The following is a 72,089-nucleotide window of genomic DNA, read 5'->3' as shown; positions in this document are numbered from 1 at the left end:
ATTCATTATGGTTTTGTAGCAATATGCACTTAAAAATCAAGTTTTTGTTAAAAATATCTACTTTAGTGTCAAACTTGGCCAAAAAGTGGGAACCATTACCATGGCCTTACCCATTATAGACACCTTTGTCCATCATAGTTGCAACAAATACCCTTTCCATCGCAATTTGTGACAAAAAAAGTCTAACACCTATCTAATGATACCCAATTCATGGTATTGTCACTCAGGCAACGGGTGGCTGTCGCAATTCAGGCCCAAATGTAGTTGTGTTTAGAAGTATGAATACAAATTAATTAATAACAATAATATATTACCTCAAATAATTTTTTTTTTAAAATCAAAGACAAGGCCCTCATGTAAGAAAAGTTCTAGTAATTATGGTGTTAGATCTATAAAATTACAAATAAAGTCTCAATGCTTGTTGCCAATTTAATTGAATGTCATTTGGTACATACTCTATGATATCAACATATCATTCCAATGCGGTGCATGCATTAACATTCATAAGTTTCTATCTAACTAGAGCACATAGTATAGTCCTATGATGATCAAATTAAAGAAAGATTCCAAGTAAATCAAATACAAAGAAGAGGAGGAGAATTAGGGGGAAAAAATGGGAAAGAAATGTTATAAGTTGCAACCTCAAGGAACAAACTCGTATTGAAATTTGGAATTAAAAAGTAAATCAATCATCTCAAAAGGGGACATTAATTAGAATTATTTGTGTTTAAATTCACAATGGATAGGGAGTGTGTATAGTGGGAGGAGTAAATGTCTTACTTTGGGGCAAGAGAATCTCCAAGTAGATCATGTAAAACTTGCGAAGTAGTAAATCTACTATCTATAGAATTAAGAATGTACTAAGTGGGTAGGGAGTTTGCATAGGGGGAGAAGTAAATTGTTCACTTTGGGACAAGAGAATTCCAAGTAGATCATGTCCAAAATCAAGCAATAGTAAATCTACCATCCACTACAAAAATAGCTTATACCAAGTGGGTAGGGAGTGTGCACAAGGGAAGCAGTAAATTGCTCACATTGGGGAAAGATAATCCCAATATGGGAACTCCATTTAGATCGTATCCAAACTTGGGTAGCAGTAAATCTATCATCCACTATGGAATGAGGCATGTGAGAGAAAGTCTGCAATGAAGGGGGAACTACTAAGGTACCCTATTTTAGTATTACCTAAAGGAAACTTGTTAAAAAAAATACATCTTCAAGAAATCTTGATTTCTAGGTGAAGGAAAGGAGCACAACATTTATGATCAAAGTTGGTGAAACATTTCATTGATCTTTTCTTATTTTGACAAGTAATCTAACATAGTTTTTATCATGTATACTCTTTGTCTACATCATGTCTTCAAGCATTAATGTGTTTGCTTCATGTCTTCTTTGTGTTTTCATGCATTGATATGTCTTCATCATTTTTGCATTGTGTCTTCATGTATGAAGTGTCTATTTCATGTATGCTTAGTATTTTCATTCATATGCCCTTACGTGGCCAATCATATATTAACACCACCTACTACTTTATAAGTGCTTAACATATAGGCAAGTTAGATAATGAAAAAGATCGTAGCCAAAACCCCTCACAACATTTTCTTGAGGAAAAGCAAATTTGAGAGGGGTGGACTTGTAATGAGCCCTAATTGGTGTGTACAATAAAATAAAAATTTAATTTAAACACCTTATTAAAATTGTTAATTAATAAATATGATATTAACCATGGTTATATAAATATTAATCTATAAATATTAGATAATAATAAAATATAATATAATTTTTTATTATTAAAATAAGATATAATATAAATCATATTACATTTATTATAAATTAATAAATACTAAGATATTAAATGAGATATATAATTTTTATTAAATAATATTAATTATTCTTATATAATAAAATAATATTAATTTTCTCATAGAAGATTCCTTTTAAAAACCAAAAGATGCAACTTTTCAAAATATAAGATATATAAATTTTAATGAAGGGAAACAAGGAGGATCATCAACAAATTTTAATTAAAAAGAGAGAAATATAGAAAGAAAGGATCATTTCAACATATAATCATCAATGCAATGCAGTACATCAAGTCACTAGTAAGAGCACTCTGTGGGATAGCTATGCAAGAAATCTAGTGGAGTGTAATTGCTTAGCTCAAACTAGCCCAAGCTATATAGTGGTACAGTCAGTCAAATATCTCAAGAGACATTATATCATGTCCTCACACCAACTTCTATAGAAACTTAGTGATTGTACAATTACTACACCCTCCTGTCATCTCCCTTAGGACACTTAACGACTATACAGGTGTCTAGATCACTTATATTAAGTTTTATTACTCGTGTATTTGATCTAGTTATCACTTGTTAGAACCTTATCAAGTTACCTTGTTGACCAATTCTAGGCTTGGATACCTATGAGAGGTCACTCCACCCTGCTACCCTACATACCCTTCTTGTTATAAAATGAGTATCATAAGGCAATGTAAGCTACTGACCCAACACCTAAATGAACAAACACTCAGCTACCCTATATCTAGGAGTTCAGGTCTCGCAAAATCCTATTATAGGAACACTCATGTATGCGAGGGTGGATACAACTAGCTTCATGTAAAATAATGATATATATAATAATGTAAGGTTTGGATTTGAGAAATGCAATCAAAAGATCCACGTATAAAAACACACTCAACTAGGCACATTTTTTAGAGTATAAATTTTTTAATGAATTCAATAGTCATAAAGTAAAGACATGAGATGGATGGAAAAATGGAGGATAATCCATTTCCATAATCCAATTTTACACCATGAAAACCCTGCTCAAATATAGGTGGTATACAAAATGAGGCACACAAAAAATGCCCAAAAACCAAACATCTTGAAATTTGATGAAATTGAAAAGCCACTTCCATGCATACTCAAACTCCCAAAAATCAAATAAAAATCCCATTTCAAAAACACACACACACACACACACAAAACTTACCAACATAATAATACAAAAATTTACATTTTTAATTCACAAAACTATCAAATGTCCATACCTAACCAACTGGGCTATGGAATCACATGTAAATAGAGGGGAACACTAGTTCTCAACCTCCAAACATTTAGAAATAAAAAATATAGATTAAAATATAGTAAAACCAAAGAAATGAGATATCCATACTTCACTCCAAAAGCTCGAAACTAGAAAATGAAAGACATAATTAGAGAAAGCTCCAAAGATAATGAAAACCTATCATAAGATGGAGAATCCCACTACAAATCTAATGAGCCTATCCTCATGATGATCTGACAAGCCAATCTCCCACAATGAACAATTTTTTTTAAAGTTCAAAAGGGTTTTGGAGCAATTTCACAAATTCAACAAAATAGAAGAGAATGTAAAAATTGAGTTTTGACCTATTATAAACACTTTAATTAAAAGTGACTTATAAATTAGAATATTATCCAAATAATAAACTAATTGGTCATTTTTCAAAGTAATTAAAATAATTCCATACATCTGGAATTCAATTATGGAAAATTAGATGGTAAATAAAATAAAATAATTAATTAATTAAAATCCCCAACATTTAGTTAAATTCGTATTTTAATAAATATTTTATATGGCAACTGCAAAACCCTATATGCACAAACACTCTCACTAGCCTAATCACATAATGCATTATGAATCTAGATTTACCATAATAGTTGGAGGTTAATATTAATAATCATATTATAAACATGTCACCCATACAAGGACAACATTGGCTTGACATGAAAAGTCATGGCCCCTATCTCCTAGTGTCATTGAAAGGGATATAGGTACACACTTAGATCCTGTAATCAAGGAGAATGTACCCAATACTTGTTCAATAAATAAGAAAACATCAAGCATTGATGCTCAATATAGAAATAACTAAAGCACAAATAAACACATAGTCATGTTGAAGGAGAAAATAAAAGCACATAAATATCACAAACAAGTGACTACAACTTTGTTCCCACTTCGTACTAGCACCAATAGGAAACAAAGCATATAAGTGGTATAGTGTAGCATAATAATATATAATCAATTGATAATAAGGAGATATTTTCCACAAGTAAAATTGTGATATTGTTTTCAAGATTCAATTACGTGATTTGAGTTAAACTCGTTGACCCATTTTTCATGAATAGTGGTTCATCGAACCCATCTCTCATGAGAATGAATGAAACAGTTAGTACACAATATATATAGGTGATGCTCATAGAGGTGAAGCACTGGGACTTTTTGGGAGGTCACCCATCCCAGTACTACTATAGCTCAAGCACACTTAACTACAAAGTTTCCTCCATGGTTGAACCCACTATGCTTGCAACCCCATTTGAAAAACCTTCACCAAGAATTGTGCCTTATGAAACATTCATTAGAAATCCCCTTAAGCTCACTATTGATAAGTAGGAGATATTTTCCACAACAAGTCAAATTGTGATATTGCTATCAAGATTTAACTGTGTGATTTGAATCAAACTTATTGACCCATATTTCATGAGTAGTGTTTCATCAAACCCATAACTTATGAGAATGAATGAAATACTTAGCACTCGCTAGATCTAAGTGATTCTCACAAAGGTGAAGCACTGGGACTTCTTGGGAAGTCACCCATCCTAGTACTACTCCAACTCAAGCGCATTTAACTATGAAGTTTCCTCCATGGTTAAACCTGCTCTACTTGCAATTCGATTTGCACAACCTTCACCAAGTGTTGTTCCTTATGAACCATTCATTATAAATCCCCTTAAGCTAATCAATTGATAAGTAGGAGATATTTTCCACAACAAGCCAAATTGTGATATTGCTATTAGGATATAACTGTGTGATTTGAGTCAAACTCTTTGACCCATATTTCATGAGTAGTGGTTCATCGAACCCATCTCTCATGAGAATGAATGAAACACCTAGCACTCATTGGATCTAGGTGATGCTTATAGAGGTGAAGCACCGAGACTTCCTAGGAGGTCAACCATCCCAATTTTACTCCAGCTCAAGTATGCTTAACTATGAAATTTCCTCCATGGTTAAACCCACTCTACTTACAACCCCATTTGCAAAACCTTCACCAAGTGTTTTTCCTTACAAACATTCATTAGAAACCCCCTCAAGCTCATCAATTGATAAGTAGGAGATGAAAATGGGGTTGTAAGAAGAGTGGGTTCAACCATGGAGGAAACTTTACAGTTGAGCGCGCTAAAGCTGGAGTAGCACTAGGATGGGTGACCTCCTAGGAAGTCCATATGCTTCACCTCTGTGAGCATCACCTAGATCTAATGAGTGCTAAGTATTTCATTCATTCTCATGAGAGATGGGTTTGGTGAACACTCATGAAATATGGGTCAATGACTTTGATTCAAATCACATAGTTAAATCCTAATAGCAATATCACAATACATAATCAAATGATATAACATTAAATAAAGAAACTAAATAATCATTTACAACCATATGTGCATATATCTACTAAAGGTAAAATATAGATATCCACAACATAAAAACACATCAACAATGAATCTAAAACATATATATGATATAAATATAACTCATAGTCCAAGTCCAAGTTGAGTTACAAACAAAGTAGATATCATCATAAAACATCATGTCACATCACTAGCATCATCATGTAGATATGATCAAACTGAATAACGACATCATTTATCTTCTAACAACTATAATACTAGTAATAAAAATAATGTATAGCCATTAGAGCATCTTATCATGCAAATAAGTAAGTAATAACAATAATCAAAGTGTCTCTCTTGTCAAACTAATAATGGAACATAATACAAACACATGAGGCACTATAGATACCAAGTGTAACACTTCACCAAGGAAATCAAGAGAAATTAACCTAAAACATGCTACTAAGTTTATAGAATAATTTTTCTTAGGAGCTTACAAAAATTAATGTAAAAAAATGTATAAGCAAAGTAACATATGATAACACATGAAAATAGAAGTAACTCAAACATAGATTACAAGTCTCAAAGGTTCCATAATGTAGAATTACCTAGTAATTAATTAATGATAAAAATAAATCATAAGTTTTAAGTCTCACATCCATAGATGAACATAAAGGACATCATCACATAAGTGAATACTTGATACAACTGATACCAAAATATATACAATAAACCAACATCCACTACACAAGTTGTAGGATATATAATAATGACGATGTACAAATACCATACAATATACAAAAACATCACAATTGATTCATTTCCACATGGTATGTAATATACAATATACAAAAATAAGAACAAGCCTCTAATGATATGAATAAGAAAGTCCAAATGCTACAAGGATCATCCAACACATGAACATGAATATGAACATTAGATCTCAATAGTAATACAATCACTACCACCTGACCACATGGAACCAAAGGTCCACTCTGACCATTATGAGGAGATAACAATAGACCCCACTCAGATACAAAACCACAAGACCAATTACATAACAACTACGGATGAGATCCTAAAAAGCTCTCTATCTCAAAAGGCTACACACTCTACAATGGTGATACACACTAATCTAGAGGCAACTAACACATGTATGATGTAGGATACATATAGGGAAGTTTCATTACATATGTCGATCCCTTGGAGTGATGTCACTAGAAATTGGTTTGGTACATAGAATAGTCATAACCAAGTCAACATCATAAAAATACTTAAAAATACACATGTCACATAGATAATAACAACCCCCAAACCTTTGGTGCACTACTCCTAAGGTCAACTTAATCCACAAATAATCCTCATCAAACACTACAACGAAGTGGACAAAACCAATTGATCCAAAATACAAGTCTCAATTGTTTTAAACAATCACTTCATTCGCTAAGTCTAATTTTGTTTACTAAAGTTCAATTTGACTTATACAAAAAAAAAAAATGAACATATAAAATCTAATGCATATATACCTTTTAATTAAATAAAATCTCCATGCATATCAAAATGCCAAGTGTTTAATAATAAAATAATGATATTAATTTGCTAAATATAAGTATAAAAAATATTAATATTAAACCCACATGTACATAAATAAATAAATGATATTAATTTTTTAATTTTCAAAATAAATAAAAAATATTTTTTAATGATTATTATTTTTTAGCTATTTTTAATTTTCCTAAAATTTCTTTAAAAAATAATTAACTATTTTTATTTTTTTTACAAATTGAAAAATTAATATATATTTTTTAAATAATATATTTCAAAAGTCCAAATACATGTATATCTATTTTCCCTTTGATTTTCTAATTTATGATTTATCATATTTTACTCCAGATATATATTATTTCATATCTTCTTTTAATTCTAAAAAAAAAACTTAGAATTGTATACAAATTAATAAATGTATTCTTATATACAAATTAATGAGTATGCTCATATGTTACACACACACACACACACACACACACACACACACACACACATGTTGAAATATTCCAAATGGGAAGAGTACTTCTGAGGGGGCGGGGGGGGGAGGGGGATTTGTGGTGAATCGGAAGTACCACACTTTAGCCTTTTCAACTCCTTTAAAACAAATAACTAAAAATAAACTACATGCATGTAAACATATTAAATAAACATAAAGTAAACACATGCATTAACACACATAACACCAAATTTGGTAACCCAGAAACCCTCTAGGAATAAGAAGGTAAAACTAGGGTGGGGATGATACCCACAAAAATTATTGCAGCAATAATTGTTTGACCACTTATGATGGTCTTCCCTGTGAAAGGCCTACCCTATCAAAGGCTTTACACTGTGTCAATAGTGACCTTGTTAAAGGATTTACAAACACTTTACATGAAGTGTCACCCTGTTAAAAAATTTAATCACCTCTTCAAAGGATTTACAAAATAGTTGTTAAGCTAACCTATCAACATAGGGTTTTCACTATCTAATACAATGGTAAGAGAGTATTAGAAATCTTTTGACCTAATTGCTTACAATCTTCAATTTTTGATTTCAAGCACTTGATCTATTCACTCTGATGTGATCCTTGCTTGTTCTTATATTTGTTTGTATCCCTTGTTCTATTCTAATCAACTGGATGTGTAATTGCTACTTAATTCACTAAGTTTGTGATGCCCCTATTGTTTACTCTTATTCTAGAATTTTCTATTTGCTTAGCAACTTCCTTGACTTCCCTTTAGTAGCATAAAATCATGAGGTCTAAGCCTTCTTATAAAGACTTTGTAGAATTAGGGTTAGGTATGGATCTATGATCCATATTGAATCTTGAGTTCTCGCTCATTCCTTGCATTTTTCTCATTGGTTGCATGCCTTCTCCATTTTTTTGATTCATTGCATGTTGATTGCATAGAAAATATAAAAGATTCATTTTTATCCTTATCATCCTTCAAAATCCTTCTATGTCAGCTCCAAAAATGGTTTACATTTGATTTTGTGAGGGCACAAACTCATATGTTGATTCTGTATTACTCAGCATGTACTGGACTACTGGTGCTCGGCACATATACTTCCTACTTTGCTCGGCATCTATTGCATTCTATGTTGCTCGGCACATGTATGACTCTAGCTTACTTGGCATATGTAGCATTTTGACTTGCTCGGCATCAACTATGACTCAGAACCTATATATCACTCGGTACCTATATAATGCTTGGCACCTAAAGTCACTCGGCACCTGTTGGAATTTTGACTTGGCACATACTATGGCTCGGCACACATAGTGTACTCGGCTTCAATGTAGAAAGTGGTTAAGTGTGTTGACACTCAAATGTCAAAACCATTCTTAGACCAACAATCTCCCCCTTTGACATGAGTGTCAAAAACACTTAACTAAACATTACTAATCTGTCCTTATGAGTACCCTATCCAATATATTCTGCATATGTACAAATTTTTAAAATTTGTTCAAAAATACCTTATAACTCCCTTGAGCTGATTAAGTCATTTCATTCTTGTACCCCAAAATTCTGTGGTAGATGTGCCTAATGCTCTTTGTCTTTACCCTATACCTGTGTGCTGAGCAATTTTGTTGACTTTGTCTGTACTTGCTAGTTTTATTCATATTTCCCTCAAAACATTATTTCTCCCCATGAACGAATATAATCAAAGCTTAGTATTCTCCCCCTTAGATATATCTTCCTTACTATTATTTCTCCCCCTATTTATTCATATTTCCCTCAAAACATTATTTCTCCCCATGAAAGAATGTAATCAAAACTTAGTATTCTCCCACTTAGATACATCTTCCTTACTATCATTTCTCCCCATATCTTCCTTATTATTTCTCCCCCTTTTTGACACTTATGTCAAAGGGCTCTAAGGAGTAATACCATATTTTGTCAAAAATGTGTTGTTTACCTCCATTATTATTTTCAAAGCTACATCCCAATTCTCAAAAGCAATGTCTAGTGACTTGTGTTGGATGGCAGTCTCTGCAGCGAGATGTACAAGTCCATTGAATGTAGAAAGATTAGGATCTTTCTTTAAGATAGTTTCAACATAGAATTTCTCTTTGTGGAGGACCTCCAAATGTGGGGTTATGGAGGATTTAATCTACATTAATTTGGCCTTTATATTGGCCTCTTCACTTGCTAATGCAACTAACTCTCTTTGAGTGTAAAGTGATTGGGCAAAATGCTTCTCACTTTGAGCTAGATCCCTTGGCAGTTGCATGCTAGAAATCTTCAAATTTCTCTCCAAGCTCAATATCCTTTGATTTTTCTCTTGTGTGAAGTTGGAGAAATCACACAGCTTTTTGTACAATAAGAAAATATTCTCAAGTAAAGCTTTGACCTTGTCAATTTTCTTGGCCAATTCTACCTGTTCAAGTGTTATACCACTTGATATTTTCTCATTCACCTTCCCCTGAAATTTCCTTTTAGACCATTCCATAAGTTTAACATTTGTATCCTAGTCTTCACTAGTCACCTAGTCAACTATATCATATAGTTGTTCTATTATGGGCTTTGCTTCATCTGGTGACTGCAAGCTGAAGGCATCCATAAAGATGTCCTTAATCTCATGTAGTGCTTGCTTGTGTTTACACTCTTTTCTGAGTATTTCCTTCCTCTTCCTTCTGTTTAAAGCATCTTGTGTTTCTGTGATCTGATGCATAGTGATGGTTTTTGAGTCATAGGCAGGTATGACTATGTCTTCATCTAGCTCAAGGTCTCCATAGTGAACTACCTTGGCCACTCTGGTTGAGCTCGAGCTTGGTGTTGAGATTTGCAAAGGTATGGCTTTAGTGCTCGGCTTCTGAAGGGTCTTTATAGGAATGCTTGTCTTTGGTAGTTCTACTAATGTTTGAATAGTGGCCTACTCCTTTTCCTTTGATATATCCTCCTTCTCATTAGACTTCCCTTCTTCTATGCTTGGCTTCTGTAAAGTATCACTTGTTGTAGTAGGTGGTGGAAGCATCAAAGTCTTAGTGCTAGTAGCTATATAGGTGAAAGGTGGTTCATTTCACCTTGTCTCATTTTGGTTCTACTACTACCTTTTGTAGCTCGTCTACACTCACCAATACAGGGTTTGTGCATAACTGTGCCTGTAGAGTGGATTGGTGAAGGATCTTGGAGAGATCCTCTATAGTTATGGGATTGATGTTCTGAGCTGAATTGTCAGGAACATCCTTAATAATTATTGTGTCTGCAGGTGTGGTGGTTACATGAGGAGGGCTAGGAGGTGGCATTTGTGTCTTGCACACTTTGTTCCTCTTCTTGTTGTTGTTCATCTATTGCCATATCTTCTTCCTTTTGTGTTTCTTCCTCCTTACCTTTCTCTTTGTCCTCCTTAACTTTTTAATCTTCCTCCTCTTTCTTCTTTTCTTCATTTGCTTTTGTTGTTGCTTCCTTCTCTTCCTCTTGCTTCTCTTCCTCTCCTTTCTTTTCTTATGTTTTATTTTCCTTTGTACTGGACTCTACCTTATTTTCTTCCTCTTCCTTGTCATTAGTTATTTTGTAAATTGTTTTCCACAATTGTGTGGATTTATTTACTACATCCTCAATCTTGTTTTGTAGGATGTTGAAGGTTGTATACTTAGGTGCCAATTTGCCACCATGTTTCTTATTAGCCTTTGTTATTTGACCTCTTGTTAGGTTAGGCATCACTTGTGCTAAGGTAGATTCTCTTATCTCCTTTTCCATTTTCAAACAATAATGCCATTTATTTTCAATTATTTCATATAGCTCTCTAGGCATGGTATTGTCTAGCTCTAGAGGTGTATTCTTAAATTCAGTCATCATGGTATATATTGATTCCTCTATTATATTTTGTTCTTCTCTACTTAACTTGTTGAAATCAAGACTTTTCAGATCATTCAAATATGCATTCCTAACATTTTCACAAATTTTGTCTAAGGTAGATCTGGGAGGATGACTTACAACTCTGAATTGGCTAAGATCCTCTAACTCTATTCTTACCTCATCATCTGTGTCTAGCTGCACCACATATTTTCTTCTCTTCTTTGGAACTTCATCAGGCTATTCAGTGGCCTTCTTCTTCTCTTTTGTTGCCTCTTTGGCCTTTTGTGTGGATGCCCTTGTGGTAGCTCTTGTTGCTGGTGTTGGCTTGGCTTGTGCAGGCTTAGTGACCTTCTTGGGCTTGGGCTAAGCTAGAGGCTAAATTTTAGCCTTTCTTTTCTTTTTCTTGGCTAGTGTAGGTGCTTCCTTGGCTTCTTCTTCCTTAGCACCTTCCTCCTTGTCTTCTCATAAGCCCTGGGTCAACTCCATTGGGCCTTGCCCTTGCTCTTCTTCTTCTTCACTTTCTCATTCTTCTTCTTCTTCACTACCTACTTCTCCTTCAATATTTGCTCAAATTTCTTCTTTATCTTCTTTACTAATTTATCTTTCCTCTTAATGACAAAGGTTGTCTTCAATTTAGTTTCAACTTTGGATTTGACAACATCATATGTGCCAAAGTGAGGAGCCTCCTTATCTATCTCTTCTGCAAGCAATGTTGTGATTGTTGTTGAGGCTTAATCTATATCAAGCTCATATCCCAATGGCCTTAGCCATCTTACTCTTGGTATTGCTTCTTGAATGTAGGTATAATCAATGTCAACCAAAGAGCATATGTCATTGATGTGTTTTTCCACTAGGGAAATTGGCATTCTCACCCTTTGCTTCATTGATTTCTTAAAATCTTCAAAATAGCTTGTCATTTGGGCCTCAAAATTATCACCCATCTGATCAATGAACTCATTGATTTGTGTAATTGTAGTTTTTTTAGGGTTCCAATTCACCTTTCCAATAGAAGGAAACTCTTCCATAACATAAAAGAATATACACATAAGAACTTAACCAAATTTGCATTGAACACCTTTTGATCTCCTTATTGCTCCTAGGTTTTCATTTATTTGCTACAACATTAGTTCTGATAGATCATATGTGTGATCTTTCTTTACCAGTTTGTAGGCTACATCAATAGCTATACATGGCACCCTATTCAATCTACTAGATTGATATAATTTATGAGAAATCACTCTCACTGCAAAATCTAGAAGAGGATCAATTATAGTATCAATAGTCATACCCCTCTTATTCCATTTGGCTCCTGTATTCCTTTCAATGATCTCTTTGGAATCACTCCATAGGGTCTTAGGCCGATCTAGGGTTGGGAAACTCGTAACCCTATGTACTATCCTTTTTGTAATCTTTACTGGTCCTATTTCCAACCACAAAAATCCATTGTGAATTCTACTAAGGACAATCTGTATCCATTCAATTTTGAAACATGTAGGGTAAACTAGGGCATTGGTAAACATGTAGTTTAACTTAGCCATCTACTGTAATTCCCTCTAAAATGTGTCCTTATGCAATTTTTAGGAATGTGTCCATACTTCTGACAATAGTGACAGCTATACCTGGTGTTGTAATCCCAGTTGTAGTGATGACTATGGTTGTTTCCTTTTATAGGCTGATTAGGTGTCCACATAGGCTTTGATCTGCATTCAAATGCTCTATGTCCATATTTTTTGTAGTTGTAGCAGTGACCTTCAAATCTCGGTGTCCTCATGGTCTTGGTTCTACATTCATGTGCTTGATGTCCTTGCTTTTTGCACTTGTGAGAAAATCTTACATTTGTAGGCTTATCATGCTGATGACTATTCTTGCTCCTGCATACATTAGAGGTATGTCCCTTTTTACCACAGAAATGACAAGTAGGTTTAGTGTTCTTACCTTTGTTACTCCTTTCTTTTGCAGTCTTGAATGATTCTCCTTGCTCAATGCTGGTGTAACCAAGTCTTGAAGTATCATTACTAGCCCTTGGTGATTTCAATAGTTGCTCAAAGTACTTGATAGCCTCATTGGGTTTGTTGAAGCTTTCTGCTATCTCCTTCTCTCTTTTCAATTCATTCTACAATTGCTCATTTTGCATTCTCAAGGTGGAAATCTCAATGTCCTTTATGTTTAGCTCATGATGAGCATTCATCATCTGACTTAAGGTGTCCAGCTACATGTTCAAGATTCTTTCAAAGTCAATTAGCTTCTCCTCCAGTCTATTGGTAAGATTTCTCTTGTTATCTTCTATCATGACCTTGTCTTTAATGGCTCTCTTCTTTTGTTTAGTCACTTCACAAAGCATTATGGCTTGTGATTCTTGTTCAAGCTTGAGTATTCTGATTTCTTTAGCTTGTGCTCTATTTTTCTCCATTAATTTAGCTATTGCTACATCAAATTCCTTGAAATCTCCATTGGAAAACACTTGTGTGGTATCAATCTCCTTGTAGTGTATGTCATTTTCAGCTATGGCTATATCCTTCCTTCTTTTTAAGGACTTTCTCAATTCTTCTTTGGCTTCTTCCAATTTGTGTAGAGCGAGGTGCACATCAATCACCTAGTTGTCTATGATCTTCCCAAGTTTGAAGAATTCCATCTTTAGACCTTTTATCTAAGTTGTTAGGCTTCTCCTTGTAAGAACCTGTGCTCTGATACCAATTGTTGAAATATTCAAAATGGGAAGAGTACTTCTAAGGGGGGGGGGGGGGGGGGGGGGGGTGGTGGGGTGAATCAGAAGTACCACACTTTAGCCTTTCCAAGTCCTTTAAAACAAATAACTAAAAATAAATTGCATGCATGTAAACATATTAAATAAACATAAAGCAAACACATACATTAACATACATAACACCAAATTTGGTAACCCAGAAACCCTCCAGGAATAAGAAGGTAAAATTGGGGTGGGGATGATACCCACAAAAATTACCACAACAATAATTGTTTGACCACTTCTGATGGTCTACCCTATGAAAAGCTTGCCTTGTTAAAGGCTTTACACTGTGTCAATAGTGACCTAGTTACAGGATTTACAAACACTTTACATGAAGTCTCACCCTGTTAAAGGATTTAGTCACCTCTTTAAAGGATTTACAAAATAGTTGTTAAGCTAACCTATCAACATAGGGTTTTCACTATGTAATACAATGGTAAGAGAGTATTAGAAATCTTTTGACCTGATTGCTTACAATCTTCAATTGCTGATTTCAGGCACTTGATCTGCTCACTCTGATGTGATCCTTACTTGATCTAATATCTATTTGTATCCCTTGTTCTATTTTGATCAACTAGATGTGTAATTGCTGCACAATTCACTAAGTCTGTGATGCCCCTGTTGTTTACTCTTGTTCTACAATTTTCTATTTGCTTAGCAACTTCCTTGACTTCCCTTCAACAACATAAAATCGTGGGGTCTAAGCCTTCTTATAAAGACTTCGTAGACTTAGGATAGGGTGTGGATCTATGATTCATATTGAATCTTGAGTTTCCGCTCATTCCTTGCATTTTTCTCATTGGTTGCATGCCTTCTCCATTTTTTGATTGGTTGCATGTTGATTGCATAGGAAATATAAAAGATTCATTCTTATCCTTATCATCCTTCGAAATCCTTCTGTGTTGGCTCCAAAAATGGATTACATCTAAGTTTGTGAGGGCACAAATTCATATGTCGATTCTATATTACTCGGCACATACTGGACTACTAGTGCTCAGCACATATACTATCCTACTTTGCTTGACATCTATTGCATTTTGTCTTGCTCGACACATGTATGACTCTAGCTTACTCAGCATATGTAGTGTTCTGACTTGCTCGACATCAACTATGACTTGACACCTATATATCACACGACACCTGTATAATGCTCGACACCTAAAGTCACTCAGCACCTATTGGAATTCTGACTCGGCACATACTGTGGCTCGGCATACATAGTGTACTTGGCTTCAATGTAGAAAGTGGTTAAGTATATTGACACTTAAATGTCAAAACCATTCTTAGACCAACAACATAGTCATAGTCATACGATAAACTTTGTTGTGTGTCTGTGTGTGTGTGTGATCTTCTACAAAGGAATATACTCCCAACTGAAGATCTAAGGATAAAAAAGTATTCACATAAATAAGAATTTATCCTCACACAACAAAATTTAAAAAGTATTTCAATCAATACACTCAGACAATAGAGCCAAAAACCTTCAACAATTTGGCAAACACGATGTAAACAATCTTTTTCAAAGAAAAGTATGAAGGGATTTCAAGACCCTAACTTAAGTCACCAAAATTGATTTGAAATCGTGAAGAATAATTTTTAAAAACCCCTTTAAAACTTCAAAGCTTTGAAGAAATTCTTTAAACTCCCAAAACTTAGACACTCTCTGAAACATGATAAATCTAATGAAATAATAAACCAAAACCCTGTAAATAGAAGACTTGATAGGTTTTCTAAAAAAATGGTCTTGGTACAAGGGATTTATCTTAGTTGATTGAAGCAATGAGTTCTCATTGGGGAGACCTTGGTTCAAATCCCAAGAGGGGCATCTTTGTGGAATTGTAACTTGAGACTCTTGGTCTTCCATTAGTTATATCTGTCTCATTGTAAAAGGTGGATTCTAAGTTGTGACTCTTGGTCTTTCATTTGTTGTTTCTAGTGTGGTTGCTTGTAAGGAGCTTGAATAAGCTTGTAAGTCTCATATTGTTGCTTGTAAGGAGCACAAGGTTTATAAATGATCTTAATATATAAAAAAATTAACTTAATCATTTTAAAATTAAAAATAATAAAATAATAATTAAGTCACTTAACTCAACTTTATTTAATAATATAAAATTTTAATTTATAATAAAGTGCTTTCTAAGTTGCATTATTTAATTTTAATTAATTTAAAATATGCAACTTAACAAATAAAAAATTAACTCAAATCATGTAAATAAAAATTTAACTTTAACATTAAACCAAAAAAATTATTTTAATTAATAATTATGGTTCATGCAAATCAATACACTTTTAAAACACTATTCATGTCAAATTTACAAAGTTCTAAAATCCAAATCATACTCATGAAATTCCACTCTCATCTTACATGACCAATATTATAATCCACGGTAGAATTCAAAGGTTTCAAGACAAAAATAATAATTCCAACAAAGTAGACATCAAGCCATAATTTGTGATATAGAGAATAGCAAAAAAATGACGATTTGGGCCTTTAATGACATAGTTGATGACTTCTTTGGTGCATTTGAAACATTTCTTTGGTCAAGTGTTTTATTTGCATTACAATAAACTTTTTTGTGTGTCTAGTTATAGGAAGTCACATTAAATCTCATTTCAAGTATGTTTCTCTCAAATGTATGACTCGTATCATTTTTCTCTCTAGAATAATATTTTATGAATGGATTTGAATTGCCCATCAACACTTAACATGATCTATAGAACAAATTTTGTTATTTTCAATAATTGAATGGTAAATATTATAAAAAATTGGTCACAACTTATTTTCTACCACTCATGCAAGTAGAGAGAGAGGGTGACGCAAATCTATATTAATTATCATCAAGTTAATAGGTTAGAGGCAAACTAGAGTCTTTTTTTTCAACTGAAAGAAATAGAAAATTTCGGAAATTGCATATTCTAATTTGCATATCCAAACACCATATCAAAGATATTTGATAATAGACAAACAATAATCATTATTCATCACACTGAGAAACACATTTTATATATTCTCATATTCTTCTTAATGAAACTTATATTTCTATCGATTGTTAAATCTCTTATCAAACTCAAATTTTGATATTAATGCATATATATTAAGTGAACAAAAACCCAATAGAATGAATACATCCCATTCCCCAAAGAAGCATTCAAAACCTTATGAAATTTGTCAATATAAAAACTGATATCTTGAACTTGTCACAACACAACCATATTGTAAAAATTAATATCAAATTTCATTTGGTTTAAACAAGTTGAAACTTTGGAAATAAAATTAGAATTATTCCATGTAATAATAACTTGCAACTCATTCTTTCGATTCTCAATCCAATGCCAAAACATATGAAACTCATATTTTATGACTTTGTCACAAACTGATGCCAGGGTGTAGAAATTGATTTTGTAATTGATAACGTTTCAAACATGCTGAACCGATTCTTGGAATGGCTTTAGATTCCAATGAGAATCCTTAATATACAATTTGAACACAACCAAATGTACATTGTGTGACGTTGAATCGACCAAGCAATTTTACCAAGAACTTGATACTGTATTGAAATTCAATCTTAACTCATGCAGAGCCAATTCATAGGAATATTATATTAGACCAATATCAACCCAATTTGAATCCTTAAACTCACAAATTGAGCCATGAATAGACACATCAATGAGAAATCGATAGTGAAAAACACCAAATAAATTTAAATAGATTGATGCCAAACTCAAGAAATCAAGCTTGAAACAAATTAGACTCCGGAATGATTTCGACTAAAAAAAATTCAAAATGGGATGGAGATGAACAACGATGAACAAAATCTGAAATTGAATTTCATTGCTACTAAAATACTAACTATTCTTGGTCGTCGACAGCCAGGGAACAAAAATAAATTACATTTCAACCAACCTCTATTGTGTATCTTTTTCCATCGATTTTCAACCCATTTATAATTATTTTGGACAATTACGTGACTTTTCAGTTACATAATTGTTGGGTTCAATCTCTTGGACAATTAAGTACAACATATCAAAATTCCTAATTTTGCAATGTTTGTACATTTTGCATTAAAAGAATAATATTTTTTCCACCTTTGTGCAACTATACATTGAATTTAATACATGATTTTAATATACCAAAGTGCATAATCCCAGATGATTGAGCACCCATGCATCAACCACACTACCCATTGATTAACTATCATTCATTACCTTCCCATGGTTCTTCGTCTTCCAATTGTTACTTTGCATATTTTATTTTATTTCTTATTTTTTTGTTTTTACAATTGTATTTATATGAAAATAGTGATGGAAAAGGCCAACATAAAGTGTGCAAGCATCGGTTTAAATAATGCAACAAATATATTACACAAATTCTTTACCTCCTATATGCCACTATAAACACCTCTCGACGTAGATATCTATATTATTAGTCAATGACTGCTAATGGTGGGGAATAACGTTTTCAAGCTTCTAGTTCATATTACATCCCACTTCAGAAATCGTGAAACTTAGCAAGACATCCTGCTTAATCTATGGTCTGTGGAATATTTCTCATTCAAATGAATTTCAGATTTTAATTCCTATTTTCTCATTGACATCCATCATTTTCCTAGTGGTAATTTTATTTTCTCTTGCTGAAAATTTGGCACAAAAAATGGTCTGTGAAATATGACACTTTTTGTCTTATTCATGTAATTGGTGGCTACTTGCAGAATTTGTAGTTAACAAGGAAATGACAAGGGTAGATGTAGTTGGGAATGGATGCTACTTGTCTTGGTTGACCTTCCACCTTTAGAATATTTGTTCAAGGGAAATTTGATCGATAACAAAGATAGTTTTCTTTTGGAAGTTTCAGTTTTGCAGGAAACATTCTCTTTCCATAGATAATATTCTCTCTAATGGTTTCACTTATTATTTTCCTAGTCAGTACTATGTTGTTATATGCCAAGTGTGGGAATGTTTACCCACCAGTTGTTTATATGCCAAATATGAAAGTGTTTACATGCCAAATATGGATTGCACGTGATCGCATAATACCAGAGATAAATGAAATACAAAAATAGCATGGAATAACATAGAATGGCATTACACCATAAATGAAAGAATGATATATCTTTCAAAGCATAATCGTTTCAATATTCACCACACCTTCCACTTGTTCCAAACTCAATACAAATAGACTCGACATGGTTGGTTAAGTCTCCAACCATCACCAATTAACTACACAACTGACACCCATTCGAAAGATTTTATTACATTCACTAACAAAAGTCTTATTTAACTATTAATAACATAATTCTTCCTTAAATCATTCCCCCAAAATAGAAAAAATCCTCTTCTAGAAAATTAGTATAGATCAAGTAATATCAAGGATAATTAATAACAATAGTGTAGATAATAACTTGTACTACACAAACTCAAAGTTCTAGCATAGTTCAAAAATATAAGGGGGGTCTAAGGAAATGACGAGGGCACAACCCAAGAAAAAATAAACACAATAGGAAAGTAGACTTTTATTATTAGAAATGATATGGTAGTACATTCATTACAAAAAAAATAGACTCAACTATATGTCCTATGGGCCTACAACATAATCAGATTTTGGGGGAAACCCCTTATCACAATACCTTCTCTCAAACTCCACAAACATCATCTTTACAATGCAAGAAGTGACCTTAAGTAACCCAAATTAGGTTTAGGGTTAGGAATAAATTTTAGAATATTCCATTTGGCATCCACCTCCAAAGTAGAAGGTACTAGAAGACACGTCAGAAGTCGGTGCAAAATAAGAAGAATCCAAAAATGGTAGTCCAAATTTTTCAGAGGCATAACTTTTGATCTGGGACTCTAATTAACAAACCATTTACATTTTTGGAAAGCTCTTTGAGTTCTCTATGTGCTTCTAAAAAAAATTTGTCTATCCCCCACTTTTTAGGCCTGTACGAGGCCATTTAGTGCCTCAAATTTAACTTTGAAGCATTCTTAGGAGGTCTCCTAGCAACTCAAAACTATAATAACTTTCAAACCGTAAGGCCTTTTGACCTAATTCTTTTTTTGGAGTGCTTGAAATTATAAGTACAATCATTCCTCCAACTTACAACCTTTGAATCATCATAATTATGGCTCAATTAAAAAATAACCCATTCTCTACATTAGCACATATCTCGAGGTGCTCAAAACCACTAACCCAAAAAACTAATAGTGGAACTTTGAGAGTTGGACTCTTTATTTGGACCAAATGGGTATCTAGAGATACAAACACATTAAACAAAAACTAATACTAAGCATATTTATGTGTAATACAGGATTGCCATTACATTATTGGGTGTTCCTGCATCAGGAAACTCCCTCAATGGGGTCAAGGGGCAGTGTCCCTCACGGGGTCTCTAGATAATGCACCAAGCATGCTCCCTTTCATGATATAGGGTGAGATTGAGGGGCACCACCCCCTCCCCCCCCCCCGCCACACACACACACACACAAATTAGCACCTTCAAAATCACAAAATCCTCCATGGTGCATATAATTTTCTTGAAATTTTTTATCCCATCTCTCCTTTGCAAACTTTCATCTGACTACCAACTTTCATCTCCTTTTGCTTCATTCTAGGCATGCCAACCTTTCCGTTAATTTCTAAGCTTCCCTCCTAGCTATATAGGCTTTAAGTGTACTGCTATTGTACGGTGTATGAGTTTTTATACAAACTTATCCAACTATATGAGTTTCTATTGATATGGTTGGTTAGGTCTCCAACTATCACCAATTGACGACACAACTTTTTAGTCTATTTGTATGGAGTTTGGAACAAGTAGGTGGTGTCATAAACATTGGAACAATTATGCTATCAATTTATTTATTTTTCATTTATGGTGTAATGTAATTTTATGTTATTCCATGCTATTGGTGTATTTCATTTATCTCTCGTATTATGCAATCCTGTGAAATATATATTCAACATGTAAACACTTACATAGCTAGCATGTAAATACTTTCATATATAGCATGTAAACACTTCCATATCTAGCATACAAATACTTCAAAATCTGGTAGGTAAACACTCCCACTTGGTACATAACATTTCTAGAATCATTGCCTAAGTATGAACCTGTAGGTGTAAGGATGACAAGTGTAAAGATGGAAGCATAATGGGCCAAACTTTTGACCAAAAAGTAGTGATAACAAACAATGACATTGAAGAGGAGGAAGTTACCCAAAATGATCAATTGACATAAAATCTTGTTCAAGCATGAGACATAGTTGTAGACAAGTATGTGTGGCAAGAGGAAGAGTAGAGGACTTCCCCCACTAATACAGTAAGGGGTGAGCTCATGGTGAACAAAGAAACATGTACAATCTCCTAGGGAGCCTTCCAAGGTTATTGGCCCATAGGTTGGTATAAATAGAAGAATAAATAGAGGCTACCCAAAGAAGACAACAAAGACAATGAGTATTGTAACGATTCTACGAAAGGAATTGGGGAGAAGAGGAACTTAGAGACACAAGAAAACACCATGCAAATAGTAACACCAAAAATTAATTCCCCTTCCACCAAACAAGGATAGGAGGCACCCAAAGGAGACACACCTAGAGGGAAGTGAGACCACAATAAGATGATCCTTATGGGCACAACAATAAGCACAACAATAAATAGAAAGGTGACAAAGGTTGTGGAACCTTATTCAAGGGGATTATAGTACTCAAAAACCCAAGAAGCATGAAAAGGAAGGCCACCACATGAAACCACCTTTCAAGAAGGATCAATAATTAGTACAATGCAAAATGAAGAAACAAACAGTTGTGACAACGAATCAAGGGAAATCAAGGACTTTGTGTGCATTTTAAAACCAAGGGTGAAGAAAGAAGTAGCTAAATTATTTGAAAGTATGGTACAATGGATAAATGGGTTGGTAATATCTAACAAAGTAACAATAGGGAGAAAAAAAAAATAGAGATCCCAAGAAGAGGCCCAAGTAATGGTACTACCAAGGTGTAACCAAAGAGGGTGGAAGAAGGGAAGTCTCATAGCCTAACGATATGAGAGAAGTACCACGTGGGAAAAAAGTAGAAAATTTATAGAACATGGGAGTTCAGGGAAGAAAAATGTAAAACACCCTAGATAAATAGAAGCTCCCTAAGTGAAGGGTTGGAGGACCCAAAAAGATATTGCAAAACATGTGTGATCATCTTACAAGATATGGACATTAATTGGTACACCAACCTTCAAGCCACCTAGAAGGCAATGTGAAACAACTTGAAGCAAGCCTTTGACATAGAATTCAGATTATTGTAGGATGATAATGAAGTGGTGGCAAAGATATATAGCACATGTCAAGGCAATAATGAGAATGTTTGGGTATACCATTAAATATTGAAGGAGCCAATCAGTACGTTGGAAATAAACTAGTAGATGAACTATAAATGAGGTAGTTCATAAAAATTTTAACCACCTCCATTCAGAGGAAAATGAAGGTGGTGCCCCCACTCCACATACAAGGACCAATGGATATTGAAAGCAAGATCAAAATGTCAAGAAACTAAAGGAAAGTAAGTGACGATAGTAGTGATGAAGATAGTGATGAGGAATCATGAACAATCCATGTAGCCCACAAAAATATGATGCGGATGATGAAGGAGAAAAAAGAAGCAAAGGAGAACAAATAATTATGGTGTACAAAACACAAAAATGAAGGGCAAACCAGAGCTAGTTGCCCCCAAAAACTTATTATGTGACATCTTTCAAGTCATGGGACACTTCTTGAAAGAATGTACATACAATCTAAAGATAAGAAGTACACAAGTACTTCTAACCACAAAAAAAGTAATTCCACCCACCACACTACCCAAAACTAGATATGGAAGTGTTTACATGCAGAATATGGATTGCACGTGATTACTTAATACAATAGATAAATGAAAAAAACCAATAGAATGGAATAACATAGAATCACATTACACCATAAATGACAAACTGATATATCTTTCATAGCATAATCGTTTCAACATTTACCACACCTTCTACTTGTTCTAGACTCAATATAGTTGTTAGGTTTGCAACTGTCACCAACTGATGACACAACTGACACCCTTCGGAAGATGTTTTATTACATTGACTAACAAAAGTCTTATTTAACTATTCTTGGCATAATTCTTGCCTACCTATGTTTGTCTTCTACAAACTATTTTAGTGTGTGCAAGATATATGTTGTTTGTCTTCTACAATCTAATTTAGTATGTTGAAGATGCATGGGTTCAGATTATACTTTCATATTAACTTGGATCCCCAATCCTCCTTGTCTCCCCTTTTACAAAATTCTAGAGGATATTTAATCAAAGAGATGGATTATCTAGAGCCACACCAATGAAACAACCCCTTTGTTGTTTGAAGGATAGTCTAAACATGCCTTTTATTGGGAAATTTAGATGGGTAGTTTTGAAGGGTGCATTGAGGCAATGACTAAAGGACCTGAAGAATTTGGCACTATTTATATGGGGCAGTATTGTGGTAGAGTTCGGAGCTAACTTTTTTTGGGTTATGGTTGGGTTTCTTAATGAGCCTCTTCCCAAGAAGAACCAAAGGAATGCTTGATTTGAGGTTAATAATCAAATTTTGAATGTTCTATTTACTATGATGTGCCTCCATCAACACCCACAATAGATTTATCACATTTCACTTCTTAGTTATTTGTTAAGCATATAGAGCACACGCATAAGAAAAAGAAATAAAACATACAATTGGTCCAGATTGGTACCTGTAGATCTAATTCATAGGGTAAGTTGCATTTCAAAAATAAATCTTTTGATATTTTCTAGAAAATTTTATTAAGCTTTAAAGTAATGTAGTGTGATTTCTATAAAGGGGTGAGCTCCAAAGTTAAGAAAATTATTTTTGTGAGAATATTTTTCCGCTTAATACAATTTTGTAGTGCCTACTATAATGCCCCGCCCAGAGATCCTTGGAACAAGGATTTAATACAAGCCAAGATATTTTTTTTACAAGTATGAATACACATGACAACATCATACAGGGATCACAAAGATTGCAACAGAAAACTTCACCAACAATCCCAACAACCAACGGATCTCCAAATGCCACAACCTAACTGACACAACCAAATTGAAGAATGAAAGCCAAAGATGACATCAAAATGAAAAATATCTGATCTGTCAAATCATGGAACCACAAGAAATCCTAAAGGGTACTCAAAAGTCTAAATTACATTCTCCAAGAAATAGTGGAGAGGTTGCATATTTTTTCACGCGAGAGAATAAAAATTGGCAGTCTCGCATGAGGAAGTACCTCTTTGTGCAAGAAATTACACTAAGCCACATGAGGAAAACACCATCTTGTGTGAGGACATGCTTGACTCAGTAGCTAGAACACCCAAAACTGGTGTGGGGTTTCGCGTGAGGATTCACCCCAAGTTATGCGAGGAAACTAAGTACACCATGTGAACATTTACATTCTCATGTGAGAAAGTAAAATTTCACGTGAGGATACAAATCAAAAAGCCAAAAAGCATAAAGGTAAAAAGCTAGGAAATAAATTTCCTCCACACCGAGGAGTACCAAATCCACAATCGAAGTGAAGACACTCAAATGAAATAACTGAAAGATAGAAACTGCATCTAACCTTCTAACATAGCAGTGAAGAGAAATGACTGAAAGCAAGATTGTAGTGTATAGAAGCAACATCACAATGTACTAAAATAACAAACTAAGTGTGTGGTTCCTCCCAATTGTAATAGCATCATGAGACCATTGTGGGTCCTAGCCATCCCTTGTGCATAACATCCCAAACTACCAACTAGATCGTTTGAACTATCTTATGAGGATGTCACTACTAAAATGTGCTAGAACATAAGAATAAGGAAATCTAACATGCTAAAAGTAAAGCATTAGATAATCCAATAAATCAACCACATCATCTATCATATGCTAACATCAAATGAATAAGAAATCTAACATGCTAAACCAATAAGCAATAGATACACCAATGAAGCAATTCACCTCATCTAATCATATTCTAAACATCAAATATAGTAATGTGTCAAATAAAATAGCATCATCTAAACATGATGTCCAAGCATTCTAATGAAAGCATAAATCACAAGAAAGCATACTCCGAAACTCGAAGTATTGAGTGAAAACATGTGGCAGCGGTCGCACTACGACAATAGACCATCTATGTACACTGGTCCCCAATAATGGTGAAGGTAGCTATGCCTCCAAACCATGTGGAACCCATAGGTCCACTCCCATTGTGCTAATGGAGATAATGATCCAACCACAAGCACATATAAAGCAAAATGTCCATGGCTAACACTCACACCATTTAGTAATGAAGACTGAAACCAAGATCAAGAAATAATGCAAGTACAATAGGTCCTAGTTAGATATTCAATGGGCTACTATGTAGGGGTTGGCATCATGGAGAGTTGTTTGGCATCAAAAAGCCCAAGCCAGTTTGCTAGCTACTCTCCCCAATGGGAGGCACACAACTCAGGCAACAACTCTTCTCAATGGAAGGTGCACAACCTACTTTTATATTATCTTAAGTTTTATTAACACTCACAATTTTTATTTAGTTATCACTTGTATTAAACTTCCTCTGTCAACCAATGGGAAATGGTCACTAGGTTGCAAGATAGAAGCCCCTCCATGTGCTACCCTACCCTACCCATGCTCATCCAATAATGAGTGCTCGTAGGCATGCATATTCCCAACCCAACCCCAAATGATCATAACTCCCAGAAGTACCACGGAAGATCAAGCCTCGCAAGTCACTTGAAAAATGTGCGTGCATGTACTCATGTGTGGTGCACCACCATCATGAAGATCATAACACAAGGATTGGATGAGCACAAAAAGAAAAATATCACTCAATTGAAAACAAACTCAAGAGGATGGATTCTACATGAATCCCAAGAAATAATAAAACCATAGACCATCAACTCACTCAACCAGCCTCAATCTAGGAGGATGGATTCTATACGAATCCCAATGGTGCAACAAGACCAAACATCATGAACTTACTCAACTAGACTCAATCTGGGAGTATGATTACTACACGAATCCTAGTGCCCATAAACAATAACCAAGGTCCAAAAGAAATAATAACATCAGGTATAAAATCACTCAACCAAACACAAAGTGTATGGATGCGGCACACATCCCAATGCAAACATAAAAGTGCAACAATAGTCTGACTGACATCCAAATGGATGATCTGGGTCCATGACCAAACTCATACCAAGAAAACTCGAGAAAATAGGGCGATACACAAAATAAGCAAAAAATCCCAAAAACTAGAAAACTTCAAAATTAAAACCCATTTGGTCTTTGGACACAAAAACCCCAAAAATCTAATAAAATTTGGGTTCAGACATCATATGCAAAAACAACTAGCATAATGACATGAAACCCCAAACCCCCATCCTAAAAACAAAAAAAATGTTCATACTCGACCAACCAGGCAGAACCAACAAATCGAAACAGAGGGAACACTAGTTCTCAGCCTCCTAACAAACAACTACCAAAAATAGAAGTTGAAACAGAGGAGAAACAATAAAATGGGAGAGCCCTACCTTATAGCCAAAAGGGAAAAACAAGAATTTGAACCATAAAATAAAAATCCCACAGAAGTAGCCAAAAATCGCGGCAATCCAAGGTCTCCCCGAGCTGTATCCAACGAGATCAACCTCATGATGATCCCATGCTTGTAGCTCCCATAATGAAAAAAATAGTAATTCCTCAAGAAGAGGATTTTGGGTTTTACTCTCAAACTTTCTAATTCAAAAGTGAGAAGTGAGGAATTAAATTCCTTTTTGAATACTTATTCACTTTTCAAGTGAATAATCGATTAGGGAAAATAACCAGCCAACCTAGTTAAACCCCGAATTGACCCAAATGAAAATAGGCTATTCCTAGTAATAGGAATTCCTCTATGAAAAAGCTACTAGAAATTAAAATAAATCAATTAAAAGCCCAAAAACCCAAAAATCACATAATTTTCCTTAATAACTTTCACGACAAATACAAACCTCTAAATGTATAGACACACTCACAGGTCTAGTCACATAATGCATATGAGTCCAAATTTATCAAATCACTGGAAGGTTTAATTAAAACATTTAAATAAGATACGTTGACCATACCGGGACAACATTGGTAAATATGAACAATTGAATCACTAACTCCATGTGCCACTACCAGGGGGCTAAAAAATCATGCACACTAAAATACACGATCAAGTGCAATTGCATATAATAACTTAGCTGAAGCAATAAATGCATTAAATCACCTATTTTAACCATTTATTCAATTATACTAAAATAATCTATTTACATCACTCACGTTCGCATATAGCATAATGAAGCAAATAACCATAGCATTAAATGCACCACATAACATAGTTAGAGATATATCCAAATACCAGATAACCAGATATCATCATAAAACATACTATCATCTCAAAATGACATCATCATGAAATTATGATCAACTGAGCAAAAAAGTAGTTTAACATCTATGATACTAAAATTAAGGTATAACATTTGACCCTTAGGTCATCTCAAATGTAAAACATAACATGAGTAACAAGTATCTCTTGGATCAAAATATAACAAGGTAAATATTTGCAACACAAAACCAATGAATCCAACATGGACAATCCATTCCTAATTATTAAGCATTTAATTAAGATAGTTTACACAACTTTAAAAAGGCATTTGAAACACATAAGCGAACAAAATCATATACATGACTAACCACTGCTACAAGAACCTAGTCTAGTGTAGCAGGGTATTACTATACAGTGCAATCTTTTCACACATCTCTGGGTAATCATGAAACAACATCATGATACCACATTGATCCTGGTAATCACTAGCACAAACCTCAGTGAACCATAAATCACATTATAATCTCATAAATCAGCCATAAGCATAATCAAAGTAGCTGATATAGTAACCTAAATCCAATCACCTCAAGGGTGTAGACTGCTCATGGACCCAATCATGATCACTCACCAAGCAAGATCATCAAGGTTGCATCCATCCGAATGACTTATAGAAATCAAATGGGAGAGACACTACACCTACCTCTAGTTTTCTTTTGTTGAATTCTTTTAGGTCTGTTTTCATTATTACATGATTTGATTTAGTGGTACTTGGTTACTTGATTTGGTTGATACTATTTACATGTTTGGATTATATATTTGATGAGCTACTCTATACTTGGATATTTGATGTGTGCATGTTTATTCATTTGATAAAGATGTTTTGCATCCTTCATATAGTAATTTTAGTTGCTTTCATAATGACAAGTACATGGATGATTTATATGTGGTTTTATAGTTACTTACCCCATACTTGCATGTGTATCGTGTACATGTATGTTTTATTTTATGTTTGATGTATCTGATGTGGTTGAGGGTGGGAGTCAAAGTAACCTGCTAGCCAAGATCTAAATGATGTACCACTCCCCGTCATTGCTTGTTTAGTTTAGATATATATGAATATGTACATGTTTGGCTTTAATGTAGATTGCAGGTACCGAGCATCGACTTCCTTGGATTTTCAGGATGAGTGTACCCTATCATAGTATTTGAATGATATTAAAAGAGGGGAGATAGTTCTCAAGTCCAAGTCCTAAACCTAAGCCAATTGTCATAAAATATAGGACAAGTATATGATTTATTTACCTTTCCGAATTCTTCAAAGTGACATGAATTTGAGATTTTTAACCTTTGAGTTTGATTTGTACTTTGTCTTTTAGATTTATTTTCTTATTGGGTTTGTGGGCCTACTGTGATTTTTGGATATAATTAAATAAAGCAAAGAGATTATTAAATGATTTAATTAAGTGAAAATTTTGCTAAAGAAAAATCAATGTTATTATATTTAATTAATTGAAAAATTAATTAAATGGAAGAAATAAATTTAAAGATTTAATTAAAAGACTGAATTTGACATAATTATATTTATTTAATTTAGTAATAATAAATTTAGAAGGAGTTGGTTAACATTCAAGGCCACCATTCTTGATCTTGCAGAAAAGTGATAGAATACCTAAATAAGGAGAATCGAATGCCAAGCTATCAAGGCTAGGGAAAGTGGGTTAGACTTCAAGATATCGAGGAACACCTAAAGGAAAGCGAAACCCAGAGGAAAACGAATAACAAAGTTAGGGTTTGCGCCTACACAATTCGCTTACTACAGAAATAGAATAAATAAGATTTGTATGTGGCAAGAAAAGAGGGCGAAGGGTAGAAGAAGATCAGTGAAGGGCCAAGAACAAGGTTTCCAAATTCAAATCCATCATTGAAGTCGGTGTCAGGTTTGATTTCAATTAGGGTTGTCTGCAATTTCCTTGCAAGTCCATATCTGGCAAAGAGTTTTTAAAGTGCAAAGGAGAACATGGATTTTGGTGTAGAAGTATTTTGAATCCAAATCTAGAGTTTATATTATAGACTTGGTGTTGTTGGAGTGGGACACTATTGCAAGTATCATGGGCAGCGATTAAGGTTCTACAAGGGGAGGAATAGATAGTTCAAGCTTAGCGAAATTTATAAATACATACAACGTTTACAACCAATGACAGAAATGAATTTCCTCTCTAATCTATCTATGATCAACTTTACTTTATAACATCACAAATTTGTGAACATTTGGTGGGAAAAAATACTATTTGTTGATTATCTGAGAAAAACAAGCCCAACTGCATTTGTCAATTCATTGCCAAGGCAGAGTCAGTTTTGCTTGAGACCAAATCCTCTAGATTTGTAAGGTAATATTCTCAGACATAATGGTGTAGAATGGGAAAAGTAAAAGGAATGGAAAGATCAAGTGCTTCAATTAGTAAAAGGGTTATGGATTCATTAACCTTGATGATGGTAGTAAAGATATTTTCATTCACAAGACATTGATTTTCTATAATAGATTTAGATCTCTGGCAGAAGGGGAATTGGTTGAGTTTTCTATTGAGCATGAGTAAGGTGGAAGGACCAGGTCTCTTGATGTCCATGGAAGGTTTTTGAACCAAGCTCATCTTCCTCTTCTTCATCATCATGGTGGAAAAATAGATCTAAGGGATTTCAACATATCATATGGCTATGGTCGTAGTGAACATGGTGCAAAGAAGAAAAAACATGGTCTCAAGGCTACCAAACCCCAGATCTAGTCAATTTATGACATTTGTCATGGGCCACTTCAACGGCCCACACCCATTTTTTCTAAAATTGGCGAGGAGATTGGACATTTCAACTACCAACTCCCTTCTTATGTGTCATGGCCAAATAATGTCTCCATTACCAATCCAAAATTTTTGTCTTATCCCAATAATATTTCACTTGGAGGTAAAAAATCTACTGGAAATCAACCTACCAAAGTTTGGAAGAAAAAATTAGGGTCTACATCTTTAGTAAGATTAATTGGTCCCAATAATAATCTAGATATTTCAAATTCCACACTCACAGATGGTGATGCCCAGCTTCTTGTGATTAAAGATGGACTTCTCAAACCACAAATCTCTTACATGCTTGACACAACAATCATCGGTAAGATTTGGTCCTTCCTCCCAGCTACAAATCTTCTTACTTGGGTGAAGCATTACTAATATGGTATTACTGATTTATTCTACATTGATCATGAGTCTCTTTTTTTTATTGCTATATTTGATTCTAAGCTTTCTCAAGACAATGTTCTTCAAATAAAGAGTTGGTTTTGTAAAGGGTTGGGAATATATACCAACGCTTGATCTCTAAACTTTAAACCTAGTCATACAGCCTATGATTTTATGCCATTTTGGATTGAGCTTCCCACTTACCAATGGAATATAGAGATCTACAAATTATTGAATTAATAGCAAATAAAATTGGGATATTCATCCGACATGATCTAGTGCCTTTTGATGAACCATATCTTTCTATAAGGTTTTGTGCCTTGCTAAATCTGAATAAATCATTACCTTCTTCCTTAATTATTTCATCTAAATATGGACATTGGAACCAAACAATTATTATTTAGGATGCATAGATAGTGGTTAAGCTAGCAAGTTGGTTGGATCATTTTAGTAATCAATGTTGAGATCCAAGTTGCTCTAATCTGATAGTTTGTGGTAACCATAACTCCGATCCCCTGAAGTGCACTTTTAAGACAATTTGTTCCTTCTGCCCCTAATGATGCTTGTGTATCTCAATCTAAACTATCAAGTTACCCATATCATTTCTCATTTGTAAATCCAGTTGTTTACCATTCGCCAAAGGGTCATTGTTATACACAAAAAAATCAATCCCATGGAGACTGTTCGAGTCCTAATAACTCCCAGTGTTTGTTTTCAGGGATTTTTTTTTCTCTTATGGATTTTCCCAATTTAGGGTCTTTTTCCTCTGATTTTTCTTAAAAAATTATGTGGTTTTTGACCCATCTTTTCTCTAAATGGAATACTCATTGAGATAAGTATATAAGTCTAGATCACTCTCTTTTTACACTATCGACATCTTCTAAACTTATAATTATATATTTGGTTGCCAATGAAGAAGATGTTATTTATCCCTCTCAGATGGATGTTGTTGTTAATGAGCTCATTTTTAATGATCAACCTCTTTCTTTCTTGTCTAGATTAGAAGTTGCATCAATTTCCCAAGGACATTTATTGTCTTATGAATATGCCCAAATTTTAGCAGTAGATTGTAGTGAACCAATTCCTCTCAAATTCTTTGATGAAGATAACATGATCCATGACCTACCTGAGGATAATGTATACTTTAAATTGGATCCCCCTTCACCAAGGATGGAGGGCTTTATGAATGTTTCAGATCTTGGCTTGGTAGTCAAAAAGTCTCCTGCTCAAATAGATAGTTCTAGTTAGACTAGGTCCCACTTTGCTAATCCACTTCTTACTAATATTAGTTTTGATTTCTCCCAGAAATTGTCTGTGCTTCAAACCCTCCTCTCACCATCTCCTATAACTAAGAAATCTTCTAAGCCTAGGGGTAGTCCATCGAAAGCTTCAAAAGCCGAAAAGGAAGTTGATGCAGGGATCCAGTCAACTTTGGATGGTAATTTTCCTACTTCTAAATGATCGGCAAGGAGTGCCAAGAGTGCTCCTTGTTAGTTATGAAGATCCTCTCATGGAATGTCAGGGGCATTGATGCCCCTGACAAATGTAATAGGATCAAGTAATTTCTTGATTCTATCCAATGTGATCTAGTCTTGCTTCAGGAGACTAAGCTATCAACAAATAACTTTTAGAAATCTGTTGGATGTTGGTCAACATGGAATTCCTCACATGTTCCTAGCTTAGGTGCTTTTGGGGGCCTTGTTGTATTATGGAATCCTAAGAGTATCAAGGCTCAACATCTTCATCAAGCAACTAATTGGCAAATGTTATCCATTCAACACTATGAACTTTCATTCTATTTGATTAATGTTTATGGCCCTGCCCCTATGTCAAATAAACAAAGTTTATGGCTTACACTTACAGGTTTTATACAACAATTAGTAGGTGCCAAATTTATTATTGTCGATGACTTTAATGCCATTTTTCATCCCAGGGATAAGCATGGAGGTATTATTCCTCCTCCTAGAGCTACCCAGGAATTTAATAACTTTGTTGACAATAATGCTCTATTTGATGTTCTCCCACAAGTTGGATCTTTCACTTGGACTAATAGAGTTGGGTTTCACCAGATTGTAGTTAGATTGGATATATTTTTGTGTTCACAATGTTGGAAATTGGTGAATTATACTGTCCAATTGGATATATTACCATATTCAAAATCTGACCATTTCTCTATTCAATTATCCATTCTTCCATCAGATTCTCCTCTTACTAGCTTTTCTAGACCATCTTTTAAGTTTGAAAGTGTATAGTATCGTCATCCCCCCTTTGATGGCCTCTTAAAAAAATGGTGGAAGGATACTCCGCTGAAGCCAAGAACCAAAATGTTTCAGTTTCACAAGAAAATACAGTATGTCAAAGGGTTTATCAAGATCTGGAATAAACATGTTTTTAAAAATATTTTTGAGGAGAAAAAGGTGGTAGAAGAAAAACTAGCTGAGATTGATAAACATATTTTACTCCATGGTTTAAATGTTGATATGCATTCAAGATAGAATAATTTGCAAGAGGAGTGATCTAAATTATGTAAGTGAGAAGAAGAGTATTGGAGACAAAAGTCTAGAGAATTGTGGCTTCAACAAGGGGATCAGAATACTAAGTTTTTTCATGCATCTACCAAACAAAAGAAGGCTAATAACACAATATTTACTATTCATGACCATCTAGGAAATATGATTTCTGATGTTAAGGGCATTCAAATTGAGAGTGTAAGATTATTCTCTAATCTACTTTCCCCTCTACCACAGGATCCCCCCTCTTCTCACCTTGTGGATGAGATCTTGGATTTGATTCCTTCTTTAATTACGCAACAAGACAATCTAATTCGTATGGCCCCAATTACTCTTTCTAAGATACATGTTGTAGTCTTTTTTATGCTTGCTGATAAGGCACTAGGCTCTGATGGGTTCACTGAATTATTTTTTCAAAAATGTTGGGATGTCATTTGTTTTGAATTGCTTGAGGTTCTTGAAGAATCCAGGAAAAATGTTTCCATTTTGAAGAACTTTAATACCACCAATATTGCTCTCATCCCAAAGGTTAATGATCCCTATTCTTTTGTTTATTTCCATCCTATTTCTTTATGTAACACCATCTATAAGATTATCACAAAGGATATTTATTTGTAACTTAAGCCCATTATTCTAAAAATTATATTGACAGAACAAGGGGGTTTTGTTCCTGGTCAAGAAACAACTAAGGGAGCTATAATAGCCCATGAGACCCTTCATTCCATTAAAGAACATAATATTGCAGCCTTTGTTGCCAAATTAGATATGATGAAGACTTATGATAAACTGAATTGGTCTTTTCTTCTTCTAGTCCTTCATCAGTTTGGTTTTTCTTCTAGGTAGTGTAAATGGATTAAAGCTTGCATTTTAGGTGCACATTTTTCTATTCTCATTAATGGTGCACCAATAGGTTTCGTTGCCTCTTCTTAAGAAGTTTGTCAAGGTGATTCTCTTTCTCCATTCATGTTTATCATCATGGCAGAGACCTTCAACAAACTTATTAACTCTTTTAATAAAAAAGGATTGTGGAAATGTATCAATATTGTAGGTACATCTTTGTCCATAACCCATTCTCTTTTTGCTAATGATACTTTACTCTTTGGATCATCTACATATCAAGAAGCACAAAGTATGAAGAAAGCCATTGACCTATATACACAAGTTTCAAGTCAATGTATCAATGAAACAAAATCTAAAATTTATGTTTTTAATACATCCCAATTGGTTACTCAAAGAATAATCTGTCTTCTTAGTTTTCCCTGTGATCATTTACCTTCTACTTATCTTTGTGTTCCCTTTTTTATGGGATTAAACAAACCCTCTTATTGAAAATCTATGATTGATGGTATCAATAGTAGAATTAGTGCTTGGAAGGTTCATTGGTTATCCCTCTTGGGTAGAATTTTGCTTATCAAAACTATTTTTTTTTGCCATTCCTAATTATTACTTCTCCATTCTACAAGCCCTCAAAGGTATCATCTCTCAAATTGAAACTTTAATATGCACCTTTCTTTGGTCAGATAATATGAATGGTCAGAAGAAAATACCACTGATTTCTATTCATGCCATGTCAACCTCTTATAGAATAGGAGGTGTTGGACTTCCCAACATTACCAATAGGAATAGGGTTTTGGTGCTAAACTTGTTTGGCAAATGTATGAAAAATTCTCTACCAAATGGTGTCGCCTTTTACAAGAGAAATATTTAGATAACTTTGAACCTTCCAGATTTCTTATTATGTTAGACCCGCCAAAGGAGTTTGTCATTTGGGATTTCATGATGGCTTCTCGAGAAGTTATTACTTCATCCATATCATGGGAAGTGAACAACGAGGATAGTGTCAATTTTTGGTTTGATTCATGGAATGGGTTCTTCCCCCCACTTGCCACTATTGATTCTTTAAAGGATTTCTCAAACTTAGTGATTCAAGCATGGGGGACATATTCTTCTACTTATGTCTCAGCTATTCATAGATTCATAGGGCTAGTCATTTGGAAAGACCCCTCAATTCTTCCTATATCCCACAATTAGGTTGCTTCTTTCAAACAAGTACTAGCTAAAAGGAATGTTTTTATGTCTAATCAACTAGATTTCCTCTTTTGGGTCCTAGCTAAAGATAGTAAATACTCTATTAAACTAGGATACTTAGCTCTCCAACACAACCAATTTAATTAGACCACATATCATGCTTTTGAATTTTACTGGAATAACTCAGTTCTTCCAAAAGCATGATGCTTTCCATGGCTTGCATTAAAGAACCAAATTTTAACTAGTGATTGTCTTCATAGATTGAATGTTTATGATCCCTTTAACTATGTGCTTTGTCTACAAGTTATAGAAACAAAAGATCACCTCCTCTTAAACTGCCCTTTTGACCAAGATTGTTGGCATTTTGTCCTTAATAAGCTTAATTTTCATATGCCATTACCTAATTCTCTATGGGGTTTATTCCAAGCATGGTCAATCTTATACTCTAAATTCTTGTTTTCATGTCTTTGGAAGTGCATCCCTGTATCTGTAGTATGAGCAATTGGTGGGAAAGAAACAAGAGAATTTTTAGACAGACATCATCTCCAATCCCTCAATTTTTGGAAGGATTAGAGAGATTAATTATTGAGCTTGTTAATGCTTTAGTAAGTAAATATAAGGGTAAACATGTTTTTTCTCCTTGAGATGGCTATGTTATTCATTGGTGGAAGGGTTTACTTTTTCCTCATCTTCCTGCTCCTTTGTGTCCATCCAAGATTCCTCTTATCCGAGCACAAACCAAGTGGATTCCTCCAAGTAAGGGCTATTTCAAACTCAATTCTGATGGGGCCTCCAGAGGAAATCCAGGCAACTCTAGCTATGGAATAGTAATTAGAGATTTTAAAGGTCATATGATTGCAACAAAATCATCTTGTCTCCCTTAGTGTACTAATAACAAAGTTGAGGCCTTGGCCTTGCCTTGTGGTTTGGAACTTGCAAAATCACTTTCTATATCTAAGTTACATGTTGAAGGGGATTCATCCATTATTATTAATGCGTGTATTAAACATCATGTATATAATCGGTCCATACAATATATATTACATCAAGTATGGTCTCTTCTTGATTCAATCTCTGAATGTTACATCATGCATACTTATAGAGAAGGTGATCGTTTAGTTGATTGTTTGGCTAATTTGGGTACTAATGGGGTTTATATTAACTCTTTACTTTCCCCACTTAACCTTCTTGATCTCCCCAACTTGTTTAATATTATGACAAAAGAATATGTTTAGAATAAGGTTGAGTCCTCATATTTTATTTGATAGTAAATCACAACTTCTCTATGATTTTGCATGTTTTTTATTTTATAAATCTCACATGTTCTTTTGATATATTGTATGCAGGTCAGGGTCTTGGATTGCACTTGCACTAGATGGCTTTCTAATATCATGGTCTTGATTGGATTTTTGGATGTAGATTTGTGTGGTAATCTCTATGATAGTTTTTGGCTGGGCTCTTGGTTTTGTCTCTAGCAGCAAACAGTGAATTATATTCATATGAGTTTTGGGCTCTTTGTAATCACTATATTCTCGATTTGGGAATCTCTTGAACAAGTTTCGTTAGTGTTGATAAATACTCTCTTGATGCAATATTTCTTCTTCTGCATCTTTTTTGTATCAGGCAATGACCAAAGTTTTTCTTTTTTGGTTCTTTGCTCTAGGAGCTATTTTGAACTAGTTATTATTAATATAAATATAATGTAACTTCGCCAAAAAAAATTTAAAAATTAGAAGTTTCATTTAAATAATAGACTTTAGATATTATTATTGTTAAATTAATAAATATGTTTTCTTAAAACATTTTTCTAAATAAAAAATGAAGTGAGAATAATTTAAATAAAGTTTATTCTAATTAAAGGTGAAAAGCACAAACAAGGGAATTAAATAAATTAAAATAATAAAAGTTTATTTTAAGGAGAGACTTTTGCATGTTCGAAAGCCGAAAACTCTAATAGAGTTAAACTATTTATTAAGAGATTTGAGCTCATTCCTACACACGCAGGTTTTGGGGAGCAAAATTTGGAAATGGAGCAACAGAATTGTTAAAAGTTTCGGAGGGTTTGGATTTGCATGCATTCACAGGTTGTCTTGGATTTTAGTTGTTTTTTTAAGGTAGGGTTTGAAACACCATTGTAGAGTTTAATTGAAAGATATGTCTACTTCGTGTCTTTTTGGGTGCTTGCATAATGCTTATTAATTTATTGTATTTAACATTTGGATAAGGATTATGTTGTAGATTTTGAAAAGGAGAACTTATTACTGAAGAAAATGTGACTAAGAAAAATTGTAGAAAATTTTACAAAATTATTATGACTATATTCATTTTAAACCCTTTCTAATATAGGGAAAAATTGATTATAGAGAATTGAAAGAATTCAACAAATTGAATAGCTAAGTTTTGAACTTTTAATTTTTCATGTGATTATCATGAATTTTCTAAATAAGGATAAATATTCTTCTTATATCTAAAATAATTTAGTTGGAAAAACAAAAGATTAATTGAGAGGAAAGCATGTTGTAGCAAAACTTATGCATGCATGTGAAAACAAATATACAAAATATAGAAAATTAAGTATATTATGGTTGCATGATTTGAGAGATCAAAGACATACAAAAATACTAATTGCATGTTTATTTTTATTTTATTAAAATTTAATTTAATTTTTGGATTATCAATTAATTTTTTTATTATGATTATTTTTAATTTTGTAAATTAAAAAATAATAATTAAAAAAATATTATTATTATTATTATTTTTTTTTAAAATACTATTTATTTTCTTATAAATAATATTTTAATATTAATTATTTTTAAAAAATCTGAGTGGATTATAATATGTTATATATTTATTAATGCAAGTGGAGTTATAAGTTAATAAATATATATTTGTGATGTAGCTATATTTTAAGAAGAGTTATAGTTGAGTTAACTATATAATCATCTAGTTATGAATATTTAAATATTATGTGAGAAATTGTAAATAGTTTAATCATAATAATAATTTCAAGTAAGAGTTATCTTGAGTTGCATTATGAATTAAAGGAAAAGTAAATATTAATATTAGACTTAAATAAATGTCAAATTAATATTAAGATTTATGCTAATAATATACATTTATGTTATTGATTAAATCATTCATGATTTAAGATTATTTAAATTAAAAACATGATAATATTGCATGATTGATAACCTTTATCCAACTGTGAAACAATTATGAAATGAAAACTTGAATTTGACCCAAATCATTTTTATTGAATTGTATATTTTTAAAAAAGACTAAATAACTACATTTGTTTCAAATGCATGTTGAGATGTCCTGTTTTATCTTGTGATGGTTTTTTGGGGAAACCTAGTAGTTTGACCAGATAGGGATGTTTACCAAAGGGTTGGTAAGTGGTTATTTTTGTAATGTTATGTGATGTTGTTTAGTCCCGTTTCATTTCCAACCAGTATGCTCTATTCATGTGTTTCTGTGACAAGATCGAGTTCTTTTTTGTAAGCTTATGTATTGTGATTTTCTTGGTGTAACCTATGAGATTTTTGATCAATTATCTATTGGTGTTTTCCAGTTTCTTGTATAGGACTGAGGTGAATATTGTGATTTTCTTGGTGAAACCTATGAGGTTTTGATCAATAATCTATTAGTGTTTTCTAGTTGCTTGTATAGGACTGCGGTGAATATTGTGATTTTATGAGATATACTTTTTATGAGATTAGGGTAGGTTATCTATGTGTATGTTGGGAAGTGACTTGCAATAGAGGCTGGAGCCCTGAAGAGGATGCTTGGGTAACCCATTGTAATTTGTATTAATAAGTGATAACATTTCATTAATGGGGTTAAAACGAATTAACAAGAGTTAGTGGACTACCTTGCCCATGCCTTGAGTGCTAGTACATGCTAGGATGAGAGTAGAGAGGATGCTTGATTGTGACCTTGCCTCATTAGTATGTCGTGTCTTTAAGAAAGGATATTGATGTTGCATAGAGTCACTAGGGGGCCAAAGTCCAAAGAGACTACCAAGGTAACCTTAGAGTTGACTCATGTGATGACACTTTCCCACATGCATATTAGGTTTCCTATGTGTCTTTGTTGCCTCTAGGATTAGATGTTACTTGTGTACTTGGTACCTTTGAGATATATTGCTATCAAGATTTCTTAACCTAGATTCTTGTTATGACTTTTGGATTGTTATTCATCCGAGACTTGGGATTATCTCCGTAGCATGGTGGGAGTGGGCCATTTAGGTTCCACAAGGTCATGTGGTAGTGTTTCTTATACCATTGAGATCTGATAGCTGGATGTTGATGTTGGATGTACCTTGTGCAGTTGTTCTATTCTTCTTATCATGTGATTATGTTCTATGGTGATATTCTGGTATATTGCACTCTAATTATTTGAGATCCTATGGGATGTTGTATCTTATCTTGATGTATATTCTTTTATCCTTGCATATCATGTGACTTGTAAAGAGGATGATTATGCATTTTGGTTATGCCATGTGGCATCTTATGTACTTGTATATTCTTCCAAGTGTTTTTGTACATGGGATTATTCTATGACATGTACTTTGTTCACTTATAAGATTTAATCTTAATAAAACTTATGTGTGTGATTCAACGTTATGGAACCCTTGAGAGATGCCATTCTTATTGTATTGCTTATGTATGTATATGAGGTATTGCTTCCGCTATGTTATCTCTTGATTGTTTTAATCTTTAAAAAAAATGTTTACCAAACATAGTGACATTATAGCTTAATTTCTCTTGGGTTCCCTAGCGGGGCATTACAAATTTGAACTTTTCTCGTTGCTTCATGGAGGATTTTGATCCTTGAGGAATTCACATATTGAAGAGATGGTTTACCAATTAAAAAAAAATCTTTTAGAACATCATAAACTATTTATCCTTTCTTACTTGTTCATTCTCGTGATTATTTGAAATATTAGTGAAACAATTTTATTTTTTGAAATAAATATTAATGGAGTAGACATTCACAAACAATTGTTCTTTTTTGAAGAAGTAAATCATTTTTTGGTGAAATCATCTTTTTCCAATGCATTGTAATTTCTCTCTTTGTTGGATAAAAGAGTTCTAATTGTTTACAATTCACACGTGGAAGATAAAGTTTACAATTTTATAAAACAAATATTTGATTATATCTTATGATTGATCATTTGTTTACCATTTACCTTTCCTTATTTTCATTTTCTTGATGATTTGAAATACTAATGAAATAATTTTATTTAAAAAAAATCAATGTAGTAAATGTTCTTGGTTATTATTGGTTCGTTGTAAGCTAAGTATCAACTTTTCTATATTGTAGTTAAGGTAACAATATTTTTTCTTTTGCTATAGCTAGCATAGTAAGTATTTGGTATTTTTGGTTGTTCTCCATAGTTTTCCTAAAAACAAGATACAATGGTACTTTCTGATTACAAAATTGTTATAGGGTACACATTATTCATCTTCCATATTTTTTTTTGTCCAAGAGTAATTATAGAAGTCTTGATTGTCATTTTCAACACAAGTCTAAATTAAGTGTACTTCCTTGTCTATGCATGTTTATGATCATTGTAGGAGGAGTAGATATTGATACAAAATTAATAGTATGCAAAGTAGGTCTAGAGTTGCCTTTGTTAACGTATTTTGTTTGTATGTAATATTTCTTGTAGAATTCTATTTTAGTCATGGCTTGTGTTTGGTTGTCCTCAAATCTCTCACTGGTTCAAAATTGCTAAAATCTATATCATCACATAGGAGTACAATGGATAATTTTTTTAAAGTTGCCTATCTAGTTTGTTTAAATTGAGTGTTTTGGATTGAGATCAAAATCTAAGTAGCATGACAGTTGGAAAACATTTTTAAAAAGAAGTTCATGTTCATTGCCTAATTTTGTGAGGACTGCTATGATTTTGATGTTATATTTCCTATAGTTTAGTTTTGGTATGTTATACCCACTACTACTTGTTGTGGTTGGAACATTATCTTTTATGCCTTTTAAATATCTCTAAAAATTATTTGCTTCTTTTTCTTGAATGATAGATGTATGATATCAAAAGGCATGTATAAAGTGTGAAAGATTGCCAACTATAATTTAGTCACATAGACTGTAGTCTAGAGTTTATTTCTCCTAGACATTTCTTTTGGAACCAACCTAAATAGCTTGGAGTCTCAATTTTCCAATTTTGAAGTAATTACAATTTATCTTATTATTCATAAACAAATAATTACAAATGGAGACATACATAAAGACTAAGTGAGAAAGAAATACTCTTTTTAAAGGTAAGAAGAAAATTTCTATCTTATCTAAAAACTAAATACTAACTAAAATATGACCACAATACAAATATGACCAAATTCTAATACCCTCACTTAATACTAATTGTTGATAAATTCTTTAGAACATTCTACCATGGCTCTTCCAAGCTTTTGTTATAAACCCAAAAAGAAGTCTAAAGGAAATAAGCCAATTTCAGGGTTGAGATTAAGTTGCATAAACAACAAAGTGATAGAAACATTGCAATGTCTAATATAAAATGGAACACTTTCGAAAACAAATCCAAATGAATAGTTTGACACAAAATGCTATAATGCCTCACACTTGCTTAGAGTAGAGATATAGATAATAAGCAGTTGGTGCTCCAAAAGCATTGACCACAACAAATGCTTATAAAAATCAGAGAAGCAAACATTTGAGACATGAGTTCCTTGACGTGCTAGTCTTTACTTCCACAATTTGCATACATATGCAACACATTACCTCTATCTATTAATGTGCTTATGGAGATAACTTTGATCCTATGCGTTTTGAAAATATTTCTATTAAAGTTTTAAACTAATATTTTTGATTTTTTAGTCGATAGGCTTTGTGTGGCAAAGCTCCTATAAAATTACTTTTTTTTACTAGAAATTGTTGGCCCTTCCTATTAGTTAATTTTTGACCAAATTTTATCTCACTCCACTTTTAACTCTTGTCTTTTCTCCTATTTATTTAGCTTAATTAATTGTTATCTCCACTTTTAACTCTTACTTTTTTCCCTATTTAAAAATAATAATAATAATTTGTTATCTCCAAAATTGATTTAGGTTGTAGTTACAAAATTATTTTAATTTATTTTTAAAATTAGTTTAGTTTTTTACTTTAAATAACGATTATTAGTTTTTAAAATTAGTTGATTTTTTTAATTTTTAATTTTTTGTATTTCTTTTACTATTTTTTCATAATAGATTTGTTTGATGGATTTTTTTTAATGATTTTTTAATTCATATATGATAAATTGAAATAAATAATAAATTTTAATCTATTTAAAAGTTTATTTAAATATTATTTTATCTAAATTGGAAATTTTTAATAATTTAATTCATTCACATAAGATTATATTTTTAAAAATAACTTTATTATAGCACCTATCACTTATTGTTACAAGCACAAAAGCATGCAACCGCTAGTTATTATTATTTCTTCATTGGACATCTAGTTTTTTCTGCCTATAATTTTGACATTTTTCTTTAAAAGAAAACCACATTTTAAACAATATTTTCTGAGGCTTCCGAGACCTTTCTACATGTGTGGGTAAACAAGGTACAATTTTAGTTCGTAGACAACATTAAACATGTCTTCTGCTAGTTGATCAATAGTTGTGCTTTGCTCATTCTATGGTTTTGCTCACTATTTGGGTGAAGGTTTTGCCACTTTGACGCTAATTCTTTGCCTAATTTGATGTCCAACAATAAACATTGTCAAATTAAATTGAAATCTTGTGGCTAGCTTTTCTTCCATGTTCATCAATTTTAATCTCAACAATCCTTTTAGTTTTAGTTTTATTTTCATCATGATCTCTCATTATTTGATGATGTAATTCTCACATTCTCTTTTGCTTTTGTTACAAGGCTATACTTCTTTGTGATGGGTGATTATGCATAGTTTGTAGAGGAGTTTGACAAAGTCGTTGCATGCAAAGAGGTGGTCATAAAGTTGAACATATAATAGTGGAAGAGATCATAATTTATTGGTTGTAGATAACAATTGAACACTTTCATTTTTGTATACATATTCTTTTGACCTGTATTCAAATTATTACTAATGTCACCTGTCTTACATTAGTTGTACTAATTGTAATCATAAATTTTCCCTTTCACAAGAGCGACAAGAATGTAAATGGAAGAATAACAAAGAAAGAAGTTTATTGAAACTTCTAGGACATTACTAGTATGAAGACCAAAAAATTACAACAATAATGCCTTTTTGTTGAAAGTTGTTTCATTCATTCTCCATAGAAAAATTGTCTTCTTATGTAGAAACAACATTATTCTCTCCAATCCATAAGTACGTCTACATTTCTTGTATGATTATCTTCCATATATCTCATATTTTATTTATTTGCCTATTGTTAATTGCTTAGCCAAATGAACACTTCCTCCTCTCTTACCTAAGACATGGAATATTTATCTATAATAAATTTAAGTGTAATAGGGGAAACAATCCAATAGGTGCCCAAGTTAGCTTCATGCACTTACAGTTCCTAATCAATATTTCGAAACTTGCTGATTTTTTCAGTGAACCTTTGTAGGTGAGTGAAGAGCTTCAAGTTAACCTTTCAACTTTCCCACATTAGGAAGCTTTTTGTAGAACTCTTAGAGTGCGAGGTGGTCTAAAAGTGTGGATCAATCAGAAATCAAGAAAATTAAAAAATGATAACAAGTGAATGTGTACTTGTGTTCATGGTGATTTGTTTTGGCATGTTTGTGTACTAGTACCCTTGTTTTTTGGACTGTAATTGAGAAAAAAAAGAGTAAGAATTGAGTACATTACGTGTCAAAAAATAAATCAGCCGTTTCAAATATCACGTGGTTTATAATAACTTGTGCTTTGTTTGGATGCATACATTTCATTACCCTGTTTTAAAAAAACTTGGATTTTCCGATTTCACAGTTTCACAGTTTTACAAACGCAACATAAGCTGGGGAGGAGGGTGAAGGTGGTGCAGTGAAGCGAAGCAGAAGAAAGGAAAAGAGGAGAATGGCGGAGAGAGTGGATCTTGATGGAAGGGCAATTGATGCCATGACAATCTGCATGATCGGAGGCGGAGGCTTCATCGGGTCTCATCTGTGCGAGAAGCTGATGTACGATACCCATCACACGGTGCTGGCCGTTGATGTTTACAGCGACAAGATTGAACATCTACTAGAGGCGGGACACCCCTGGTCTGACCGCATTCAATTTCACCGAATAAATATCAAGCACGATCCCCGCCTTGAAGGCCTCATCAAAATGGCTGATCTGGTACTTTATTTGCTCGCCTTCTACTTTCCTTTCCATACACATCTTCGTACATCTATGCATGGTGTTTTTCTTTTCGCCATTTATTTATGCATGCTGCTCGACCTTTCTCTCAAGCTCCACTCCATTGCCAGGTAGGTTGTATGTTTATATGGAAGCACAAATGTATGGATGAATTTGGGGATCTTTCAGAAAATGGGGAAAAAATATTTGATTACAACTGGAAAGATGCATTCAATAAAATCTGGGCGCATAAGAAGACTCTGAGAGCAGTCACTTTTGTCGCGAAAGTGCTAATGTATCTCTTTGTAATGATGTTATGAAAAGATTTAGTCCCATAAGGGTATTTTCAGATGTACTCCAGCTGCTTCTAACTATCCTTGCGTTGTTCGTACTATACTCGAATGCTGTAGCTCACTTTCTAGGTTTTACTGGATATCACATTATCAAATTTAAGCTTCTGGAGATTACAATTAGCAACTCTGGTAAGGCGTAATTTAAACTGCACTTTTAGGCTCCATAGCAGATCACTATTCCAGTTTCAAATTTTTAATTGAGATGTCTCGTGGAAGCAAAAGCATAGACCCGAAAACAAATTACTTGCAAATAAATAATGAAGAAAATAAAATAGAAGATTTGAATAAGAGACAAGACACAAATATGCATGGTAAAAGCTTGGCAATATAAAAGAAAACATCTTTGGGATTAGCTAGCAAAATTCTTGCAATTTAGAAAAAATAATTATAATCTTCACCAAACCAAGAGAAGTCAGACTCCACGTTAACTTCTCTATAAGTATTGGTTTTGTAAACATGTTTGCATAGTTTTTTGGTTTATGCACCTTTTTAAGAGCTACTCTACTTACATCAATAACTTTTCTTACAAAATGAGATATAATTACAATATGCTTGGTTCTACTATGATAAGCTCAGCCAAATGAATAGCGCTTTGACTATCACAAAATACAATCACTTTGTTCTGCACTGTTTCAAACTCAACCAGAAGATCCTATAACCAAATTGCTTCACCTGCATGCGAGATAGCCATATAGCTTGCCTCTGTCGTGGATAAAGCAACTACTCTTTGAAGCTTTGACAACTAACAAATACATTCTCCTGCAGAACTTGAATTATATATTCTTTTGTCCAAATCATCTATAAAATTTGAAACATAACCACATATTGAATCACTACAACTATTATTGGTGATACAATTATCACTTGTGCCTCTAAGATACCAAGACACCCATTTCATTTTTGGCCAGTTGCTTTTTACCTAGATTTGTGATGTATTTATTGAGAACACCAATTGCATGTGAAATATTCAGTCCCGTGCATACCATCACATACATTAAAATTTCTACCGCATTAGTATATGATACATGAGACATATAATCACTTGTTTCTTTGTTATTAGGACATAAACTTGAAGAAACCTTAAAGTGGTAAGCTAAAGGGATATTTATTGGTTTCACATTTTGCATACCAAATATTATGAGGATATTTTCCACATAATTCTGCTGTGATAACCAAAGCTTACCTTGTTCCTTGTCTACAATTGTTTTTATGCTCAAAAATTAGTTTTGCTGCTCTAGATCTATCATATCAAACGTCCGTGCCAAGTGAGCTTATAACTTGCTATTGCAGCCATGATCTTGTTTAGTACAAGCATATCATCAACATTTTGTTATCATCAAGATAACAATTAAACCATTTTTCAAACATTTAAAGTAAAAACAATGGTCATAATCACTTCGTGTAAAGTTTGGGCTTGCCATGGTGGAATCAAACTTTTTTGCTCCATTTCTAAGTGACCACTTTAGCCATGCATTGACTTCTTGAGATTGCAAACATTTTTTTGTTGCAATCTTGAACAATCCCTTCTGACTGTTCAATATATTTTAACATCTAGTTGTTCTAATTCAAAGTCAAGTAATGCAACTAATGCTAATTCAATCCAAATAAGAACAAGTTTAACTAGTGAAAAAAATCATGAATATCAATACCTTACTGTAATGCCCCCTCTAATAATAGAATTCAACATTAAATTATAATAGTTTAAATAAATATATAGAAATCTATTCATAAATATATTGTATAATAGATGACATAACTCACCAAATAATTAAGATGTTTGTGATAGCCCAAATTATATTTAATAAATGAATAGACATCAAATAACTAAAATCATCAAATAATATTAGTAGTAAATACTAAATATATAAATAATATTATCCAGTAAACTAAATGCTAAAATAAATATGATACAAATTGAATGATGTGATGAGTAAAGTTAATCACTATAAAATAACCACAATACACTACCATCGTAGGCAGTGTCACCTGATAGATGATTGATGATAGGTCAAAGGTCATACCCGTCTATAAAGCGAACAAGCGGTATATAAGCCGCAAAGACCACAAAAGTAAATTAGGGAACAAATAAAAAATAAAACAAAATACAAGGGATATTGAATAGGTTTTGAGCGCTGACATCATTAGTACCACAGTAAGTCACAATGATCCTCGCAAAGGAGTAAATGCGTGCAATTGGAGGGACACACATATAGATAAGAAGAAATCTAAGGAAGAAAGAATGAAGTTTAAAATTGGAGAACTCCATAGTCTATCAATGACCATGTAGGAAGTCAACCCACCAAAGAACATTAAATAATAATATCTCATAGTTGCGCCCAAGACTTGTATGTCAGGAGGAATTAGGAGTAAGTAAAAGAATAAAAAGTATCGACCACTTGAAAATAATAGTTGGTCAACTTCTAAAGGATTTGGTCTAACCATCAAGACAAGATTGCATATGGTTATTATACAAGGTAAAGGTATCGACACCAAAGAGGTATGTAAATTATTATTATCAAATTAGTTTTACTTTATGAAAAGGTTATATATATGAAATAATGTATTGAAAGCTTTAGTTAAGAGCCTATATATCTCAAAACTAATATTTAATACTTTGATATTATGTTTGTTAAATGTAAAGAATCAATTGATATGCTGCAAGATATTAATATAATTCTTTATGGATCAAGGAATTGGTGAAAGCTTTCATAGTGCCAGTGCAGGAAGTGAGATCCTCGAATGAATGGCTATTTGTGTTGGTACGAGAGATGAGTAGCCCTGTATGAATGGCTAGATGGGTAGTAGATAATATTGTGTTAGTTCGTTGAACTGGTACCATGGAGATTAAGGGGATCTCCATGGGCTATGTGAGGCGTTAAGGTCTCCATTTGACCACCCTGACAAGGATTAATAGGCAATCTCCATGTGCCAAAATATTCTGATGATGTCAACATATGCATATGTGATTAGCCTTGGATAGAAGATGTCCTGTCCAAGAAGAAGCTTAATTGGAGGACTCCATGTGAAGACGACATAATAGCAAAGAGTTAGGAAGCCCAATCTGAAGACGTCATTAAGGTTGGGGTTAAATTAGAGGGTAGAATAGTATAGCTAGTTTCGTCATTATCATGTTTCTAACATTTAGTTACAGGTATTACTTGTCCCAAGATAACCCTAATAGTGGGGACATTACACTTCTTTTTGAGAATATCCTTTTGCTGCCAGTCTTGCCTTATATCTTTCAATTCTATCATCAACACCCTTTTTCAGTTTGTAGAATCTACACCCATGTGAGACCAACAACTTTCCCACCCCTTGGAATTTCTACAAAGTCTATGTTTTCGTCTTCTCCAAGGTATTCATTTCTTCTTTCTTTGCTCTTTTCCAGTTGACATTTCTAGTGCCATCCATTGCTTCTTGATAACTTGGTTCCCATCATTACAAATCAAAGCAACAGATAAGACAAATCTATCATACCTTTTAGGGGGATGTTTGACCCGTGTAGATCTCCTTAAAGGTGGTAGTGGTATTTTTACACCTTCATCTTTAGAAGTCTCTTGTGTGCTTTATATTTTGTAGGTTGGTGAGGTTACAACTAAACTTGTTGATGTTGTGGCACTTGTTCCAGTTTCATATCAACTTCTATTATGTCTTATTTAATGAGAGAGGACTCATCAAATACATCTTTGTAATGCCCCCAAATTACGAGTAACCAAATTTTGCCCTATATCACAACTATTCAAAGCAAGTAGGGCTTTGGAGATATCATTTTGCTTTGATTGAGATCCTGCAAGCACCTTAGGGATCATTTATAAACATAATTCATAGTTACACATTCTTGAGTTGAAATAATTTTATATTGGAAATGCAGATCAAATCAATAAATTGCTTGATTCAGATTTAAGATGTTTCAATCATAGAAGTGATAAGATAGGGTGACTTGATAAGGTGTCCTAGTCACCCCCCAACTTAGGCCCACGGGCGGATATACCATCACCCTTGGCCTCATGTGGCCTGTGCTATATATATGAGGTGCCATACTTAGTGTAGTGTCCTAGCACCATTTCCCTCAGCCTTTTCACTTCTACCTTACCTCCAATGATTGAGCACCTCTATGCATTTATTCACCATGATAGAGGTCACAAGTAACATTCACGACAAGGGGCTCAAATAGTCCCTCCTTCCTAGGCCTCCCCTTGCCCCCCTTTGGCCACATGGAACTCCTTAGTCATATACCTTGAGGCAGTGTGCTTAGAAGGCGATGTCATCACCATTTCTCCCAGTTTGTGATATCCTCGTTTTCCCTTCCATGACTGCTTACAGCAGTCAGTAAGTGCATATAGTATTTCACACATAAATCCTATGATAAAATATTTCCAAATCATCTATATGATATATTGAATCAGAGTTATGCAGATTATCTGTACACGTCTGTCTATGTATCTATGTATGTAATCACATAATATCATAACTTTGAACCGCATATAATTCAATAAAGACAGTCATAAATGGATTTTCAATGTAATATATGTGCCACCCAATATTCATACATAAATCACAGGTCTGGTATTTATAATCCGCGCTTATCTTTTTATGTCTTGTCCTCTCTTTTCAATGATTTCCACTAATTAAATTTTTACCTTATACAGCCGTTGGGGGAGGATAATGAGTCACAACCCTTACCTCTTCCCAAGAGAGGTGTCTTCTGCAAACAATCCATTGCCTCCTCAAGACTAATCATGTGCCTCTTCGTTAATATTGTGGTTGTTTGATAAGTAGGAGATATTTTCCACAGCAAGTCAAACTTTATTATAGCTCAATGATTGGCTAAGGACTAAAGATTGACAATTGTAGAGTCTCTTGGTTCAGAAAAAGGAAAGAGTACTATGGAAAATGAATTCCTTTACCAAGCTTATGATTATAGAAAATTGTGAATTCTTATTAGTAAGACAATTTTCATTGTACGAGTTTTCTGTTCATACAGATCTGATTGGTTGGATGATTGTATGATTAAAATAGATTGATTGAATTGATGGAAGAGGTGATTTCTGGTGTGCTTTCCTGATTCCCAATTGATGTTTGATGAATAATTCCTTTGATTTGATGATTTGATATATTAATGAGTGATGATTGAATGAACGTGGAATTCATAGGGCGATTAGTGATGATTGAGTGAGTGATTTGATGTTTTGGCGAGTGATGATAGATAAGTGATCCTTGAGCGCTTTGAATGATTTCTCCTTTATACATTATTGGTAAAGGGTCACCACCTTTCATAAGAATTGAGTCACCACTTTCCGTTGTTGCCTTTGAGAATAATATATTATTTCCCAAATTGTCTCTCTTGGTTGCCCTTCTCAAATGAAGTTCTTCTGTTTTATATCTCCTTTGAGTGTAGGGAGTCACCCTTTCATTTTTTAATCACACCCTTTGGTTATGAAAATTTACATTTCTTTATTAACAACCGCTGCTCCTTTCACTTCTTATTTAATCTTCACCTATCTCTCACTTCTCAAATCCGTCTTTTGTGCTTTTCAAATCTGCATGTATGCCATTTAAGATCTCCATATCTTCTTCTTCTAGATCTGCATATCTTATTTTCTTCTTTCCACTCAGTTCTTATTTTAGATCCCTCCTTATGCTCAGAATCTGCTCTAGATCTTTTCTATCCCTGTTCTCCATTTTATTTGATCCTTATTCTCGTTTATATCTTTTGTGAGGAAGGGTCATACCTCTTCACCATGTCTACCCTTTTGAATGGTCACACCCTTTCACAATCACCGCATTTTGAAAGTCACAATCCTTCATCTTTTAAAAGAGTCAAATCCCTATTTTCTTTCCTTTCCTTTTTCCCTTAATCCTTCTTAGTTCTTTTGCTGCCTCTTTCTTCCTCCATTTCTTTCTCAAGTGAAAGTCTCCTCTCTCCATTTTAAATTTATAGTTTATGTCTGAGGGAGACAACTTTTCCATTCATGCCTTTTGACCATTTCTTTGACCCAACTAAATTTTAATTATTTTTTAGTTTAATTTTTTTATATTTTTAATTTAATAATTATTGTTTATTGTTTATTCCTATTTCAAGAATGGGTCATGACAATCTTTGCTAATGATAATTTCATGGTTAGTAGTATCCCCTATCTATATCCCTTAACTCCATCACTGTAGCCAACAAAATTATACTTCTTGGATTTGGGCTCCAATTCAGAGCATATGCATCACAACCAAAAAACATTAATTTGAATAATTAGAAGAATGACCTGTCCATCCCTCTTTAGGAATCTTGCAATCTATATTGAGTGGTGATGGTGATTGATTTACTAAATAGCACGCTATATTGACTGCTTTTTCTCACAACTCTTGCACCAACTTGGCAATCTTGATTCTTGACCACGCTCTTCACTCTCTCTAGAAGAGCTCTATCCATGCATTCAGCAACAAAATTTTGCCGAGGAGCGTAAATTGTGGTTTTGTACCTTTTCAATCCCAACTTCTGTACAATAAATTTGCAAATTTCAAAGATGTAAAATTCACCTCCATTATCTGTTCTTAATCATTTGATTGATCTGCCAGTACTCTTTTCATTAGCTTCACTTGAATTTATTCCCATACCTTTCTAGAGTAGTTATCTATAAATGACACTAATATGATGCTCCTCCAAAGTAAACTGTAAGGGATGGTCCCCAAACATCTAAATGACTACAGTCTAGTACTCTAGAGTACCCTTGTATGATTATCTGATTAAGACTTTTCTCTACACAGCTTCCCAAAGGTACAATGCTTGAAGCCATTTGTTTCAAAGATTTCAAAGCTGGATGTTACCTATAGTTTTTTAGTAACTTTAGCCTTTTCTTGCTCATGTGACCCAATTGCTGATGCTACAGATGAGTAGATTCATTTGCTTCCTTAGATTCCACAACTGCTTTTTTATTTTGGTACTCCCTTCTAGCTTGTAATGGTTTCCAATCTTTGTAGTCTTTATGACTGCCAAAATGCCCTTGGACACTTTCAGTACTCCACCTTGTCATGAAAGTTTATAACCTGTAGAATCTAGAACTTCCAAGGAAATTAAATTCCTTTGGAGTTTTGGTACATGTCTTACCATGGTTAATGTTTTTACAACACTGACAAACATTTTAATCTTAATGCTCCAAATCCCAACAATCTTACAAGAAATACCAATTCCCATAAGAACACCACCATCAATAGCTTGGGAAGTAGAAACCAACTTTTATATCTTATAACCATTACTCATGATATTCTGGGATATTACAAATAAATAGTACTACCTAAACTATTCTTGAGCTTGTCTCAATCAAATTTTCTTCCTTTTTGGAGTCATCATTGTCTTTTTTTTCTCTCCCAACACTCTTTCTTGAAATGCCCTGATTTATTGCAATACTGATATTTTCCTTTCGCCTTTCCATCTTTATGACTTAGATCTGGATATACCTCATGAATCCTCCCCATTTCTGTGGATTGACCCCCAGCCACCATCTTCTGATGTGTGGGTTTCTGTATTAGATCTACTTTGCACCTCTTAAGACAATAAAGCTTCCACAACGAAGTCAAATTCAAGGATGCCAGTTGTGCTAAACCTAAGGAAAGTGACTAAGTGATTCTAGGATTTGGGAAATGAACACATTAATGTGACTATCTTGTCCTTGTCTTCGATTTATATACCTGTACTAGGTAATTGACAAATAAGAGTATTGAAAACATTCAGATGATCAGTAATAATTTTGCCAATGACTGTTTAGGATTTGACGTTCGGTTTGCGACATGAAATGGGGAGAGAACTTGTTGTAGAAGCGGAAGCATAAACTTAGGAAAAGTAAATATTGCAACATAAATGAGTTGTGAATGTATGAGAAATAAAATAAAATAAAAGAATAGAATAACGGACACGACAGATTTACGTGTTTAAGACCTTTGAGAATATGGCAAAAAAACATCAAGGAGGCAAGGTATTGGTACATAGAAAACAATTACAGTCTTCATAGCTGCTGCTATTATGATTATTTTACCTTTGAGGCAATGAAGATACATAGAATTTTTTTAAGACAACAACCTTAATCAAACTTGGGAAAAACTAGTTTTTTTCTTTTGAAGAAATTAGGAACTATCTCTTAAGCAATAACAGTTTTTTTGCATATAATAAGACTTGATTTTTTTTATTCTTTAATTGTTATCATTATCCAACAAGATCTATTATCTTAAAGAAGTTTACAACTTCCTTACAGACCATTTTCATGGTAGAGTTTATACATGAAAAAAGAATATTGTTGTACAAAGTATACCTCACATTGAAAAAAAAATGTTCACCAGGGAAAGCTACTACTTATTCAAAGTCATGTTCTAGCAGTAATGCTAGGATCAATTGATCTCACTCCTCTATAAGCATTCACAAGTACATGCAATCTCCTCAACTCAAGCCATGAGGCTTAACTATGCATTGACTGTCCTTTCCTTGGAGTACCCAAGATGAAGAGGACTTAGAACATTATTTGGCTTATTTTATATTCTATTCTTGAGTTGTGAACATGTATTTTTATGCAACTTAAATGATTTTAAGTTGTGAGCATGTCTTTTTATGTATCTTAAATGACTCTTAGCCTACAGACTAAATATTTCCCTCTTTTTGAGTTTAATGAACTAAGAGACATGTTCTTTAAGTGATTTCTATTAAACATGTATAAAAAAGGGTAAGGGGGCTTTGGAATTTAGGGAGTGATAGTACTAAAATTTGACCAATCATTTTCTGCACTTTTTTGTAAGTGTTGTGATCCATTTTTGCTTGCTTTAGGGTTTCACTTTATGTTAAAAACCTTAGGAAAACTGTATTTGTTGAAACCCTCGTATTATTTCCTTGGAACCCTTCATATGTTATAATTCGTCATTACCTTTTTCCACTTAAGTTGAAGGGTCCTTGTTATGTCGGGTGGGTACATGTTCTCTTTTAACCTAAGCGTAACATCTTTTATTTACATGGTTTGCATTAATCTTTTCCTAAGTCCTATAGTTTGTCGGGCGACATATATTACTTGTTTATTGAGTGAGGCCTTTGTTGCATTCGCCACATGTCACTTTGGTGTGTTTGCACTATGTTTCAACGACGTTAGCATAAGTTTGGCGAAGTTGTGTCGTTGTGCCACCTAGCCCATCTGCTAGCTCACTTTGTTTGCCCATGTGGTTCTACAAGATCTAATGATCGTTGTGTTTTCGCCTTTGAAACCGCTCGATGGCTAATCTTGGTGACAACACAAGATTGCTCCATGTGTCCCTAAACTTGCAACTTGGTTGATTGGGCCAACCTCATTTGGTCCTTGCGTGCGATTGGTTGGTGCTTCTGACAAAGTATTGTAGGATGTTGCCATATGGAAAGATTGATGGCTTGGATTTGATGTGTTAGAGGGACCTAGGACTTTAGATGATGTTAAAGTGCGTGATGAAATCTATGGCAAGTGCTTTGTCGCCTTCAAAGTTGATTGATGGATAATCTCAGCGACAACGCGAGATTGTGCTGCGTGTCATCGGTTACTGGTATGAACTGTATGGTGGGTCTTGTTGTGATAGGACTTTCCTACGATCCTAGTCATCCACATATAATGGCTCAGCTTGGTATTAGAGCACAAAGATTCAACGATAATTAAAGACTGACCTACTAAAAGGACCACCTTTTTGCATGTCTAAATTTGGGTGGTGATGTTTTAATCCTAATGAAATGGTGCTCAAATGTTAAGATGCTACCAAGTGAACGTAGATGTTAATTATCTTGCAAGATCAACGACTCATGTTTCGTCACCTTCAAAAGCTCTCAATTTTTAATCTTGGCGACAATGCGAGATCTTGCCATGTGGAGGTGCCCGCCTAGATTACTTTGAAAAGTCATACAATCTTCATGGAGCCTACTCAACTTGTTTCTTGATTGTGATTCATTGAACGATGGTCCCGATTGTTGATATGGAGTTTCAATGAGAGTCAAGGGTTTTTTTGAGCCGTTGATGATAAGTTAGATGGAGATCGACAAAGGGAATTTAAAACTGGAATATTTTATTCTAAAGTGAACATTTCTTTGAACATACGAAATTAATGTCACATGCTTTGTGGTTTTATTGGCCTCCTGAGTCAATTGAAGGCAGATTTTAAGGGTTTTTCTCCAATTTAAAAGATTGCTCCTGCTTCCTCATGCTTTGTGGATTTAAAAATGGTGCCTTGTTGCAGAATTGGAGACTGATTTGCAAAGAATTACAAGTAAGTGTCGTGCCCTAGTTTGAAGGTTTTATAATTCTATGCTTAAATTGTCTCTAGGGTTTCTATTTCTCTGCATTTCTTTATTGTAATTTGGGGGTTGGGAATTCTCTGAGAGTCGTGTTTGTTCCCAAAACCATAGATTGGAAATCCAAGAGTTTTGCCAACTCTCTAATAGGATTACTCAATTAGTTTTGGCCAACAAATGGGAATAACCTCCTAATTCAATTCCCCTGCACTTTAGACTTCAGTAAACCTAGGTAGGTAAACATTCACCTTAAACCTTGATCATTCGGTTCAATGTTTTTCTATAGCGAATCCAAACTTTGCGAGTTCTTAAGTTGGCAAAATCCTTAAACTTGATCAAAATAAAAGTCATATGAATGCTTTGAGATGTATACTTGTGAAATGAATATTATTGAAATGAAAGCAATAGTGTTTATGAGTTATGGATATGGTAAATATTTAACTTCAAGGCCTCAAACATCAAGTCACTTTCACAAAATAAATTGCAAATCAGTCCCTCATCCAACCTTGGGTAAATAGAGCCAAACTTTCTCCAGATCCTTGTATACAACCCTAAGAGACAATGCTATACCATCCACTACTTTATTGACTGAAGCTTCAATTGGCAACACAACCCCTAGTCTAATTGAATTTGATTTATTTGGGAAAACCAATTAGACAAAATTCACATAGACAACTTTTCATATGCAAATTCTGATAATCAAAGACTTGTATTGAAATCAACTTTTTCACCATTAGTAGCAATTAATTTCAAAATCAATAATCATAGGGGATAAATCTGAACAAAATATTTGAACTTCAACTTTGAAGATGAACAAGAAAAACAGGGTTCTTGCATTAATTTAAAAAATGAGTACAATAAGTCTGTGCTGTAGTTACAACATCCAGTCTACCAAAATCTGCATAAAACATCTAATCTTTATCTGGTTGATCTTCTTATTGACTGCTGACAACTTCTTATTTCACATCATCCATCTGCTTCTTTCTTTTTTCAACTTCCGACTCCCCTCCCCTTCTTCTTCAAAACTAATCTCTTATTTATATTCCTCTTATTCAAAGGAAATGATGTGACTTTTAGCCAAATCCATCTCTTATAAATTTTGCACCTCTTCAATTATATTAGTTTAATTATACTTTTTCTTCTAAACATAAAATTAATTTATTTTAGATCAGCGATGATTTGAATAAGGTAATTATCGGTTTGTAATTTCATTTACCATCACCATATCTTAACAGGCTTTTACTTATAGCTTCCTTATTTGTCCTCAGAACTGCTTAATCCTCCACTCAACACGCTTCAGATAGATAATTAATAATACTCTGTCCTTATTTCCAGTGGCATGATTGAATATGACATCTTTTTTTTTGTTTGAAATTCACATTGGCTTTCAAAGATATCTTTCGAATATGGAAATTTCATTTCTGTGTGGATGCCTGAGTGTCGTTGCGATGCCATAGGAAAGGCTACCAAGAGTGTGGGTATCTCTTACCACTGCACGAGTTACTACTCCCAAACAACAAAAGCGATCTTGGACATCCGGCAATACATTCTTACTATTAGAGTCATCATCTTTGTGCACATCTTATACACGATTCAATTCATCATTTTTGTTTCTGTAAGCCATCAATTTTGGAATACTTATAATGTTTATTTTGTAGTCATGCAAATATACCCACATATTCATCCAAAGAACTGACTCCATATATCACAACGCCTCTGAGTTTTCAGCGTCACTATGAGATTCCAACTTGCATAGTATCTCGTTTGAAGTTTATAATGAACATAAAATCCCATATACTTGCCAAGACAAAGATTCTTGTTCGCTGTAGCAATATCCCATCTATTATTTACGTATCTTCAAGATGATAATATTGGATATGTTATTTTCTTTATTGCTGCCTTCAACTACAGACTTTATAAACTGCGATGCAGAGGTCTTTATCATATATATGATTGTTAGAAATAATAGTCCACCAAGATAACTGAGAGGGGGCGCGGGGGGTGGGTCAATCAGTTATCCAACTAAAACATTTATCAACCTTAATTAATCTTAACCATGTAACAAAAGTAAACAGTCACCATAACAAGATGCACATACACAATTACACCAGATTTGTTAACTAGGGAAACCCTTGATTAGAGGGAAAACCCCGGTGGGAATGATGCCCACAAAGATATACTGATATTTATATTCCTTGTTAGAGGATGGACCTTGTTAGGAGTCTATAAACACATTCAGTACATAAGAGTCCCTGTTAGGAGACTTTGAATCCTTGTTAGAAGATTCCAATCCTATTAGGAGTTGTGCCAACCCTGTTAGGAGTTGAAGGCAAAAGGACCCACTGCCCAAACAACTTTTGGAGCAAGACCACTGAACTTCACTGTCCAACTGATTTCTCAACTATTCTTTGCAGAATAATTGTTCATACTGTGCTTTATCCTCTTTCCTCTATCCCGTGAACCGGACCAATCATTGTCAGACCTTGTAGACTAGGTCACAAAACTTAGATCCAAATATCAAACCTCGAATCTCAAAATAAAACCTTGGCAATGAAGTTTCTCCAACTTCGCTCTACTCTGCTTATCTTCACATGTCAACCTGATTACTCAGCATTCATATCTTTTCTCCTCTTTTTTGCTCTTCTTCTTTCTTCTTTCTATAACAAAGGAAAATGTCCTTCCTTTATACCAAGTGCATAAAACAATTCCCTTGAGTCGGCTATTACACCTTCTCAAATAATAATTATAGGACCTCATTAAGAACACATTTTACTTAATGATAACATCAATCTATCGCCTTGTAACTTGAATAACTTTCCACACGTGTAATATTATGACGAGCAAGCTTAGCCACGTCATCTCCAACATGTCTTCTACACGCCTTTAACCTTGCTTCTCAAAATAACAACTCTGCTAAGAGATATAACAAGTTTACCAAAACATGCTTCTGTAAACTCTATCTCTGAATAGTCTTCACCAAAACTTGCATAACTTATTCCAGACTTAATATTTTTTGCACCTGAGGTTAGCTGCATATACTAGACACTTAGTAGTATCTCCCATTAACCTCACTAGTAAAAATACTCAATGATCTGTCCGTACCAACTTGATCTTTACCGCTGTTCTTCTGTAAGATAACATAAAAAACTGCTATGTTGACATTAATGACAAACACAGTCATGAATGTAACATATCATCATGATAATGATTTAATCATGTTTCTACAATACTCCCCCATAGGAATATCATCAGCATTCATGCTTTCAACAATGATATGAGTCACTGTTTTATTTTTCTTCAATCTGATTTAAATGTATACATGCAATGTCCTCCTTCATACTTAAGACGACATGTCAAGAGTGACTGCCATGTACGCTGGAGTAAGTCTTAGACCACCAAATACCACTTTTATATGAGCATATCTGCATCTAACAAGTCAATAGTTTTGATTGTAAAGTATGCATTGGTTGCCAGCACTCTTATCTTTGTGTGTGTATTTGATACTGTAATACAACTGTTCATGCAAATCTTGTTCGGTATATTGCTTGATGAATGTAGATGGCTGAGTGAGGGCATATCAAATAAACATGTGATCTTCAACCTTACTGCCCTTCAGTAATATGATTGCTGCTGTTGATTCGTTGCTGTATACTAATCCGCTGTTCACACTTTACCTAGTGTTCTTGATCATGCTCTCTTTAATTTGACTTCCTTGGTATCTATGCCATCACTGTATGAATGTGATCATCGTTGCTACATCTGTGATATTTTTTCTGCTAGAAGAGTCTAACAACTATGCCTCTTTGCAAGTTCTCATGTCTCCACATTCTTGTGGCTGTATTCTTTGTTATACTATTTAGATGCATATATATTAATATTATATTGACATCAACAACAATATTTCCATCATGAATCTCCAACATTATTTCTCAAATGGAGGCCCTAATTTGCAAAATATTAGGGCTCCATCAAGCTGGAGTTGCCTACATTACCCTGTGCCGAGAACCCTAGTTCTTTGAATTGTAGAATTACAACGATGACTCCAAAATATTATTCTAGAAAACTGAATTATGCGGAAAGACATCTTTTTGATGATTTCCTAGACCAATTGCCTCAGTCCAAAATGGAGAAGCTTTTGACTGCTTACGGGACCAGCAGGGGAGCAGAGATGTGCCCTGGGTTGAGGGACAGATATGGATGGGTCAGAGACTCCTCCATTCCAACTACTCGGTTATAAATATTCAGACAGTGGTATGGTCAATCTGATATGGGTAATCCACCCTTGAATGCCTGGGATTATGACCTTGGAAAGCTTGTGGTACCTATAGTATACTTGGATGTTGATTTACTTCTCAGCCTGGCAGGAAAATATGACCCTATTACAAAGGAACTCAGGGACTTGAATGGTGAAACTATTTTGAAGGTGACTGCAGAAGAAATCGGGGCCATTTTTGGATTGAATGAAGCATCTCCTAACCTGGAGGACATAGACTTTGACAGATCTGAAAGGTCCTATGTACACACCCCTGGTAACATCATGAGGAAGATGATAGATGCTCACTTGGAAATCGTGGATAATATAAAGTTCACTGTAAAGGACTTAGGGCAAGAACCTTATGAGGTTAAATTCTTTGAGAAAGCTATTATACATACCCATACTTTAGCATGTTAAGTCCCAGGGTTGCCAAATAACGGGTATTTTGATAGAAAAACCTTATGGACGTGCATTCAGATTCAGCACCCTGTATTTGTCACTATTTATGACAATCCCACTTGTTTGGAAGAGAAGATGAATGAAAGGTTGTCACAGTTGCATGATGGGCTAGCACCAAAATTCAAATGGTACTCTTTACTCATGCATATGATCTTATATTGAAACATGACTTCAGACATTACATGATTCTGGATCTTGAGAGAGATGGTGAGGAATTGCCTATCTGGTTGTGGTCTACTATTATGTCTCCTGACTGGCCAAGGGCAAGCTTTGTTTTGTTTGATAACCATTTTTGCTACAGCATTAAGGAAGAGACACGTGATATGCATGGAGAGAATACCAACTCCTTTGGTTGATTTCTTAAGACCTTTTGACTGGAAGTGTTCTCCCCCAGGGAGATATAATTCCTTAGACTGTTATTACTGTACTCAAATTGTATGGGTCCAGCTGTTATGCCATTTCATGTTACCCTTAGGATGGGATTCTTGGAGATAATGAGACAACTGGGAGAGATACAAGAGACTGAGATTTGGCTAAGAAGACTAAGGGTATGTTGGTTTTCGGTGATTGCTGCAAATGTATTTGCATTGCCTATTATGGTATCTGTTTTCCAATGGCAGCAATATCATTCTTATTTATATTAAGGTAGAGACATGTCTATCCATTATTATCTAATTAATATAATAAAAATGATTATTGATGAGGAGAAAAGGGTAAAATAATTTAAAGTATGGATAAATGAGGCTATAGCAAAGATAAATGAGGGAGTTGACCATATATGCCAAAGCTTAGACATGGAATATCTTAAGGTATGCCTTGGTAAGATTATCAACTCTTGCTTATGCTATGAAATTTTGAAAAGGAAGTTAATCAATGTGCAGTTAAGTATAATCCTTGCAGGCTGATGACAGACCAGGTGGTGAACTTTGAGTGGCCAGCATAAGAAGAATATTCAGGGTGGGTCCAACTCTATACCATTGTAGACACGTCACCCTTAGATGCCCAGCAATTAAAGGAATGAATCAAATCTTCTTGAAAAGCGTGCAGTTTCCCAAAACATAACAGTCACAGGTTTACAACTGTCAACGTCAACTTGTTATTGGCAACTAACAGAAGGCATGCAGTTTTTGTAATTGTATGTAACCTTTTGTATGTTTCAAAATTGTCAAATCACTTCTTGACATGTGTAATACTTCATTGTCCAAAGCTTGTTGCATTCCTTCCATATAAAAGGATTCTGAAGACATGAAGTGGAGGTCTGAATCTTCATTTTATGAATACATGTCATAGGTTGTCGGTCCTCCTTGTGTAGAAATTTTGATGTATGCTTGTATTTCTGTCACAGAAATAGAATTAATGAAAGGAATGTGTCAGTGTTTTCTCTAGTTTCTTTGCAGAATCATGTCCATATGTTTTGAATGTACACTTCTCAGAGAAGTTAATATAAAATTGCACAAGTACAGTGGTTCTTAAATCCTGTCTCCATTCTGTGTACTTTGTGGGTTTTCTAAATATCTCAAACAAGTTCTTGAGCAGTTTGTTTACAATCTTTTCAAAATTGCATGTCAATTTGTGCTTTTCCTTCAATTTAATGAACTGGGTAGGTGGCTTGGTATGAGTTGACGAATTCATGAGGTGCAGGAGTGGATTATGTAAGCAGAAGATTTAGATCATTGTCTGATATATCTCTTACAAGTAAATAGATAGATCTCGTCTTTGATATAGCTTATGAAAGATAATTTGACTTTATAAATGAAAATGGAGAAGGCACTGGTCGCCTTAGAGTGGTGACACACGAGGGTTTCATGTTTGTCACAATTAAAATTATACGAAATCAATAGCATTTAATTTTATGTCTGTGAGCTTGAGAGTGGCCCTTTACTTTGGTTGTCAAATAACATGAATATGTGATTGGCTATTATATTTCATCTTCTTGAGCAAGTACAGAAGAATATTGGTCAGGTCTGCTTGGTTGGGATTAATTTTGATGATTAATGTTGGAGTATGATGTGATCAATCCTAGGTTGACCCGCCCGAGTTTTGCAGAGCTCAAAGTGTAGAATGCTGTATAGCCTTGTCAGTTGGTCCAAGGCTATTGCAGAGTTATCAGTCATAGGATATAGCTAACCCTTATGCAATTTCTGGTATAGACTCCTGGTGTATCAAAATCTGTTAAATCAGGAGCCAACAGGGAGCATATCAGTTCATTGTTTTAGGGTTTTATGTGGAGCATTGATATCATTTACGATGTATCTACATGGCTGAGATTAAGTTATTGTTTTAAGAGTCAGCATATAACATATTAGGTTTTTTTTTGTGCTTGTAATGTGACCAATTTTTTCTCTATTGCTGCCTCAATATTTGACTTGAGGCTTGTAACTCTTGAGTATCCTTGGTTTCAAAGAGACATGTAACTTCCCCCTAGTTAGAAGGGCTTTAATATGTGATGCCCTAACACATCATTTTCAAAGTTGCATTTTTTTATCAAGTTTGGAGGCCATTTTGAAGGTGGGATTCATAGTTATCGAGATTGGCTTTGAACAACCTACAACAAATAAGTCTGCATATTTCTGAGCATCATTGAAGCTAACATCAGAAAGGACAAATGGGCATCATTGGCAGAGATAATATGGGTTTTCTAAGAATTGTGGCAAGAGTGGCTAGAGTTTTGAAGACACTTTTGAGGTATTTGAGCAAAAATATGAATTATGCTGGTAATATTCATCTCAAAAAAATAAGGAAAAAAAGAAGAAGATTATTTCCGAAAGATTCTGGGTAGATTTAGTGTTTTCTCTATGTTTTTATCTATATTACATGGGTACTTGTATCCATACCCCGGGATGTGTACTGGGTATTGGTACATGACCCAAGTACCGGCTACCCCATGGCCCATGGGTACTCAGTGAAGAACATCATAGCTAAGGACGTTGATTAATGTTTCTGATTTTGTTTTAGTTTTTCCTTGTGTATCACCTTGCTGTTTATCAAGCTTATTTCAATATGTAATCACTAATCAGTTTGAAACTTTGATACAATTATTGTACGGCATTTCAATTTGTGTACTTAATCTTCAAAGTTAATATTTGATTCAAAGTTAATATTTGATAGTAATCTTTATTGTTGTTCTTGTTTTGAAAAGTCAATGTCATTAACTTTTCAGATTTTCTATATATATATATATATATATATAAAGATTGACATACCCAAAGTACCCATCTCCTATTTTGAAAAAAAACCATACCTGTACCCATCTTCAAAGTACCCAACTAACCCCCTCTCCGTTCAACCTTTGTTTTTATGCTGAGTAATATTCTGAACTTTCTATAAATCAGTGGGAAAAATCATATACACATTTGGACTCTTGATCTGAGTTTGTTGAAGAGTTTTTTATTTGCAAATACAATTTCAGAATTTTCTGTTGCATATTTTTATGGAGGTTCTTGTCTTCTTTTAAAACTATTTGAGGATATTACAGTGGTATTAGAGCTGCAAGTCCTGGCAGCCTTTCTGTGTTAATTTTATGCATGGAAAGGGTGTCCATAACCTTGCAAAATAGAAGGAAATAATGGATAGACCATAGAACTGATCAATCACCACAATTTAGTGAAGAGGAGGCAAAATAAATGTTCACGTAAATGCTCAAGCCTCAAACAATTACAAAACACCAACCTTTATTAAGTTAGTTGGCTCATAACACATCAGATGGAAGAGATATGGTGCATGTGGAGAACAATGAGGATGCTAATATTTTGGCTTAGTATCAAGCTTTGAGGACAAATTTTCTGTCAGCTATTTTAGAGATTATTTGGAGATCACCAAACACAGCCAAAATCAAATGATTTGACTCAAGGGAAGTAGAATGATGGCCTACAAATAAAGGCTGGGTTGTCTATCCTTGCTGAGTTTTGATGGATCATCCAAGGGTACAACGAGAGCTTGGATTCAGAAGTTGGATACTTACGTCACCCTGAATTAGATGAAGGAGATCAAGGCCATCAAGTTTGTTACCCTTTAACTTGTAGAAGTGACACATGGGTGGTGGTATTGCATCTTAGTGACACAAGGTCATGGTGCAATAGTTTTTTATGATTAGTTTTGCACAACTTTGATAGAGAAGATTGACCACAACGAGTCAAAGGCACACTCTAGAGAATTGGCTCAATTGAGATGGGTTGGGACATTTGATACTTACATTTCAAAGTTTCAGAAATTGTCAATAATGGTTTCAGATGTTGTGAGCAAAAGGAGGTTGACTTCTTGGTTTATAACATTATAGAGGTTTGTCCAAACCTCTCGAAGGTTGGGTCAAAGTTTTGATCCACCATCTTTGTGAGATGTTATTAAGTGTTCAAGGTACGTGGAGCTACACACACCAAAAACCAGATTTCCTAGCAAGTTTCCACAAAGACTAGATTTCCTAGCGAGTTACTAGACCAGGTAGTGAGATTTTGAGGCCGGTTGATGGTGCACCTAGTGATTTGAGGGACAAGTTGAGATGAAGAGGCTTTGCTTTAACTGTGGTGAACCTTGGACACCTAGACATAAGTGTAGAAGTCGGGGCAAGGCCCATTGGATTGAGGTCTTTAGAGAACCTAGTGATGATGAGTTGGATGAGACACAGGTTCTTGACAAGCAACATGAGCAAATGGATGTAGAGATAGGTATATATTAGCATCACAATGATTTGGCATTGATGGATGGTGTGATTGCTACCATCAGTACCACTGATTGATAACAGGGCTACCCACAACCACTGATTTGTCCTATGTGAAGAAGTGCAGCTTGCGAGTTGAGGATCATGATGACTTCTGAGCATGGAAAATAAGTGGCACAATGTTGCATTGTGTTAATCGTGTTCCACAATTGAGTATGCCTTTGGGCAACAGCACTTTTATTGATGACTTTATTTGGTTGACATTGATGAGAGCAACGTGTTGTTTGTTTAGTGGTTGTATTCTATAAGGCATGTCATGGCTTTACATCAGATGGTTGAAGGGTGGCATTACAGAGCTTATCTTTAAATGCTGCTAGATTCATATTAGCTAGGAGGATGGATTTTTTCAGCATTTAGAGAGTTGGTAGTGTAGTATTTTTTTTAAATAAGTTTTTTGATTCAAGACAACGTGGATATCATGTTAACATACAAGGCTTGTTGCACAAGCATAATGTGGTGTTTTCAGATCTACCATCAAATCGTTGTTTTGAGCACGTTATTGAGATTGTGGATAGGAAGACAAGTGTTACAGATACCTATCATCATTCAAGACGATTCAAGGATGAGATTGAGAAGACTATTCGACTAAGTTATTTGGTTCTCACCTTGGACCTTGGAACTGGGTCCGGGTACATGTGGGGGTTTGGGCTGGGTTTGAGCAGGGTCTGCACCTAGCCCTGTGGGTCGCTTGGATCCATGGTGCCCGGACCCAGCCTGAACCTGGGAGGACTGAGTAGGGACACACATGGACCCGGGCAGACCCACAGAGGTGGGTGCAGACCCTGCCCAAACCCCCACATGTACCTGGACCTGATTTGCACCCGGACCTGGTTTGAGGGTCCAAGGTGCGAATCTGGTAACTTAGACGAATAGTCTTCTCGATCTCATCTTTGAATCGTGATTTTGTACTACTTTATTTCATTTACATTTGGTTGTAAGCTCTCACAGAAAGCTGCTCCTCTCTCTGGTAATGTTTCCAATAATATGGTTTCTAAAACTACAATATTTTCAATAACATGGTTTCTGAAACTATTAAGTAGATTTGGAGACTAGATGCAGCCATTTTTAGTTTGTATTTATCTATACATCTGATATTAAAAATACATCAACTTAGCATACATGATGTCTTCACAGTCTATTAGATTGGAAGAAAGCGCTCTTGGAAAAAATGTCTTTGTTTAGTTTAGATTAATCCAAGATCCATCATGAGAGTGATAGAAAAACATCTTCTGTTTTTTATTTACTTGTCAGATATTGAACAATATTCTTAATATTATGAATAGAAAATTAAGCATCATCTCAAATCTTCTTACTTCATTTGGCCCTTTGGGTGTGCTAGGACGGTGGGGACTGCATTTCTGTCTGTCTTTGTTAGAAGAATGCTGGCTCTCCAAGGTTTTCTGATTAAAAAAAAATCAACTATGCGCACTTATTTAATTATAGTTTGTCTTTTGACCCCCATGATCCTTTGTTTACTGAAACTACTGGTTAGGCGAATTTTCTAAATGGACATGTTACTATTTAATTTTTGTGTTTTGTTAAGACCAACTCTAATTACAAATTTAAAATGTTGAGACTGATATGCTCAATATTGTTTTGTGGTTTTTGCAGACAATCAATCTAGCTGCTATATGCACACCAGCAGATTATAATACACGACCTCTGGATACAATTTACAGTAATTTCATTGATGCTCTCCCTGTGGTAAGTAGTGTTGTCTGTTACAAGGAACTGGTGTTGAAATAATTTCTTTTCACAGAAGTAGAATCTCTATTTGCTAGTAAGATAAGATAGTAATGTGGATAGTATGATACTTAGGAGCTGCATATACATTTCTTACCATCATAATATGTGTTGAAGTATGAGATCATAATTGAAAGAACAAAATTATAGTAGAAGGCATAACATGTAAGATGTGTTGGTCTATAAGATATACATATTTCAGATTTTGTACTCCTGAGTTCAGGACCATGTTTGGGAGTGATTGAAGCCTTATAAATACGCCTGGACAAAAGGATCAATCATTTATTTGAAACCTTGATGTTGTTGGTTATTTAGGTTAAGTACTGCTCAGAGAACAACAAACGCCTGATTCACTTTTCTACCTGTGAAGTTTACGGAAAGACAATGGGAAGCTTTCTTCCAAAAGATCATCCCCTGCGACAGGTATACTGAGTAGTCATTCTCCACCATTTCTTTAGCTGAATTTTTCTATTTCTGACATGTAATTATATTTTTTTGTGGAATTTCCATTGACAAAAACTTTGATGTGTGCCAGGACCCTGTATTTTATGTACTTAAAGAGGATGAATCTCCTTGTATATTCGGTCCAATTGAGAAACAGCGATGGTCATATGCATGTGCAAAGCAGTTAATTGAGAGGCTAATATATGGTAAGAAGAATATTAATGGTTGTTTTAAATTTATGCAGATAATACATTGGAATGTTTTTCTGATTTTCAATTTGAAATTTTACAGCTGAGGGGGCTGAGAATGGCCTTGAATTTACCATTGTGAGACCCTTCAACTGGATTGGACCAAGGATGGATTTTATTCCTGGAATTGATGGACCTAATGAGGGTGTACCAAGGGTTCTTGCCTGTTTTAGCAATGTAAGTTTCACTATACCTTGGTCTCCTTCTTTATTATAACTATGATAAAGGTTAAATATTTGGCTGGGCAAGTAACAATGAGGAAATGGGAGGCTTCACGACATGCATATTAAAATTTTCTATGGCTAAATGATTATGGTTTAAGCGTTTCATGGGATGGCTCTGATCAGTAGCTATCAATCTCAGGGTTTATTGCGGGGCGAGCCATTGAAACTTGTAGATGGAGGACAGTCCCAGCGTACATTTGTTTATATAAAGGATGCCATTGAGGCTGTTCTCCGGATGATTGTAAGTCAATTTGTTTTTCAAAGGTAGACCACATATCTATGATTTAAGTTGTTCATATTCTTTCATCATCTAACTTTTTGACTTTGACAGGAAAACCCCTTGAGGGCATCTGGCCACATTTTCAACGTAGGCAACCCCAATAATGAAGTGACTGTGAGGCAGTTGGCTGAGTTGATGACTGAGGTGTGTTTTACATAAAGTGAAATGTTTTGTTGAAATAGTTTCATTTGAAGACATAATCTTGGATTTCATAAGATGTTACCAAAAACATGAGTCTCGACTCTTGCTACTATAAAACATTTATATTTAGAATCTAGCAACTAAAGCTATTTGCACGCTTAATAGCCCGGGCTTTGCAGATATATAGAATTCCCATAGAAACATATACGGTGGCTGAAAATTGGACATATGGGTCGTGTATGCTCCATAATTTCAATGATGTGTATGTGCTTGTAGTGCAATTTAAATCTTCAATATTTTCTTAGCTAATGCATGACACAATTAATCCCTTGGTAGCCTGTATTGTTTTCTGCATACTAGACCTTTCTATGGGAATAGAAATGTTTGAAATCGCTCATTTTTATACAAAATAATTAAAGGGTTACATTTTAAAGTCTCAACGTGGAAACTCCCATGTGAAATACAAGGTAATGAAAGGTGTGAATGCATGTTTGGTTGGTAGTATAGCTTTATTAATGTGTTCGCAGCCTGAAGCATAAATCTGGCGCTTTTATTTAGAATGTGCACCCTCACTTTTTTCCCAAATACTGAACAATTTTTCTGTGTTTTTTTGCTGTGCTAAGGTATACACTAAAGTAAGTGGTGAACCACCCCTGGACAGGCCAACTATTGATGTAAGTTCAAAGGAATTTTATGGTGAAGGTTATGATGATAGTGACAAGCGCATACCAGATATGACTATCATTAAACAACAACTTGGTATGTCAATTCATTTGAGGAGTTTATGGTCTGACATTATATCGGTTCATTTGCAACTTCAGCTACATTTTAAGCTCAATTAATACATAGAATTTCAATGCAGAGTGGGAACCAAAAACCTCTTTGTCAGATCTGCTTGAGTTTACGCTGACCTATCAGCACAAGACTTATGCCCATGCTGTGAAGCAGGCTATGTCAAAATCAACAGCATCAAGCTAAATCTTGCCACTATTACGCAGTTCAAATCATCATTGAGAACTATTTATCAAGGATTTTATCGGCTTGCTATTGCAATTCTTTTGTGTACTTAAAAAGTTTTTGTAGCACTTGGGCTCGATAAAGTTTGTTAAAGATTCTTTGTAACATTTCATTGTTATGTACTCGAGGAGTGCAAGTCAGAAGTAGAATGAAGAATTTGTATTACGGTCATAATTATTAAAAATTATTCGTAGGCTTTCAACTGTCTTTGCATTATGCTCTAAGTGGGCAATAATGTGCCATTTCCGAGTAGCGTCCCCTTTTTGCTAAAATGTGCGCAATTTATGTTCATTGCGTTCTTCTTAACAAGTATCATTTACATTTTCATCAGCTCGTAGTTTGTACAGAGCGATGCTGATTTGGCCTACTATTTGGCAGATTTGGAATGAACAAAATTGATTTGTGCATTGGAACATCCATTTATAGCCTAGAGCTTGCTGTGACCTGATGTCATCTAGTTGGTTATTGATTTTGTAGGGATCTTTGTACCGGTGAAAAGTAAAGATTCAAAGTAGCTAATTTAAATCTGAAGAGAAATGATATGCATGAATATATCAACTATGCCCTGCTGCATTCATCGGTTTCCAATAATTACATCAGTTATTACCTACGCAATCATTAATAATGTGGTGAATTTTCAAGTATGCAGTCAATTCCAGAAGTGGTAGAATGAATCGGAGACCAATGTTGAGAAATAGAAACAATAATCTTGGGATTGCATCTAATGTACATAGGTGTAGGATATTTTCATGGTAAATTATGTGTGCATTAATGTCGACCTTTATGTTTGCCACCTAAACAAAGCATATTACGGAAGACACAGTGGACCTATACTTATGGCGTGCTAAAGTTATAATAAAACATTCTGTTACATGCGCATGTACATTAGGATGCACACCTGTCCTAAAAGGAAATTCTTGTAGCCATTTACAAGTGTTAAGTGGATTGTTTTTACTTTTTAGTTGACGATGAATATATATTAGTAAACCTATTAGTAAGCCACAGGCCCCTCTCTCTATGTATCGAGTAGTATTAATATTTGAGGAAGATATTAATATTTAGTTATAAGAGTCGTCAAAATCATTGAAGCAAAAGATGTTCAGAAATAATCTTAAATATTTCAAAATCTTATTTTTTTAATACAAAAATCAACAATAAACATGTACAAAGTTGTTTCTTCAATAAATCATTTCTCTTGTGAAAGATATTGGAGGTGCATAATGAAATTATGTATCAACAAACAAGCTATTCGAATGAATCACAATTAAACTAATTGACTTTGTTCAATCATTTGTCTTATCAATCAACATTGTTATTATTAGTCTTTCATCAATGATCATTTGACCTTTAGGTGTGTTGTACTAGAAACAAGACTTTATCTAGTATTAGGTGGGGGTATTTCATTCTTTTAAAAAAATAAAATAAAAAAAATCGGTAAACGGCCAAGGCCTTGATGATTTTATTAAATAAGTAAAGGTTACAAAAGCTTATTCCATCCAGACGGGCACTGGTAGGAAAGAACGGAGAAGAAAACCTCCAGTCTTGCCCGGGACAAAGTCCTATTTTATTACAAAAATTTAAAGGGGCATTCCTTAGTGAGAAAATTTCTACACTTATCTTAATTAATTTTACATTATTATAGGGGCATACCCCTAGTGTTTACAAATATCTCGCATCTTTTGATGATGCTATCAAAGCATATACTTCTTGGAAAACATCACCAACACAAAATGAACTATTCCTGTATATCGAAAAATTGACTGACCCATATTTTTGATAGTAAAGATGCTAATCCTGAAAAGGCAAATGTTCTATTATATCTAAATTGACTCGGAAATAAATCTTAGAGAATTAAAATTATTTGAGAGAACAAAAAATTTATCCCTAAACTTGATTACCTTAGTAAATTAAACTTACCTTAAAGCCCTAAAACCACATATAATTAATAAAACAGGTAGTGTTAGTAGAAAATATAAGAGATTTAAGATATAATTGCTAAAAAGATAAAGCCATGCGAGCCTGTTTCAAATCCCTTTTAAATTTTATCAGTCAATCCATGACTTTATCTGCTAATATGTTACTAACAAGTTTTTACAAATAGAACTGAAAATCTAAACACACTAAATCAAGAGCAGCCCCCCCCTCGGTCACTACTCATGATCATACATACACTAATGGAAAAGAGACAATCAGATAGAAGAAGCCGAAAACATCTAAGCCACTGAGCTTCCTCCATAGTAACAAATCAGTTAAATACTCCTACCTATATAACAACAACCTAGCTTGAACCTTCTCCATTCTGAGACCCAAGATCTTCCTTTGAAAAAACCTCACCAAATCTGCTTATCTACTTTCTGGGTCGTTTAAAGAAGCTCTATTCGCATCTTAGAGTCTTAATTCCCATTAATTCGAGTTCAAATTAACTTTAAGGCCCAAATCTGAGCTATTCTAGTCTAAGAAATGAAAACGAGACCCTCTTTTTAAAATTTGAGATCCCCAAAGAACAAAAATAAACTAGAGTATATTAATCATATTAACAGTTGTAGGAATCTGTTTTAAATTAAATTCTCGACATTGATAACTAATTGAAACTTATAGATCTTCATACTGCAGTTATTAGCCCTATAATGACTTATTAAGGCTTTGCCCTCCAAGTATTAAAACTAGGTATTTAATTCTCTATTAAAGGTAATTAACAAAACCTTATCCTGAATAGGTATCTAGTTTTAGAACTTGTTAATAATCCTTCAGAGTATAGTCTCTGTCCTTGATGTTTGCCGAACTCTTCACTTAACATTTACAAACTATATCAAAATAAAATATAAATGTAGAATAAGAAGTGTAAAGATCTCCATTTAAATCACACTGTAAACTATGAGATTGACAGGACATAAAGTTTCAATAGAACCAAAACTGAATATGACCAATCTACCCATTTCCTATTCCATGAATATTGGAGAATAAAGGCGAACCCCCTAATTTAAAGTTAAGCCCTACTGGCTTCTTATCATACATAAACCCATCCATCACAAGAGTAATAATAAAACTATATATCATTAATAAAGTTTCAGATCTTGTATATGTTTTTTACTACATATTACATACCAAAATCTCTGATAGTTTGCAAAATTACATCATATCATACTCCGTATACACTGAAGGATACATTATCCAGATATAGTCTGATTACATAAAACCTTATTTTTATAATAACAAGATTTACTAACCCTAGCATGGCCTATTTCTTCCAAGTGACCATTATGACTTCTGGGATTTCTTTTGAGTCATCAACCTCAATATTAGGAGGTAATTTAGAGCTAAGCTTCCTCCTGCTAGACTTTTTAGTATTGAGAGTCCTGAAATCTAGAGCGTTCGGGTTTTCAAAATTCACACCTGGTTTAATAAAAGCATTAAACATAGTCAAGTAACTGAGCAACCATTCTTTACTCTTGGCTTCGACGATCTTCCTCCATCTCAGTAGAAAGTGTA

General features: G+C 34.1%; 1 protein-coding gene across 1 annotated transcript; it reads left to right on the top strand.

Annotated features, from left to right (window-relative positions):
- Positions 1 to 44,029: 44,029 nt before the first annotated feature.
- Positions 44,030 to 69,019, top strand: LOC149542945 (UDP-D-apiose/UDP-D-xylose synthase 2-like). The gene is made up of 9 exons (XM_089797881.1): positions 44,030 to 44,446; positions 66,115 to 66,207; positions 66,562 to 66,669; positions 66,782 to 66,896; positions 66,982 to 67,115; positions 67,302 to 67,403; positions 67,494 to 67,586; positions 68,207 to 68,342; positions 68,446 to 69,019. The coding sequence occupies exons 1-9, from the start codon at positions 44,183 to 44,185 to the stop codon at positions 68,559 to 68,561; spliced, it is 1,161 nt and encodes a 386-aa protein (XP_089654007.1). The 5' UTR covers positions 44,030 to 44,182; the 3' UTR covers positions 68,562 to 69,019.
- Positions 69,020 to 72,089: the final 3,070 nt, after the last annotated feature.

The sequence above is a fragment of the Cupressus sempervirens genome, chromosome 8 (genome assembly GCF_028749045.1).
Source record: "Cupressus sempervirens isolate cs-2001-9-10 chromosome 8, ASM2874904v1, whole genome shotgun sequence".
In the NCBI taxonomy this organism is placed as follows: Eukaryota; Viridiplantae; Streptophyta; class Pinopsida; order Cupressales; family Cupressaceae; genus Cupressus; species Cupressus sempervirens.
Note: the sequence above shows the minus strand (reverse complement) of the source record. Positions and strands in the feature narration are given on the sequence as shown.

Coding starts and splice junctions, on each gene's coding strand:
- LOC149542945 (XM_089797881.1), top strand. CDS start 44,183: ATGGCGGAGAGAGTGGATCTTGATGGAAGGGCAATTGATGCCATGACA. Junction 66,670..66,781: donor AAGATCATCCCCTGCGACAG/GTATACTGAGTA, acceptor GATGTGTGCCAG/GACCCTGTATTTTATGTACT. Junction 66,897..66,981: donor AATTGAGAGGCTAATATATG/GTAAGAAGAATA, acceptor GAAATTTTACAG/CTGAGGGGGCTGAGAATGGC.